Source organism: Olea europaea, chromosome 5 (assembly GCF_002742605.1).
Source record: "Olea europaea var. sylvestris chromosome 5, O_europaea_v1, whole genome shotgun sequence".
Classification (NCBI taxonomy): Eukaryota; Viridiplantae; Streptophyta; class Magnoliopsida; order Lamiales; family Oleaceae; genus Olea; species Olea europaea.
The window spans coordinates 717,640-789,728 of NC_036241.1; the positions used below are offsets into that span (position 1 = coordinate 717,640).

At 34.2% G+C, this 72,089-nt stretch overlaps 3 protein-coding genes across 3 annotated transcripts; all 3 read left to right on the forward strand.

The window, feature by feature from the left end:
* The first annotated feature begins 12,317 nt into the window (after window positions 1–12,317).
* On the forward strand, window positions 12,318–14,160 carry LOC111394890. Its single transcript, XM_023020940.1, has 4 exons — window positions 12,318–12,915; window positions 12,986–13,285; window positions 13,395–13,510; window positions 13,621–14,160. Exons 1-4 carry the CDS (start codon window positions 12,318–12,320, stop codon window positions 14,158–14,160), a joined length of 1,554 nt encoding a protein of 517 aa, XP_022876708.1.
* A 1,825-nt stretch (window positions 14,161–15,985) lies between these two features.
* LOC111394891 lies at window positions 15,986–16,905 on the forward strand. Its single transcript, XM_023020941.1, has 5 exons — window positions 15,986–16,139; window positions 16,210–16,271; window positions 16,331–16,464; window positions 16,581–16,660; window positions 16,754–16,905. Exons 1-5 carry the CDS (start codon window positions 15,986–15,988, stop codon window positions 16,903–16,905), a joined length of 582 nt encoding a protein of 193 aa, XP_022876709.1.
* Window positions 16,906–25,339: 8,434 nt separating this feature from the next.
* Window positions 25,340–28,458, forward strand: LOC111394893. Its single transcript, XM_023020942.1, has 8 exons — window positions 25,340–26,167; window positions 26,254–26,712; window positions 26,861–26,960; window positions 27,063–27,367; window positions 27,484–27,588; window positions 27,730–28,011; window positions 28,072–28,255; window positions 28,337–28,458. The coding sequence occupies exons 1-8, from the start codon at window positions 25,340–25,342 to the stop codon at window positions 28,456–28,458; spliced, it is 2,385 nt and encodes a 794-aa protein (XP_022876710.1).
* The last annotated feature ends 43,631 nt before the right edge of the window (window positions 28,459–72,089 follow it).

Here is a 72,089-nt window from a genome sequence, read left to right on the forward strand (position 1 = left end):
TTTTTTACCAATATCATGGAATTGAAGATGGATGAAGGAAAAGGAGCTCAAAGGCTCGACATAAAATTGAAGATGGATGGTGGAAAAATAGCTCAAAGGCTATACATATAATTGTTTTTTAAAATTTAGGAGGAAAATCCTATTGGAGCAGCTTGAAAAATCAAGATTAATGGTAAAAATTTGGGTAACATTTTAAGGGTAGGAGTTTTAACTCTATTGATAAAAAATATATCTACAAAGTGGATGGAGTTCTCTGCATATAAGGAATTTCATTGGAGTTCAATGGAAATAGGTGAAATTTGAGCATGTCTAAAGTTTATTTGAAGCACTTGAAGACCATTTGCATTGAAATTATTCAATTGGAAGTATTAATTGTACAATCAGAGGAGAATTGTGAGTGTCGTGAGTTAATTTCAACAATTGGCAAGTTTGATAAGTAAATTGCAACCTTCTGAAATTCTTATGAGATCTATTATTAATAAATTTTGGATGATGAGGACTTAACAAAGAAGATTAGTTGAGTAATGACTAAAATTGCACAAAGAAAGTACAAAATGAAGGATGCCAAAAATTTAAGAATCTACAACGCTATAATATCTCAAAGCATAATGAAAAAAGACGTCAACACATGATATAACTAGATAGCAGCTGTGGTGGTAGTGTCTTTCAAAAAACATGGAAAAGAGAGGGAGATTAGATAGTCTAATAGGCAATGATTTATTATTTTCGACCTAAAACTCTGAAAGATTGTTGAAATAGGAATTTCACTGTGCTGAGATACACTTTTTCACCAAAAATTGCTTTGAATTGCCATAAAACTCTTTAAGAGAATAGCAGAACCTTTGTCTGACAAAGCTTATATCAGTGCAAACCTATTTCAAACCATTTTAATGTTAAAATATCAACTAACTATTTTCACAGAAATGGCATAGTCCATGGTAAAAGATGTGTATTTCTATCAAAAAATTGTAACTAAATAACTACATTAAAAATCCGCCGAACAAAATAAGGAAAAGATTGAACCTCAATCTACCTCTTGACCATAAGTGAGGAGAGAAATTTTCAAAGCAATCGCTGAGGAATCCAACTCTGATGGAATAGTGATTCCAGAAGCACTTCGGCCAATGTTAAGGTGAGCTGAGAGAGATGCTGCTACAATATGCTGTGGATCCCTTCTTTCGTTGCTGTTATAATCAAATTCATTCTCCAAATCATCAAATTCATCCTCATCTTCATTGCCATCAACCTCTGGGACTCCCTGAAAATTAAAGGTGCCTATATATACATGTCCCACTCGTCAGGGGTCATTATATATTTAAATTTGGCATGTGCATCTAGGTTTATCCTTGATAATTAAGTAAAAGGTGTCTCTGATATGAAACTGCCTACCTAACTCTAATTAGAAAATAACTCCCAGAAAATCGTTCACAAAGACACGTGATTTGAACAAATGGAAAGGTGATGTAGGCATACTAATAAAAAAGGTTATAATCCATAAAACCTTAAAGTTTTGCACTGCGTTCTGTCTCTTGGTTAAATATTCTCTTTCTGGTTTAAAAATAAAAAAAACAAAACAGAATTTTAAATCCCAATGACGTTTATAAAACATCATATTTTTACAAACAATCTTAGCCAAAAAATTTAATTATATATATATATATATTGACCAGTGCGCACGGCTTGCGCACGTGCACATGAATTTCTATACTTAAATAAGTTTAAGTAATATTTTGCAATACTGCTGTTGGATATTGCATGGAGACAAGCAGGCAAGAGTTTCCAAATCAGAGGTTGTGTGAACGTAAAACAAGAGGATTCAATTGTCAGGCACACGGATTGTGCACGATGTAACACTTCTAAGTGTATCATTATATTTATTATTTCAGCCAACAAAGGGAATTAGAATATGATGGTAAATTGTTGGTAATGCCATTTTCTTAACAACTCCAGAAAATTTTATTGGTAAAAGGATGGTTTTAGAAGAAAATAACTGTGGATTGTATTTGATACCGAAGCTAACAATTCAAAAATATGTTTTAACCCAATAGATATTTTTATCAGTGTCATGGAATTGAAGATGGATGATGGGAAAGGAGGTCAAAGGCTTGAGATTTAATGAATTTCAGTAGTTAGAGCTTCAATGAATGAAGGGATATTGTTTGTCAAGGAGTATTTGTAACTTAATTTCCATCTCAACAAAGTTATGGATACTTGATTGACCTCAGTACACATATTAGCTCTTGTTTAATAATCAGTCTTTGATAAATAATTCTTTGAAACGTGAAATAGATTTTTGAGAATATATATTTTAAATTGAGTGTGGAAGACAAGTGATTTTCTAATAATCAAAACCAGACAAGGGCTTGATGTAATTATGATTTAATGAATTTCTAAATTTTTTACAATTTAGTAGAAAAAAATTGGAGCTGCTTGAAAACTCAAGATTAAGGGTAAAAATTTGTGTAACATTTTAAAGGGAAAGAGTATTTATTTTATTGATCTTAAAATATCTGCAAAATGGATGGAGATCTCTACATAAAAGGAATTTCAATTGGAGTTAATGAAAATAGGTGAAATTTGATCATAAATAAAGTTGATTTGAAGCACTTGAAGATCAACTGCAATACAATTGATCAACTGAAAGTATAAAATGGCGCAATTACAGGGGAATCATAGGTGTCATGGATTAAGTTCAGCAATTGGAAAGTTTGAGGAGTATATCCTACCTTTTGAAATTCTCATCAGATCTATTATTAATTACTTTGGAACGATAAGGACTAAACATAGAAGATCAGTTGATGAAGGACTAAAATTGTATAAAGAAATGACTCAAGTTGAACGAACGAAGAAAATCGAGGACCAAAACGAAAGAGGGCAAAACTTTAAGCTCTACATTGCCATGATATTTCAAAGCATAACGAAAAAAGGCACTGAGAGAGATGCTGCTGCAATCTGTTGTGAATACCTTCTTTCATTGCGGTTATAATCAAATTCATTCTCCAAATCATCAGGTTCATCCTCATTTTCATCGCTGTCAACTCTCTGGGACTCCCTTGAAATTAAAGGCAGTGATATGTCCTACTCGCTGGGTATTTCTACAATATACCTAGCATCGTATAGAATAGAAAGTGTTAGGAAAGATATATTGGTCCTTTAGTAGGGAAATAGTGTTGGAAATTAAACTTGATTCATGAATGATAAAAAAAATTAAATTTGATACATGAATTAGTTTATTTAATATTCATGCATTTATTTAAATCATGTATCCAAATGGTTCTTTGTATCCTATTATTCATAGTATATAGAAAAAGTCATTAATTAGTCTCTTAAGTTCATACAATGTATTTGGGATCCTTTGTACCTATAAAAGGCCTTGTGCTTGAGACATTTTATTAGCCAAACCATAGAATACAAATCCTTTTAAGAATTCTCTGATTTTTCTCTAACCTTTCATCCCATAATTTTTTTTATCTCCAACAGAGTGGTGTCTTAGCCATTTCAACGATGAATAGTTCATTTCCTTTTGTTGTTCCCAAACTAACAAAGAAAAATTATGGACATTGGAGCATACGCATGAAGGCGTTGCTTGGCTCACAAAAGGCATGGAAAGTTGTAGAGAAAGGCTATGATGAACCAGAGAATGAAGGAGCTTTAAGTCAAGCTCAAAGGAATGCCTTGCAAAGGTACCGCAAGTTAGATCAACACCTCTCTCTATTATTCACATGGGCTTAGATGAAGCCATGTTCGAGAAAGTTGCGTCCTCAACAAAAGCTAAGGAAGCTTGGGAGATTCTTGAGAACAATTTCAAGGGAATTGAAAAAGTGATGAAGGTTCGCCTTCAAATCCTTCGTGGGGAGTTCGAATCTCTGCACATGAAAGAGTCTGAATCTGTCTTTGACTATTTCACTAGAGTGTCCTTCATTGTCAATCATATGAAGCGGTACGGGGAGAATATTGAAGAAAGTCATGTCATCGAGAAAATTCTTAGATCCCTTGACTAGAAACTTGAGTTTGTTAGTATTGCCATTGAGGAGTCTAATGACTTGGATATCATGACCCTTGATCAACTCATGGGGTCCTTGCAAGCATATGAAGAAAGATTAAAGAAGAAAGAAGAACTGGTGGCTCAAGTTCTTCAAACGAATATCTTCTTGGGAGGTCAACAAAAAGAGAAAGGACGATCTCAAGAAAGAGGTCAAATTCATGGTCGAGGTCGAGGTCGAGGTTGCGGAGGAAATTATGGTCGTGATAATGAAAGAAATGATGGAAAACAAAATTTGAATCATGAAGGATCAAACAATCAATCGAGAGGACGAGGGCGTTGGAACTATGGCTCCAAGAGAGTTGGCGAAAGAAGAAATGACAAGTCCAATGTTCAATGTTACATTTGTCATAAATATGGTCACTATGCTTCCAAATGTAGGAGTGACACCACCAGTAATGAAGAAAGAGTGAATTATGTTGAAGCAAGGGAAGATGAAGAATTGTTGTTGTTGTTGGCAACCAAAGAAGAAAAGGATAAACAATCGTGGTACCTTGACACCGGTGCTACCAATCACATGAGTGGCAACAAGGAGTTATTCTCAACAATAAATGAGTCGGTAAAAGACAACATTGTTTTTGGCGATGAAACTAAAGTTCCAATAAAAGGCAAAGGTGATGTTCTCATTCATGCTAAAAATGGAAATCATCTTTTGATTTCTCAAGTTTATTATGTACCTACTTTGAAGTCTAATATTTTAAGATTGGGACAATTGCTTGAGAATGGCTATGACATTCACTTGAAGAATTGCCATACTTTGACATGACAGATGTTTCTCATAAACTGATTGCAAAGGTGCCAATGGAGGAAAATAGAATGTTTCTACTCAATGTTAATGTTGACCATCCAAGGTGTCTAAAAGCTTGTGTTGAAGACAATTCTTGGCTTAGGCACTTAAGATTTGGTCATTTGAATTTTGGTGGCTTCAAGACCTTGACGAATGAAGAAATAGTGAATGGGTTGGCAAAAATTAATCATCCCAATCAACTTTGTGAAGGATGCCTCATTGGCAAGCAAACTAAGAAGCTTTCCAAAGGAATCCACCTCAAGAGCAACAAAGCCACTCCAACTTCTTCATGCGGATGTGTGCGGGCCAATCAAACCACCCTCTCATGGTAAAGCAAATGATTTCTTACTATTTATTGATTATTTTTCTCGCAAGACCTGGGTTTATTTTTTGAAGACGAAAGATGAAGGTTTTGGAGCATTCAAAAAATTTAAAGCCCTTGTTGAAAATGAGAGTGGCAACTCAATCAAAGCATTAAGGACGGATCGAGGTGGAGAATTCACTTCCAAGGAGTTTAACAATTTTTGTGATACCAATGGAATTCGGCATTTCCTTACAGTTCCAAGATCACCGCAACAAAATGGTGTTGTGGAGCGGACGAATAGAACCATTCTCAACATGTTTTATAGTATGCGTAAGAGCAAGAGTATGCAGAAAGAGTTTTGGGCCGAGGCTATTGCATGTGCCGTGTATTTGTCTAACCTTTCCCCGTCAAAGAGTGTTCAAGACATGACTCCACAGGAAGCTTGGAGTGGTTAGAAACCTAGTGTTTCTCATTTACGTGTTTTTGGTAGTATTGCCTATATTCATGTGCCAGATGAGAAGAGATTAAAACTTAATGAGAAAAGTGAGAAGTTTGTTTTCATCTGTTATGATGCAAACTCTAAAGGCTACAAGTTTTACAATCCTTGCAATGGAAAGATTATTATTAGTAGAGATGAGAAATTTGATGAAGGAAGTTCGTGGGGTTGGAATGTTCCGAAAAATGAAGAATACATAATTTTTCCTTTCCAAGAAGGAGACTCTAGCCGAAATACAAGTGAAGATGCCACTCCACCTCATTCTCCTGCTCCTACTCCTCAATCTCCTCATGATAGTCCCTCTGAAGGACCGAGTCGTATCAGAAATCTTGTGGAAATTTATGAAGAAACTGAAATTGTTGATAATCCATCTTTGTTTTGTCTCTTCGCTGACATTGAGCCATTGAACTTTGAAGAGGCAATGGAAGACAAGAAATAGAGGCATGCAATAGATGATGAGATACGAGCAATAAAAAAGAACAATACATGGGAGCTAGCCTCTCTTCCTGAAGGGCAAAAAGTAATTGGCATGAAATGGGTATACAAAGTAAAGAAAAATACTCGAGGAGAAGCGAAGAAATACAAGGCAAGACTTGTTGCCAAAGGCTATAGCCAAAAGCATGGCATTGACTATGAAGAGGCCTTTGACCCCGTTGCTCGCTTGGAAACCATTCGATTAATCATTTCCTTGGCAGCTCAAAATAAGTGGAAAATTTATCAAATGGACGTCAAGTCTGCTTTCTTGAATGGATACCTTGAAGAAGAAGTGTACGTTCAACAACCATTGGGTTATGTTATCAAGGAGCATGAAGATAAAGTTTTGAAGTTGAAGAAGGCGCTATATGGCTTGAAGCAAGCGCTTAGAGCATGGTATAGCTGGATTGACAAGTATTTTCAAGATCATGGATTCATCAAATGTCCACATGAGTATGCGCTTTACGTTAAAAAGGTTGCATTTTGAGGTTTTATCATGGTGTGCTTGTACGTTGATGACTTGATCTTCACCGACAACAATGAAAACATGTTTGATGAATTTAAGAGAATGATGGCTCAAGAATTTTAGATGACTGACTTTGGGCTCATGTCATACTACCTCGGAATAGAGGTAAAACAAAATGGAGATAGCATTTTTATTTTTCAAGAAGCTTATGTAAAGAAAGTTCTTGAAAGATTCAAAATGCAAAATTGCAATCCGGTGAGTACTCCCATTGGGGGTGGAACAAAGATGCCAAAATATGAGGAGAGCACGAAAGTGGATCCATCTCTCTATAGACAACTTGTTGGAAGCTTGAGATATTTGACTTGTACAAGATCCGATATTCTTTATAGGGTTGGTCTTGTTAGCCGTTATATGGAGGCACCAACTTTAACTCACTTGGAGATTGCTAAAAGCATACTTCTCTACATTAAAGGTACCCTTGATTATGGCTTAGCTTATTCATCTTCTACAAATTTCAAGCTTCATGGTTATAGTAATAGTGATTGGGCCAGTGATTTTAATGATCGAAAAAGCACCATTGGATTTTTGTTTTTCATGGGTAACACCGCTTTCACTTGGTGTTCAAAGAAGTAGCCCATTGTGACCCTTTCTACTTGTGAAGTTGAATATGTTTCCGCTGCATCGTGTGTTTGTCATGCCATTTGGCTATGGAAATTATTGGAGATGCTTCATTTGCCTCCAAACGAAGCTACACCAATTTATGTTGATAACAAGTCAACTATTGCTTTGGGTAAAAATCCTATGTTCCATGATCGAAGCAAGCATATATATACGAGATTTCACTTCATTAGAAGTACATTGAGAACAAAGAAGTTAAGCTTGCTTATGTGAAGACCAATGATTAAGTAGCAAACATTTTCACCAAACCATTGAAGAATGATGATTTTGCAAGATTGTGTACTTGGATTGGAGTTTTCAAGAGGGAATCAAGTTTAAGAAGGGGTGTTGAAAATTAGACTTGATTCATGAATGATAAAAAAAATTAAATTTGATACATGAATTAGTTCACTTAATATTCATGCATTTATTTAAATCATGTATCCAAATGGTTCTTTGTATCCTATTATTCATAGTATATAGAAAAAGTCATTAATTAGTCTCTTAAGTTCATACAATGTATTTGGGATCCTTTGTACCTATAAAAGGCCTTGTGCTTGAGACATTTTATGAGCCAAGACATAGAATACAAATCATTTTAAAAATTCTTTGGATTTTTCTCTAGCGTTTCATCCCATAATTTTTTATCTCCAACAAATAGGAGCCTGGAAGGGACTCATTCGATATTTAAATTTGACATGTACATCTCGGTTTATATTTGATAATTAACTTAAATGTGGCTCTGATACCAAACTGCCCATCTAAATCTAATTAGAAAATAAATCCCAGAAAATCTTTCACAAATACCTTATAGTTTTGTGAAAGGTGATTTGAACAAATGGAAAGGTGATTTGAACAAAATGGTTATAATCCATAAAACCTTATAGTTTTGCACTGCTTTGTCGCTTGTCAAATGTTCTCTTTCTGGTTAAAAAAAATAATAATAATAAATCCCAATGACGCTTATAACACATCATATTTTTTCAAACAATCTTAGCCAAAATATTTAATAAAATATTTTTTTTTACCTCTCGGTCGTCGAAATATTTTTTTCAAACAATCTTTACCACTTTGCATGACTTGCATGCATGCACTTGAATTTCTATACTTATGAGTTTAAGTAATATGTTGCAATACTGTAGTTGGATAGTGCAAGGAGACAAGCAGGTAAGAGTTACCGAATCAGATATCAAGTTGTGTGAATGTAAAACTAAGATGATTCAGTTGTCAATCACACAGATTGTGCACGATGTAACATTTTTATGTTTGTCAATATATTTATTATTTCAACCAACAATGGGAGTTAGAATATGATGGTAAATTATTGGCAATGCCATTTTCTTAACAATAACTCCAAAAAATTTTAATGATAAAAGGAAGGTTTTAGAAGAAAGTAACTGTCGATAGTATTTGATAACTAAGATAACAATGAATACAATTCCTTGGACTTAATAAACTAAATCTGGTATTCTCTGCATATAAGGAATTTCATTGGAGTTAAGTGGAAATCGGTGAAATTTGAGCATGTCTATAATTTATTCGAAGCACTTGAAGACCAATTGCATTACAACTATTCAATTGGAAGTATTAATGGTACTATCAGAGGAGAATCGTAAGTGTTGTGAGTTAATTTCAACGATTGGCAAGTTTGATAATTAAATTGCAACATTCTGAAATTCTTATGAGATCTATTATTAATGACTTTTGGATCATGAGAACTTAACGCAGAAGATTAGTTGAGTAATGACTAAAATTGCACAAAGAAAATACTAAAGCTAAATGAACAAAGAAAATTGGGGACCAAAAAACAGGAGCCGTGGTGGTAGTATGTTTCAAAAAACATGGAAAAGAGAGAGAGATAAGATAATCTTATTGGTAATGATTTATTATTTTGGACCTAAAACTCTAAAAGATTGTTGAAATAGGAGTTTCGCTATGTCGAGATACACTTTTTCACCGAAAATTGCTTTGAATTGCCAAAAAACTCTTTAAGAGAATATGAGAACATTTATTGGACAACCTCACATTAGTGCAAACCTATTTCAAGCCATTTTAATGTTAAAATCTCCACTAACTATTTCTGTCGAAATGGCACAGTCCTTGGTAAAAGATGTGTATTTCTATCAAAAAATTGCAACTAAATAACTAAGTTAAAAAAACATCAAACAAAATAAGAAAAAGATTGAACGTCTAACTACCTCTTGACCATAAGTGAGGAGAGAAATTTTCGAAGCAATTGCTGAGGAATCCAACTCTGATGGAATAGGGATTCCAGAAGCACTTCGGCCAATGTTAAGGTGAGCTGAGAGAGATGCTGCTGCAATCTGCGGTGGATCCCTTCTTTCATTGCTGTTATAATCAAATTCATTCTCCGGATCCTTTCTTTCGTTGCTGTTATAATCAAATTCATTCTCCTAATCATCAAATTCATCCTCATCTTTATTGCCGTCACTCTTTGGGAATCCCTGAAAATGAAGACATCGATATATACATGTCCCACTTGTTGGGCAATAGGAGCCTAGAAGGGGGTCATACATCTCGGTTTGTCTCTGATAATTAACTCAAAAGTGTCTCTGGTACTAAACTGCCTAGTTAAATCAAATTAGGAAATAAATCCCAGTAAATCATTCACAAATACTTGTGATTTGAACAAAGGCACAGGTGATGTGGGCTACTAATAAAAGGTTATAACCCATAAAACCTTATAGGTTTGCAGTGCTTTCCGTCCTTCGGTTAAATTAAAAATAAAGAAATCAAAATGACATTTATAACAACTCCGATTTTTTCAAACAATCTTAGCATCAAATTTGACGAAATATTTTTTCACTCCTGGTCGTTGCAGGAACAAATGTGCACGATTTGTGCACGTACACATGAATTTTAATACTTATGAGAGTAAATAATATGTTGCAATACTTTAGTTGGCTATTGCATGGAGCCAAGCAGGTAAGAGTTACCAAATCAAATATCCGGTTATGTGAATGCAAAAACAAGAGGATTCGGTTATCAACTAGCGCACGGATTGTGCACAATGTAATATTTCTAAATCCATCATTATATTTATTATTTCGGCCAACAATGGGTAATACAATATGATGGTAAATTGTTGGTAGTGCCATTTTTGTAATATATTAAGTTTAAAAAAAAAAGAAAAAAGAAAAGTCAAACAAAAAAATACGTATAGAATAATGAGGTGGTGGAATTGGATTGATATCAATCCAATTCCACCCAAAACCAATTTAATAACACACAACACACAAGAAAACGGTATAGAGAAGAAGAAGAGAAAAAAAGAGGAAGGGAAAAAAAAGGGAAAAGAGGAAGAAAAAGAAGAAACAAAAAGGGGAAATTCGCCAACGTGTTAGGGATTAAGTACTCTATGCTATTAGGCTTGAATTTCTTAATTTTGAAAGGTAAGTAAAAAGTTACTTATTGAAAGGTTATGTTTGATTTTATAGTTGTTAGATTGTTAGATTAAATTCAATTTTGTTGAAGGGGTTAAGTATAATAAGCTAAGAGTTAAGTAAAATGAAAGAAAAATTAGTTTTAGTAGTTAAAGAGATTTTAGAAATCGCTTAAACGTGAAATAATTAAGTTTGGGTATCGCCTATTTAATTATTGAAATTACTTAAATTAGTTAATTTTTGATTTAAAAATTATATTATATTTCAAGCGGTGATACGGATATCGGGATAGCGTACCAATCAAGTTGATTTTGGCGTACATAGTTTTGTGAGTGAAAAAATATAAATATTTTTAAAATATTTATAAATTAAGTATATTGTTAAAGTATGTACAATTATATGCAATTATGTGTTCGAATTACATGGTTATTATGGAAGTCTCTTTTATTATGATATATGTGGAATATCAAAGATTATTTATAGTATATTTGTGACTTGGTATGTAAGTTATGTGATATTTAGATTTGTTTGGTATGTTAGATATGCAATATTGAGATCAGCCAGAAAAGTACCCATGATTATATACTTCTTCTAGTTCATAGAGGGGCCTTGGCCGTGTTTTATCCTACACAGAAGGTCTTGACCTGACATTGGTCTTGATCATGTACATATAGTTCACAGAGGGGCCTTGACCGTGTTTTAGAATTGATTATGAGAGGTCTTTGAGACCAACTTTCATTCATGGAGGGTGCCAAAGGCCCTTGGCGAAAGTTCTTAGCTCAAGAGGCGGATTACATATTTCAGTCAGAGGGTACATTTTTGGTGGAATTTTTCAGCACATTTGCTACGATGAGATTATAGCATGGTTATCGGCTGATATTATATCATGATTTTAAGATGATATTTTATGACCTTATATGAATATTTCACTTTTTGATCATAATTACATGATGGTAGCTTGTAAATTATCAAATGATATGAATTTGATTTTCAATAAAAATGTATAAATGAAAAAGTATATTTATTTTGAACTTCTCCACTCACTGAGCTATCAACTCATATATTTTTTCATGTTTTTCCTTATCAGACGGCAGTTGAGAATCTGGGCATCTTTTGGAGTTGAGCCTTGATTTTGGAGTCAAAGCCACACGACAGTGTTTGTTAGTATAACTCGCTTCATAGAACATGTAGCCAGTGTTTTGGGATGCATGTTCATGTCTAGATGTGATTTTGCATCATTTGTAGATATTTATGGGGCTCATTATGTATTTTGTATCCATATGTATATTTCATTTTATTTCTTGGTAAAAGTTGAGATTTCGACTTATCTTTATTGTGCTGTGCTATAGTTTGGGATTTGTGTGAAATTGATCACAGGTTGGTTAGTCCTATTTACAGGGGAGATAATGCCGAATTTCTGTTAGAAAAATGATGTATAAAATGTGATAAATTGTATTTGTAGTAGCCTTGATGTTGGGTTCGACTTTTAGTTGGTATCTATCATTGGCACACGCCACGTCCAGATCTAGTGGTGTTACACGGGGCGGGATATGTCAGTTTGGTATCAGAGCATGCATTAGAATTCATGGGTTTGCATTGTATATCCATACATTCTGATGTTTAGCATATCATGCATAACTGTAGGCGAGTCATGCCTCGTGGTGGAAAAACTCGAAGGCTCTAAGATATGTTTCCCCAGTCTCACATTGCTTCTGATAGAGATGAACTAAGAGAGCCCAAAAGAGTAGATGAATCTGTTCACCAGACTCCTGAACAACAAGGACAGGGAAATGTGATTGGAACTGATCCTATTGCTATTAAAAGAATTGCTATTGGAGTTGCATCTGCTATGTGTAATACTGACAGAGATTTTAGTATTGAAAGGGCTATAAAGTTAGGGGCTAAAGTGTTCACTGGCACAGCTGATCCTACAATTGCACAGGCATGGATGACTAAGATAGAGAGGCTATTTGATGTTATGGGTTGCTCAGACGATCGAAAGTTGTGTCTTAGCACTTTCTTATTAGAGGAGGGTGCATATGATTGGTGGCAGCTGGTACGGAGCACATATCTAGACCCTTCCATCATTACCTGGATAGATTTTCATCATATCTTTTACGATGCCTATTATTCTCGGTCCTACAAAGATGCAAAGCAGGAGGAATTTCTGAAACTAGTACAAGGCCAGATAACTATTGCAGAATATCAGGTGAAATTTATTGAACTTTCAAAGTATGCCCAAGTTCTGGTAAGCAACGAAATTGATAAATGTAGACGATTTGAAAGTAGGTTAAGGGAAAAAAATCAGGTCAGTAGTAACAACTACAAGCTGGAATGAATTTGGCAAATTGGTAGAATCAGCTTTGAGAGTAGAAAAGAGCATTTCTGATAGGCCAAGTGGAAGAGAACAAATAATATTCAGAGCAAGCAGTAGTCAGACAATGGCAAGTGCTTCTAGTTATAGACCACCACAGAAGGACAGTAATGGATTTCGAACTGGTGTGTCCAGTTCAGATAAATTCAAATCTCAATTTCGAGGAAGTCAGGGTCCTAGATTCAATCCTAGTATTGTACAGCAGCCATTGTCCAGTCGTACTTATACTCAGGGTTCTTTCCAGAGATCATTTACTCCTAGACAGGGAGAGAGTTTTACTAGTGCCAAATTTTCTTCTTGCTAATTATGTGGAAGATCTCATTCTGGAGAGTGTTTAAAGTTCAAGGGAGTTGGTGTTTGCTATCGTTGTGGCCAAGGACATCGGAAAAGGAACTGGCCAATTGTATTCCAGGAGGGTGGCATGGCATAGAGGATGTTTCCTCAGCAGAGTGCTGGTAGAACAAGATAGAATCAGACTCAGAGAGATGATTCAGCTAACAGAGCAGGTACAAACAGTGTGGCCCAATCTAATATCACAAGTGGTAGTGGTACAAAATCAAAAGGACAGGCAGGATGACTGAAGACCCAGGGCAAAGTTTTTGCTATAACTCAGCAGGTGATAGAGGAGTCATCAGATCTTATCATGGGTATGTTGTCTATTTTTGATAGAAATGCTCGTATTTTGATTGGTCCTGGATCTACACATTCTTTTATGTCATTTGCATTTGCTTTATATGCGAATCAAAAGTCAGAACTTTTAGGTAGTTGTTTGGTAGTGAATACACCAGTAGGAGAATCACTATTAGTAAATAATATATATCAAAATTGTGGGATTAAGATAAAGGAGAACGAACTCAAGGCAAATTTAATACCTCTTGACATACATGATTTCGATGTTATCTTGGGTATGGACTTTCTAACAACAAATCGAGCTTCAGTTGATTGTTTTCGAAAGAAAGTTGTGTTTAGACAGCCAGGACAGCCTGAAATTATATTCAATGGACAACATAGAATTTTACCGTCTTGTGTGATATCTGCTATTGACGCTAGAAGATTACTTAACAAGGGTTGCCATGCATATTTAGCTCATGTGATTGATACAGATGTTAGCAAACTAAAACTTGAAGATATCCCCATGGTCAAGGAATTTTTCTAATGTATTTCCAGAAGAATTACCAGGCTTACTATCGGATAATAATGTGGAATTCACTATAGATCTGATTCCAGGAACTGCATCTATTTCACGGACACCCCATAGAATGGCACCAGCAGAATTGAAAGAGCTAAAGGTTCAGTTGCAAGAGTTGGTAGACAAGGGTTTCATCAAATGTAGTGTATCTCCATGGGGAGCACCAGTTTTGTTTGCGAAAAAGAAAGATGGCACCATGCGACTGTGCGTAGATTACATACAATTGAACAAAGTGACAATTCGCAATAAATATCCTTTGCCACGTATTGATGATCTGTTTGATCAGCTTCGCGGTGCTGCAGTTTCAAAGATTGATTTGCGTTCTGGATATCACCAACTTAAAATCAGGGACAGTGATGTGCCAAAAATTGCTTTTCGGACAAGGTATGGTCATTTTGGATTTCTTGTGATGCCATTTGGGTTGACCAATGCACCAGCAGCATTTATGGATATGATGAATATAGTGTTTCGCCCATATTTAGATAGATTTGTGATTGTATTCATCGATGATATTTTAGTATACTCTCATAATCACGATAAACACATAAAGCATCTCAAAATCACCTTGCAGACTCTACGTGATAAGCAGTTGTATGCTAAATTCAGTAAATGTGAATTTTGGCTTGATAAAGTTATATTTTTGGGACATGTCATATCAGTGGAGGGAAATTATGTTGACCCGTAGAAAACTGAGGCAGTGATCAAATGGGAAAGGCCTACTAATGTTGACAGAAATACGAAGTTTTCTTGGCTTGGCAGGTTATTATCGTCGTTTTGTAGAGGAATTTTCTAAAATTGCTCTTCCTTTGACCAATTTGACTAGAAAGAATGCTAAATTTGTTTGGAATGAAAATTCCGAAAGAAGTTTCCACAAATTGAAGAATAGATTAGTGTTAGCTCCAGTTCTTACCTTTCCATCTCCTGGTGAAGAATTTTTAATATATAGTGATGCTCCATGTCAGGGTCTTGGTTGTGTTTTGATGCAAAATGGGAAAGTTATAGCTTATGCGTCCAGGCAATTGAAGAAACATGAACTGAGTTATCTTACATATGACTTAGAGCCAGCTGCAGTTGTCCTAGCCTTGAGAATTTGGAGACATTACTTGTATGGTGAGAGATGCCAGATATGTACCGACCATAAAAGCTTAAAGTATATTTTCGATCAAAAAGAGTTAAACTTGAGACAAAGAAGATGGTTAGAGCTGATAAAAGATTGCAACTGCAAGATTGATTATCATCCAGGGAAGGCTAATGTAGTTGCTAATATTCTCAGTCGAAAAATATCAAGTCCTATGACCCAGGCTAATGCAGTATGTTTCTCTTTGGTGAGTTCAGAGCTTCTTATGCCCAATTATTAGTTACCAGTGTAGGAACATTGTTTGCCAACTTCCAAGTGAGGCCTACTTTGATTGACACAGTTAGAGAAACTCAAACTCAAGATTCAGTGTTGAGCAAATTGAAAGAAGAAGTTAATAAAGGTAAGCATATAGATTATACCATTCAAGATGACGAAGCTTTAGTTATGGGAAACATATTATGTGTTCTAGTTGATTTGAAATTGAAGGGAGAAATTCTAGAAGAGGCACATAGTTCAGCTTACGCGATGCACCCAGGTAGTACAAAAATGTATCGTGTACTCAAGGAACGCTATTGGTGGCATGGAATGAAGAGAAAAATAGCCAAGTTTGTATACATATGCCTTATTTGCCAACAAGTGAAACCAGATCGTTAGAAAACAACAAGATTGTTACAAACGTTGCCTATTCCTGAGTGAAAATGGGAACACATTACTATGGATTTTCTATTCAGATTTCCATGGACTCAGAGTGGAGATGATGGCATATGGACCATTGTAGACAGGTTAACGAAGACTGCTAGATTTTTGCCTATTAAAGTCATTTACTCAATAAATAAATTGGCAAAAATATATGTTGATGAGATAATCAGTTTGTATGGGACACCAGTAGCTATTGTTTCAGATAGAGATTCTTGTTTCACTTCTAAATTTTGTCCCAGTTTGTAGAAAGCTATGGGTACTAAACTTCATTTCAGTACAGCTTTTCATCCACAAACAGATGGTCAGTCAGAAAGAACTATTCAGACTTTGGAAGACATGTTATGTGCTTGTGTATTATAGTTTAAAGGGAATTGGGATACTCATATTCCTTTGATGAAGTTTGCTTATAATAACAGTTATCATTCGAGTATAGAAATGGCTCTTTTGAAGCACTATATGGTAGGAAATGCAAAACTCCAGTATGTTGGGATGAAGTTGGCGAAAGAAAGTTATTGAGTCCTAAATATGTCTAGATTACTGCTAAGAAAGTAAAGATAAATAAAGAAAAGTTAAAGACAGTCTAAGATAGACAGAAGAACTATGTAAATAGACGTAGAAGAAACCTTGAATTTGATGTTGGAGATAGAGTTTTCCTGCAATTATCGCCATGGAAAGGTGTTATCAGATTTGGTAAATGACATAAATTGAGTCCGAGGTATATTGGCCCATATGAGATTGTTGAATGCATCGGTCCAGTTGCATATCGATTGGCTTTGCTAACAGAATTGTCCATAATTCATGATGTATTCCATGTTTCCATGCTTCATAAGTACATTCTAGATCCATCTCATGTTTTGGAATCAAAACCAGTAGAGCTGAAAGAAAATCTTACTTATGAAGAGGAACTAGTTCAGATATTAGACAAGAAGGAATAGGTCTTGCGTAGTAAGACTATGACTTTGGTTAAAGTCTTGTTGAGGAATCATGCTATAGAAGAAGCGACATGGGAAAGTGAAGAGCAGATGCATTTTCAATATCCATGACTTTTTCATACATGATCAATTGAATTTTAAGGACGAAATTCTTTTAAGGGGTGAGTTTTGTAATAAATTAAGTTTTAAAAAAATAAGAAAAAAGAAAAGTCAAACAAAAAAAATATAGAATAATGAGGTGATGGAACTGGATTGACAATTCCACCCAAAACCAATTTAATAACACACAACACACACAAGAAAACGGTACAGAGAAGAAGAAGAGAGAAAAAGAGAAAGGAAAAAGAAGGAAAAAAGGGAAAAGAGGAAGAAAAAAAAGAAAAAAAAGGAAAAATTCTCCAACGTGTTAGGGATTAAGTGCTCTATGCTACTAGGCTTGAATTTCTCAATTTTGAAAGGTAAGTAAAAAGTTACTTATTGAAATGTTATGTTTGATTTTATAGTTGTTAGATTAAATTCAATTTTATTGAAGGGATTAGTATAATAAACTATGAAGTTGAGTAAAATGAAAGAAAATTTAGTTTTAGTAATTAAAGAGACTTTATAAATCACTTAAACATGAAATAATTAAGTTTGGGTATCACCTATTTAATTATTGAAATTAATTAAATTAGTTAATTGTTGATTTAAAAATTATATTATATTTCAGGTGGCGATACGGATATCGGGACGGCGTACCAATTGAGTTGATTTTGGCGTACATAGCTCTGTGAGTGGAAAAATATAAATATTTTTAAAATATTTATAAATTAAGTATATTGTTAAAGTATGTGCAATTATATGTAATTATGTGTTCGAATTACATGGTTATTATGGAAATCTCTTTTATTATGATACATGTGGAATATCAAAGATTATTTATGGCATATTTGTGACTTAGTATGTGAGACATGTGATATTGAGATTTGTTTGGTATGTGAGACATGCAATATTGAGATCGGCCAGAAAAGTACATGTGATTATATACTTCTTCTAGTTCACAGAGGGGCGTTGGCCGTGTTCTATCCTACGCGGAGGGTCTTGACCTGACATTGATCTTGATCGTGTACATATAGTTCACAGAAGGGCCTTGGCCGTGTTCTAGATTTTATGAGAGGTCTTTGAGACTGGCTTTCGTTCATGGAGGAGGCCAAAGGCCTGTAGCGAAAGTTTTTAGCCCGAGAGACGGATTACATATTTTAGTCAAAGGATACATTTTTGGTGAAATTTTCAGCATGTTTGATGTGATGAGATTATAGCATGGTTATCAGCTAATGTTATATCATGATTTTAAGATGATATTTTATGACCTTATGTGAATATTTCACTTTTTGGCTATAATTACATGATGGTAGCTTGTGAATTATCAAATGATATGAATTTGTTTTTCAATAAAAATGTATAAATGAAAAAGTATATTTATTTTGAACTTTTCCACTCACTGAGCTATTAACTCATATATTTTTTTTACGTTTTTCCTTATCAGGCAACAGTTGAGAATCTGGGCATTTTTTGGAGTTGAGCCTTGGAATCAGAGCCACACGACAAAGTTTGTTAATATGACTCACTTCATAGAACATGTAGTCAGTGTTTTGGGATGCATTTTCATATCTAGATGTGATTTTGCATCACTTGTAGACAGTTATGGGGCTCACTATATATTTTGCATCTATATGTATATTTCATTTTATTTCTTGGGAAAGGTTAAGATTTCGGCTTATCTTTATTGTGTTGTGCTATAGTTTGGGATTTGTGTGAAATTGATCACAGGTTGGTTAGTCTTGTTTACAGCGGAGATAATGCTGAAATTCTGTTAGAAAAATGATGTATAAAAAGTGATATATTGTATTTGTAGTAGCCTTGATGGTGGGTCCGACTTTTAGTTGGTATCTATCATCGGCGCATGCTACGTCCGGATCTAGTGATGTTACACAGGGCAGGGTGTGTCATTTTTAACCAATAACTCCAAAATAAATAAATGAATATTGATAAAAGGAAGGCTTTAGAAGAATGTAATTATTGATAGTATTCAACACCAAAGGTAACAACAAATGAAGATATTATAATTCAAAAATGTGTAAACCAATTAGGTTTTTTTTATTGGTGTCATGGAATTGAAGATGGATGATGGGAAAGGAGCTCAAAGGCATGAGCTTTAAAAAATTTCAGGAGTTAGAGCATCAACTTACTGAAAGATATTGTCTGTCAAGGACGAAAAGGTATTTGAAATTTTATTTTTGCCTTAAGAAAGTTCTGGACTCTTGATTTACTTTTTAACACAAGCTTTAGAGCTTGTTTGAAAATCAGTCTTTTGAGAAAAATTAATTCTTTGAATGTGAAAAATGTTTTTTGAGAATATATTGTTTAAACTCAATGTGGGAATTGTCAAATAATCATAAAAAAGGGGGAGGGGGCTTAATTTAATTATATTTAATTAATTTCTACATTTTTGCCAATTTAGCAAACCAAACAGTTAGAGCTTCTTGAAAAATCAAGATTACAGGTAAAAATTTGTGTAACATTTTAAGGGAAAGAGTTTTTATTGTATTGATCTAAAAATATCTGCAGAATGGATGGAAATCTTTGCATAAATGAATTTCTTCGGAGTTAGTGGAAATAGATGAAATTTGAGCATTGTTAATGTTGATTTGAAGCACTTAAAGATCAAACACATTACAATTGATCCATTGAAAGTATAAATGGTGCAACCACCACGACAAAAATTTGTTGCAAAAAGGCAACATTAATTAATTAAATGTTGCTAAAAGTGTCTATTGCAATATCCTAATAAGTAAATGTTGGCATTGGTGTTAATAATTGAGATTTGACAACATTTCTTAAGTGAATGTTGCTAATGTCGCCTTTTAGAAATGTTTATTTAGTGTTGCAAAATTTTTAATTTTTTGCAACGTTTATCAAATATTGCGAAAGATAAACCCTTTCGTAATGTTTATCATGTACCTTTTCGCAACGTTTATCAAATGTTATAAAAAGAGAAACCTTTAACAACATTTATCGATTGTTATGAAGGATAAACTTTTTTGTAACGTTTATCAAACGTTGCAAAAATGTTTCTCTTATACAACGTTTATCAAACGTTGCAAAAATAGAAAACTTTAGCAACGTTTATCAAACGTTGTGAAAGGCCATTTTTTTCTTCTTTCAGCAATATCGCCAAACCTAGCCAAGGAAGAAGTGAAGCCCATTTATTAGCCCAGTACCATACCATAATTACCATTTATATGAAGACTTGAACCTATTCCATCCATTCAAATTCAATCTCATTCCATACATCATCTGCCTCTGCCTCCGCCTATTCCTTCCAATTTCGGCTCCACTGTCTCCGCCTCCTCCTTCAAAAGCCAGAATTCTCATTTTTTGCCGCCTTCTCCTTCAAGTTAACAAAATCAAAATCCATTTGTGGAAAGTGTAAATTCCCTTTATCTTCCCAAACCAATTCCTATCTCGAACCCTTTCTATCTGTAAAGGTAGGATCACACGATATTAAATTCAAGAAACAAGAAAACCTTAATCTAACAGCAATAAAATTGCAGGAAATTAAAAATGAACACAAAGGAATTATTTCGACCTAAACCCCGGAGGTTCGACGACAACTTCTAGCGCCTACATCCCCCGTTAAGCATCCGAAGATTTGGATTATGCTCGGTTGCACTAAACAACCCAAAATGGCAACAAGAATTATAGATTGTTTAGAGAGATGACAATGACTTATCTCTCAAGCATAGTGATGGATCTACAAAGATTTACTCAGATCTCAACCCTCAAACCCTTCGAACATCACTACGAAGTTACAACAGAGAAATCACTCAGATTTCTTTACTATCCACACAGAATATTACAGATCGAAGGAAGATCTCATTAACCTATACATAAAATTAGAGATTTTAAGCATGAAACACTCAAGAAAAGATCATCACTCAAATCACCATTTTTCTCTTTGAAAACCCTAGAGTCAAATGCAAAACGAAGTGTTAAAGATCAGACGTTCTAGAAGACTCTGGGTCTTTTAAGGTAGGGTAGATGAACTGGCTCCATCCAACGTACAGAGTTAATCCATGTGTTGGTCATCCAATAAAGTTATCACCATTAATTAAGTCGTGTTTCATATAAACATGATTTTGCCACAATTCAAATTCTAAAAGCACCACATGTAGAGAACAGGGTTTGACTCCAACAATCTCCACCTTGCTACCAGAAATTGAACTATTAGTGCAGCTCGGAACATGATCTTATGTCTTTTTCATTTGCTCCAAGTACTTGTACACGAATCACAGAGAATCAACAGATAAAAGTTTCAAGCAGTTTAAAAATTTGTTTAAAGGAATTAGTTTTGTACCCATGTCAGATGGATTAAACTGAGTGGAAACTTTTTCAATCTTAATTTCATCTTTCGAAATTATATATCTTATAAAATGGTATTTGACATCAATATGTTTCGATCTATTATGAAAAATTAAGATACAGCTAAGATTTATGTCACATTTTAAGGGAAAGAGTTTTTATTTCATTGATCTACAAAGTATCTGCAAATTGTAAGACAATCTCTGCATACAAATAATTTTATTATCAAACAAAATGATGTAGTTGTTATATTCGTGTTCAAGACAATGCGATATTTATAGACCTTTCTAGGTTTTTTCAAACAATTTTAGCAAACAATTTTAACTAAACATTTTTTTCACCTCTTCGTCGTCACTAGCACCAATGTGCGTGAATTTCTCACGTGAACATGAATTCCAGGACTTATGAGTTTAAGTAATATGTTGCAATACTATAGTTGGATATTGCATTGTGGCCAAGCAGGTAAGAGTTACCAAATCTAATATCTGGTCATGTGAATTCATATGATTAAATTGTAATCCAAAAGCTTTTTTTAACCTATTATATTCTATTATCAATGTTGTGAAGATCGACGATGGGAAAGGAGCTTGAAGGCTTAAGCATTAATGAATTGCAGGACATCGAGCATCAACTTTCCAAAGGGATATGGTGTGTGAAGGATAAGAAAGTATTTGTGACATAATTATCTGCTTGGCAAAGCCTTCTTGATTAACTTCATTACACACACCTTAGCGCTTGTTTCATAATGATTCTTTGAGAAGTTATTCGAAACAAGAAAAGCGTTATTTTTTGAGACTGCATTATTGAAAATGAGTGTGGAAAAGAAGAGATTTCCAAACAGTAAAAATCAAAAAAGGGCTTAATTTAATTATAATTTTTTTAATTTCTACATTTTTTACAATTTAGGCGAAAAAACCATTGCAGCTGCTTGAAAAATCAATAGTACGGCTATAATTTGCATAAAATTTTAGGGGAACGAGTTTTTATTTCATTGATCTAAAACATATCTGCAAATTGGAAGGGATATGTATATGAAATTTCATTATCAAACAAAACAATGTAGTCATTATATTTATGCTCCAGAGAAATTCAATATTTATAGACATTTCTCAATGTTGCTTCGATCCGTTGGAGTTAATGCTCTTAATCAAGTCAAAATAAAATTTTAGTTCCCTGTACTGTTGAATCAAATAATGTTTTTTACACATTAGAATTTTTCAAACAATCTTAGGAAACAATTTTAACAGAACAATTCTTTTTACCTCTTGGTCATCGCGTGCACAAGTGTGCACCATTTTCTCACGTGCACATGAATTCCAGGACTTATAATTTTAGGTAATATGTTGCAACACTATAGTTTGATATTCTATTGAGGATGGCAGGTAAGAGTTACTGAATCTAATATCAAGTTCTGTGAATGCATAAACAAGAGGATTAGGTCGGCAACCACGCAGATTGTGCACGATATAACATTTCTATATATGTCATGATATGAATTATTTCACCCAACAATGGAAAATAGAATATGCTGGCGAGTTGATGGTCTCGCAATTTTTTGAACAATAACTCCTGAAATTAATTAAAAATAAAGTTTTTAGTAGAAACGAAATATCAATAATATTAGACACCGAAGGTAACAACATATGATTAAATTATAATCCAATAGCTTGTTTTAACCCATTAAATTCTATTGTCAATGTCGTGAAATTGAAGATGGATGTGGGAAAGGAGCTCCAAGGCCTGAGCTTTAATGAATTGCAGGACAAGGAGCATCAACTTTCCAAAGGGATATTGTGTGTCTAGGATGAGAAGGTATTTGTAATTCGAGTAAGCAATAGGAAAAGGCTTCAAAACCTTCCAAGGCATACAATCTACTATACTTCTTTACTTTGGGTCCACTGAAATAAGGGAGATGCACTTTAGTCTCGGATTCTTGATTAACTTCATTACGCCACTTGAGCGCTTGTTTGATAATAATTATTTGAGGACTAATTATTCAAAATTTGAAAAAGTTTTTTTTTTTTTGGAGAACGTAATATTGAAAATGATTGTGGAAATACAGTGATTCCAAATAATCAAAATCAAAAAAGGGCTTAATGTTATTAGAATTAGGTTAATTTCTACATTTTTTTTTTACAATTTAGGAGGGAAAAAAACCATTGGAGCTTCTTGAAAAATCTAGAGTACAGCTAAAATATGCATAAAATTTTAAGGGAAAGAGTTTATATTTCATTGATCTAAAAGGTTTCAGAAAATTGGAAGGAGCGCATATTCATTATCAAACAAAACAATGTAATCGTTATTTTAATCCTCCAAGCAAATATGATATTCATAGACTTTCTCAATGTTTCTTCAATCCGTTGGAATTATTGCTCTTAATCAAGTGAAAATAATATTTTAGTTGCAGTGTTGTTAAGTCAAATAATGTATTTTGCAAATTAAATTTTTTGAAGCAATTTTTTCACCTCTTGGTCGTCACATGCACCAGTGTGCATGATTTTCTCACGTGCACATGAATTTCAGTTCTTATGAGTTTAATAACATGTCGCAATACTATAGCTGGATATGTCTTTGAGGATGTTAGATTTCGTGTTGGGTATTCAGTGAACAAAAGGGTAAAATTGCAAATGTTCAAAAGTTTGGGGTTAATTTGTCAATGTTTAAAGGTTAGAGGTCATTTTGTACATGTGTAAAAGATGAGGGACTAAGTTTCAATTTTTTCAAAGTATGCTAGGGTTCGAGCTATGAAGTAGTGCAAGATGTGTCATTGAAGTTTCGCTAGCTATTCGCCAAGTGGTCGCTCAAGCGACAAAAATAGAAAGGTCGTCGCTTGCTTATCGTCCCCACTTCGCTCGAGCGAAACAGCGTCACTCGCTTTTCGCTCGAGTGACGGTGTTATCCATAAAACCATATTTTCCTTTTTTCGACATTTTAACCCGACCCAAATGTCCAAATACACTTCATATAAATAAAATTGCGTCGGTTTTCTCTCAAGGATTGAAATTGAAGAAAACTCTTCACACTTTGATTCTCTCATTCAATCCCATACTTGATTCGCGCAATCACCTAATAACGTCAAATCAACATTCATCAAACACCACAACACAACCTTCCAGAGCCTTTGTTGATTCCTGGAGATCGAGGAAGGAGATCAGAGTCCCGATCCCTAGAGAACAGGCGATTCTCTTGAATCCACAGGAGACAGACGAAATCAAAAGCCAGGAATTGGTTAGCAAGCAATCCAGGAGGGGTAGGAGCCGGGAGTTGATGCGAGATCACGCATTCCAAGAAGGCTTTGAGGAAATTACAGTCAAGAGGTCAGAAAAACCAGTGTGGGTTGAGTCAGCAGATTTTAAGTTGCATTTTCATTTATAGTGGATTCCTACTAGCTTGGGCCCGGAGTTTTACCCACATTGGGGTTTCTCCATCATCAAACAATTGCATTATTTACTTTTCTGCAATTAATTTATTATTGGTATTCAAACATAGGATAGTAAAGCATGTGAACTGATCTAGACAAATTAATATTTGTGACGTGTTGCAATTATTAATTAATTGAAAAAGAAAATTCCGTATAAACACCTATTCATCCCCCTCTAGGTGTTGATTAGGTCGAACTACGATATTTCAAATGGTATCAGAGCCAAATCTCGAGTCCTGACCCATAGTTGTCTAGATGAGTCAATCACTGTCTGTGCCTCTGTATTTTGACGGAAGCAACTATGCCTACTGGAAGGTTAGAATGCGTGTTTTTCTTAACTCCCTAGATGAACATGTCTGGGTGAGTGTACAAAATGGTTGGAAACCTCCTTCCACAACTGTGTCGGGTGTTGTAACCCCAACTGACATTTTCCTTTGGACTAAGGATGAATTGGCTGAATGCAACTGGAATAGTAAAGGTCTCCATGCATTATTTATGTCTGTGTCTCCTGAAGAGTTTAAGAGAGTGTCAATGTGTGAAACTACTAAAGAGGTATGGGACATTCTAGAGACAACGCACGAGGAAACTAAAACTGTGAAAAATTCTAAGTTGTAAATGCTGGCCTCAAGGTTTGAAGAAATCAGGATAAAGGATGATGAGTCTTTTGATGAGTTCTACGCCAAATTGAATGACATTGTTAACTCTAGTTTCAACCTAGGTAAGAGGATTCTCGAGTCCAAAATTGTTAGGAAGGTGCTTAGGTCCTTGCCTAAGAGATTTAGACCTAAAGTTACAGCTACTGAAGAAAGCAAGGACCTAGACACAGTTAAGATAGAAGAACTTGTAGGATCCCTTCAAACCTATGAACTCACCATTTCACAACCGAGGAAAAACAAGTCCATAACCTTGAACACTATTAGGGAAGAGGAGTCTGAGTCATCTGTCGTGGAAACTCTTAGAGATGAGGAGATTGTCTACTTTGTGAAGAAATTCCAGAAAGTCTTAAAGGGCAAAAAATGGCCCCAAGAGAAAATGAGAGGAGTCCCTAGTAAATTACAAAGAGAGAAGAATGATAAATCAACTGCTAGGAACCCTAGTAAGAAATCTCAAGTGATTAGGTGTCATGAGTGTCAGGGATTTGGGCACTATAGGAATGAATGTCCTAACTTTAAGAAAAATCTAAAGAAGGGAAGGAGCAGGGCATTAGTTGTGTCCTTAACTGATGATGATTCTAACTCAAGTGAACAAAGTGATTCCTCAAGCAGTGAAGAGGAAAAGGGCTATATGGCTTTTGTATCTACTGTTAAGAACGAGTCCGATAAGGAGAGTGAGAAGGTTGAGGAGGAAGTAGAGAGTAACAAGTCCGGTGACGATTCTGAGGATGAGACAGATATACATGAGGCTTATCAATTTCTGTTTAAGGAAAGTCTCAAGATCAAGAAGGTAAATAAATCCCTATTTAAGAAGGTAGACGAGCTTGAGAGAGAGAGAAGGAGAAAATCACTAATGATCTTCAAGTCTCATCTAAGAATCTCAGTGAGGTGAAGTGTGTCAATGAAAAATTAGAGGACAGGGTTAAGACATTGACTTGTGAGTTAGAAAAATCTAGTACTCAACTGCAGTCATTTATGAGTGGAACTAAAAAACTAGACGATCTGTTAGGAATGAACAAACCAGCTGGAAATAGGCAAGGTCCAGGAATTGTGAAGAGTGATGACAATGTGTCTAGTTTGTCCAAGACCACATTTGTCCCCACTTCCAACAGATCTAATGTTTCAACCAATCCAGAATCCAAAGACAAGAATTTCACTAGACTGAAAGCCACTAAAGCCCATAAGATTTCTACACCTAAATTTCAGGATCAACACTCACGTGCATCTGAACCTAGGTTCATACCCACTTGTCATCATTGCGGTGCTGTAGGTCACACGAGACCTAGGTGTCGAAAGCTAGTAAATAGGAATAGAAGTCAGGATATCCCTAGTCAGGTAAACTTCCTTTCAAATTAGGTCAGTCACTTAACTGAGATGTTAACAAGGTTGACTAGGATCACCTCGACCTCTAGAAATTTTTGGGTAAAGAAATCTGATGTGGGTGAGTATGGTGAGAATCTAAAATGTTTTGCTGCTCATGTAGCATATAAGGCTCAAAATACATGCATGTGGTATCTTGATAGTGCTTGTTCTAGACACGTGTGGTAACAAGGTCTTATTCTCTACCTTTGATGACTGCAACGGTAGTGTAGTTACCTTTGGGGATGGAGCTACGACACCCATCTGAGGTAAAGGCTCCATCACCATTTTTGGACTTCCTGCAATATCTAATGTGCTTTATGTAGATGGTCTTAAGTCCAACTTGTTGAGCATTAGTCAAATATGTGATGCTGACTATGAAGTGAGTTTTGACAAAAAAAGATGCACTATTTATGACCTTTCAAGTGGTGTTGTTCTTGAAGGTGTTAGAATATCTGATAACTGTTATGGAGTCCTCCCAAACTCGAACTATGTGTATAGTAGTGCTAAAATTGATATGTCTGAACTTTGGCATCAAAGGCTCGATCATGTTAATTACAGAAGTCTGTCTAAATTGGTCAAAAAGAAGATTGTCTATAGTTTACCTAAGATTGATCAAAGTGAAAATGCTGTGTGCAAGCAGTGTCAACAAGGAAAGTAACTCAAGATAAACTATAAGCGAATCTCAAAAATCTTGACAAATGGACCCTTAGAGCTTCTCCATATGGATTTAATGGGACCATCTAGAGTGGAGAGCCTAGGAAGCAACGGTATATTCTGGTTGTGGTAGAAGATTTTTCTAGGTACACATGGATTAAACTGTTAAGAGAAAAATCTGAGACGGGTGATCTGGTTAAGTCCTTATGTAAAAGACTCAAAATTGAACAAAATCTTTCCATTTCTAGGGTTCGAAGTTATCATGAGAAAGAATTTGAAAACTTCTGTTTGGAGGAGGGGATTAAGTAAGAATTCTCCTCACCAATCACTCCACAGCAAAATAGAGTTGTTGAGAGGAAGAATAGAGTGCTTCAGGAAATGGCTAGGGCTATGCTTCATGGCAAGGATCTAGCAATGCATTTCTGGGGTGAAGCCATTAACACCGCGTGCCACATAGTAAATAGGGTATACCTGAGACCGAACATAGATAAGACTCCCTATGAGATCTGGAAAGGCAAGAAGCCTACTGTTAAATACTTTTGTTTGTTTCACAGCAAGTGTTACATTCTGAGGGATAAAGAAAATCTAGGCAACTTTGATTCCAAAAGTGATGATGAGGTTTTTCTAGGATATTCTAAGAATAGTAGAGCCTACTGAGTTTACAACTTCCGTACTTAGAGTGTCTTGGAATCTGTAAATGTTGTTATTGATGATGCCATTACTGAGGGGGAGAGTACTGAAAATGGGGTTGATATAGAAGATCTAAGTGATGATCAAGGAGCCACTGCTGAAAATAAAGAGCAATCAATTCCAAAATCTCCACGCTCATCTGAAAACATCTCTGATCAGGGTTTACCAAATTGTGATTAGTCTAAACTTCCTAGATAACCATCTTCCAGGGTCAAATCTAATCATCCTAATGTTAACATCACTGGGGATTTAGATGAAGGTATGAGGTTACGAAAGAGAGTTCTAAATAACCTAACATATACTAGCTATGTATCCCATATTGAACCTAAGAAAGTAAAGAAAGCCCTTAGAGATGAATGTTGGGTGAATGCATGAATGTTGGGTAAATGCCATGCATGAGGAGCTTAATCAATTTGTTCGAAATAATGTTTGGTATCTAGTTCCTATGCTTGATGATTGTAATGTGATAGGTACTAAGTGGATTTTCAAGAACAAAGCTGATGACCAAGGTACCATAACTAGAAATAAGGCTAGACTAGTTGCCCAGGGGTACACTCAGGTTAAAGGGATAGATTTTGATGAGACTTTTGCCCCTGTTGCTCGTCTTGCGTCCATTTACATTCTTTTTGCATTTGCATGTACCTTAGGGTTCAAAATATATCAAATGGATGTTAAGAGTGCATTCTTAAATGGAATACTTCAAGAAGAGGCGTATGTTGAACAACCAAAAGGATTCATTGATCCTAAGTTTCCTCATTATGTCTACAAACTCAATAAAGAACTGTATAGTCTGAAACAAGCTCCTAGAGCTTGGTATGATAAACTTACCACTTATCTCGTTGAGCATGGGTTCTCACGAGGTGGCGCTGACAGAATCTTATTCATTAGACATATTGAAGAAACTATAACTGTAGCTTAGATCTATGTCGATGACATCATCTTTGGCTCTCCCATTAACTCCCTTGCTCTTGAATTTGCTGAATGCATGAAACAAGAATTTGAAATGAGCATGGTTGGAGAGCTAAGTTACTTCCTTGGTCTTTAAGTGAAGCAAATTGATTGTGGGCTGTTTATCTCTCAATCGAAATATGCCAAAGACCTTGTGAAGATATTTGTTTTGGACAGTAAGAAACACACAAGGACACCCATGAGCACAAGTGTTAAGTTAGGACGTGATCGTAAAGGTAAGAGTGTTGATCAGACTGTGTATAGGAGCATGATAAGTAGTCTACTATACCTTACAGCCATTAGACCTGATATAGCATTCAGTGTTGGAGTATGTGCTAGATTTTAAGCTGATCCTAAGGAGTCCCATCTAAGTACAGTAAGGCGCATTATTGGATATGTCAATAGGACAGTAAATCATAGGATCTTGTATTCCAGAGAGCCCAATCTTGAACTAGCCGGCTATTCTGATGCTGATTGGGTCGAAAACGTCGATGATAGAAAGAGTATCTTGGGTGGATGTTTCTATGTTAGTTCTAATCTTGTCTCATGGTTGAGTAAGAAACAGAACTCTGTCTCCTTGTCCACAGTCGAAGCAAAATACATTGTAGCTGGTAGCTGTTGCACTCAACTACTTTGGATGAAGCAAATGCTGAGTAACTATGGGATAAATCAAGGTACTATGACTATTTTCTAATGACAATACCAGTGCTATCAACATATCAAAAAATAATGTTCAGCATTCTAGGACCAAACACATTGACATTCGTCATCACTTTATTCGAGAGCTAGTTGAGTCTAATGTGGTATCACTTGAACACATCTCTACTAAAAATCAACTTGTCGATCTATTCACTAAAACTTTAGATGGGTTGAGATTCGAGTCACTTAGGAAGGTTGTTGGCATCTGTGTTCCTCCTTGATTGTCTTCATAGATGCATGCATGTTTAGTTTATTTCAGTAATTCATTTTTGCATTCATTACATTGCTTATTTGTGTTCATTTGTATCTGTCTTCATTTTGGATTTTAATAAAAAAATAAAAAAATCTAGGATTAATCATTACGTGTCATTTTTACATTGTAGTTGTTTACTCGGACTTCCAATTTGGGATCAAATCTGCATTCGACACATGATTAGTTTCTAATTCCCATCACTTATATTGAGTCTGTATGGAGTACTTAGTATATATCACTTTATATTATATCTGCACAGCATACACTAGGATCGTTTGAGTGAGTCTTAACCACATGTGTGAGACTTGAGATGGCTATCATCAGTCGTTGAGTTGACATTGGGTTTGAATTGGTCTTGGACTAGATGACCAAACTTCTGGTATACCCCCAAGTGATTCAAAAGAGTATTTATTGTATCGCATCTTATACCTATCTTTGGAGCCTAGTTGACTCGAGCAATGAAGTCTGAGGGGTTTCTCATAACCTGATGCCCTAAAGCCAACTGGTTTGGAAGTCACCGACCCAACACTCGTTACAACGGTTTTCTTAGTAGCATAATGGAGATAGGATTGCACATAAGATAAAAAAAAAGGAGGTCCTTAATGACAGGGGGAGAAAGAACAGTTTTACACCATATTTTAATGAATTATAGGTCCTAGTAAAATTGGATTTGACCTTCAAATATCTAGGTGTTGACTCCTACTTCAAGGATTTGGTTGTCGCTTCTCACAAATTTAAGGTTTTGAGTCTTACTTGCATTGAATGAGTGACACGTTTCACATGGGGTCACATATACAATTTACTCCATCTGTCCTTGGTCCCGGTGTATGGAGAAACATTTTCTAATCATTGTGCATGCCGTATTTGTGATCTATTTTAATTTGATTGGACCTACTGCATGTGCATAATTCATATATTAAAAAAAATTGGAGTTAAAATTCAAATTTCTGGAAAAGGTGCTATTTTTGAATGTTTCTAAAGTGATGTTACTCTGCAAAGTTTTAAACCTAGGGCTAGATTTTTAAATTTTCAAAATTCAGTGCTATTTTTGACATTCACCCTTTGTTCGCTTGCTACTGGCAGATCGCTCGAGTGACAAAAGCAGTGTGTTTGTCGCTCGATGTTTGCTCGAGTGACAGCGAGATTTTTACTTTTCTCGCGAAGGGTTCCACTTCATTTTTTTTATTTTTCACATCTCTCTCTCAAATTTCCTCTCACGAACGACATCCTTGGTCAATTTTTACTTCAATCATTGGGTGTGGGGCTTCAATTCATCTTCCTTGTGTTCACTTGATTGGTTTTTCTTCGTTCCAAATCGGTAAACGCATCGCTTGACCTAATTTTTTCACAATTTGGGGATTTTGATTTTTCCACTTCATTTTGCTTAACTCACTTCATTCATTCTGCATTGTGCTGTGTGGTTGGTGATTTCCTTGTTTGTTATCACATTTTTTTATTTGTTCTTCGTATTTTAGTTGTTATCCACACATACATTTTTTTTGTGTCATCCATTGTGGGTCTTGTGTCAAGTGATTGGAATTCCTTAGATGCTGAGTAGGTAGGGTTGTTAAGGAATGTTGGGTGTCTATTGGGTTATTACAATTGTAGTTGAATTTCCTTGCATTTCGAATGTTGCAACGTGTTCGATGAAACGTTTCATCCCCACTTCACTACTTCCTTTGCCCATTGTGTGACATTCATCTCGTGTGCTTGATGTTTGGACCCTAGCTATGTCGTTTTGGTACCTATTTTGGGTCGGCACTTATTGGTTTTGGAGTTTCCAATATACTTGCAGTGAGTTCCTTCCATCCCGCAACCGTTCCTGTTTACATCTAGGTCACGTCACTTACATCTTGCATTGTCATCCAGCTGTAGTGACATGTGTTACCTTTGGCTTGCATGATTGCCATTTGTGCACCACTCTTGCATCGGTTTGCATGCCTGTGTGTGGTTGAACTTTAGGACTCATACATTCACGTGTCTCCGTCAATTAGTTTTCCTTGAGGATTGATGTGTCTTCTACATCTCACATTACAGATGGCACCTAAGAGGGCTAGGACTACAGCTCAGCCTGGTAGAGGATCGACTTCATTTAGTCAGTCTAGGTTCATTTCCTCTACTGCTCAAGAGGTATTTGAGAGTTAGTTTTCCATTCGTCCTATTCTAGTAGAGCATGAGGTCACTCCTGACCTATCCCTTGATCTAGCACTATCTTTACTTCTTAAGGTTGGGAATCCTTGCAGATTGGGTTAAATCCCCCGCCTAGTCTCTTTGTTCAGGAGTTCTATACGAACGTCTATGACATTAGTGATTCGTCCTTCAGGGTGTTCCTTCGAGGTCAGACACTTAGGATTTCACCAGATATTATTTCTAGTTCCATACATGTTCCCTGAGTCATTCATCCCGTTTATCCATATCTCTCAGCTGATTCTATTCCAGCCGACTCTCTGGTTCGGTCCACTCTGTTTAATAGTCCATTGGGAGGTGGGCCTGAGGCGATCCACACTGGTTCACTCCTCACTAATCGACAAATTTTGTTGCGCATTATGTACATGAATCTGTGGCCCGTCTCTCACACTTCTTCCCTACTTATGGAAAAGGCGAGATTTCTTTTTTTACTTTGCTACATGGATTCGATTGACCTACCACTTTCATTTGCCAGCACATTCTACATACTTTTCAATTTTTCGATCATCGGATTGGTCATCCCTATGCTTGCTTGATCTGCCACTTGGTGACATCACTTGGGACTTCATTTCCTGATGAAATGTCACGATGAGCTCTTTGTCCCATAGGGCAGACTACCATCTCTCAGAGTAGGTCACATGTCACTTCTTTTGCTTCTGCATCTGCTCCTGTTGAGCCAGCTGAACCTATCGATCCGACAGTGCCAGCTGATCCTTTAGGTGATTTACTTGCTGATCTCTCAGCTATTCCTCCACCTCCTTCAGATGTTCCTTCGTCCACTTCAGATATTCCCTCTTCTTACACTTCTATTCCACCACTCGTCCCGCCTGCTCTGACTACTACTCCTGTTGACCCCACTGTCGCGCTTATGGGTCAGTTGTCGATTCTCATTGAGCAGCAGGCCCATATGATGGCCAATATTACTCAGTTACAAGCTACTTCTGAGCGTCGTACTACGAAGTTTATTACATTGTGGAGGGCTATTGCTCTTGTTCAGCGCGATATTCAATGGATGCGCGAGCACTGGGATTATGAGTCTGAGGCTGACGATTTCGAGAACGTGGATGATGGAGATGATGGTCATGCTTAGTTGCTTAGGGTTCCCCTTGCCATTTGTGACAAAAAGTGGGAGTAGCATTGTGATAATTTTTGGTATTTGTAATGATAAAGTACTTTGATAATGTACTATTGCTGTTTTTGGCTAGATTAAGTTTTGATGTTTTTGCAATATTGATGTATGTTTTTGGTGATTTAACTTACATTGATATTGTATCTTAATCTAGCATATTGGTACAATGTTATGGCTATTCATGACTTTTTATCTTTTATGTTAACTTATATTACTGTTTCTCGTGCTTTTACACTGGGTATGTGAGTTGTGATTTCAGGAAACAGGTTGAAAGAGGACAAAGCAACAGTGAGTTGAGTCAATGTATTGGATTGTCATTGCAGTTCATGCTATTGTAATTTGGTTTTATCGCAGAATGCTAAAGGGGGAGTTTGTTAGATTTCGTGTTGGCTATTCTGTGAACAAAAGGGTAAAATTGTAAATGTTCAAAAGTTTGGGGTCAATTTGTCAATTTTTAAAGGTTAGGAGTCATTTTGTACATGTGTAAAAGATGAGGGACTAAGTTGCAATTTTGTTAAAGTATGCTAGGGTTCGAGCTATGAAGTAGGGCAAGATGTGTCGTTGAAGTTTTGCTAGATGCTTGCCAAGTGGTTGCTCGAGCGACAAAAACAGAAAGGTCGTCGCTCGCTGTTCGCTCAAGCAACGGTGTTATCCATATAACCCTATTTTCCTTTTTTCGACATTTTAACCCAACCCAAATGTCCAAATACACTTCATATAAATAAAATTACGCCGATTTTCAAACGTTCTCTCAAGAATTGAAATTCAAGAAAACTCTCCACACTTTGATTCTCTCATTCAATCCCATATTTGATTCGCGCAATCACCCAAAAACATCAAATCAACATTCATCAAAGACCACAACACAATCTTCCAGAGCCTTTGTTGATTCTTGGAGATTGAGGAAGGAGATCAGAGTCCCGATCGTTAGAGAACAGGCGGTTCTCTTGAATCCACAAGAGATAGACGAAATTAAGAGCCGGGAATTGGTGTAGCACGTAATTCAGGAGGGCTAGGAGCCGGGGTTGGTGCAAGATCACGTATTCCAGGAAGGCTTTGAGGAAATTACAGTCAAAAGGTCAGAAAAACCAGTGTGGGTTGAGTCTGGCAGATTGTAAATTGCATTTTCGTTGATAGTGGATTCGTACTAGCTTGGGCCTGCAGTTTTACCCACATTGGGGTTTCACCGTCATCAAACAATTGTGTTATTTACTTTTCTGCAATTAATTTATTACCGGTATTTAAACATAGGATAGTAAAGCATGTGAACTGATCTGGACAAATTAATATTTGTACGTGTTGCAATTATTAATTGATTGAAAAAGGAAATTCTGCATAAATACCTATTCATCCCCTCTAGGTGTTGATTGGGTTGAACTACGATATTTCAGAGGAGAAGCTAGTAAGAGTTACTGAACTGAATATCTAGCTGTGTGAATGCATAAATAAGAGGATTTGGTTGTCAAGCACACGGATTGTGCGCAATGTAACATTTCCATATCTATCATTATATGAATTATTGCACATTGGTAAGTTGATGGTAGCGCCATTGTTTTAACAATAACGTCACAGCATTTATTGACAAAAAAGAAGTTTTTAGTAGAAAGTAAATGTCGATAATATTAGACACCAAAGGTAACAACACATGATCTAATTATAATAAAAAACTTGTTTTAACCAATTATATTCTACTATCAATGTCATGAATTGAAGAAGGATGATAGCGAAGGAGCTCAAAGGCTTGAGCTATAATGAATTGCAAGACATGGAGCATTAACTTTTCGAAGGGATATTGTGTGTTAAGGATGAAAAGGTATTCATAACTTAATTTTCTTTTTGAGAATGTTTCAAATTCTTGATTAACTTCATTACACAACACTTTAGTACTTGTGAGGAGTTTCGTGTGGAGAAACAGGCACTTACGTATATGAAATGTTTGGATGGTCGACGTTCGAAGAAATTAGTTTAACGTTTGCATACGGTGTCCATTTTTAGCCCATACCTCCATTCCAGAAAGCTCGTGACGATTCTAGATGAACTTTCAGCTTTACTATGATGTATGATGGATTTCGCCCATTTGCATTCGTTTACTGGGTCAAAACGGCATTTAAAGTTTTTTAGTTTATTATTTTCCGTATTTGTTATTCTCTCTTTGTATCCCAGCCCATTAAGGGACTGTTGGTCAGTATGTTAATTGTTTTTTCATAATTAAGACTCTAAAACGTCTCCTAGGGCCTAGGGCTTTTAGTTGCTCATGAAATAAGAAAAATGTTTGTTTCTCGCGTTCAATTGGCTTGAGTCATTAGTATCGTGTGTTTGTAGATTCGATCTGCATCAACTTGTTTGATCAATATTCTTTGAGAAGTAATTATTCAAAACATGGAAAACATTACTTTTTGAGAATGCATTGTTGAAAATGAGTGTGGAAAAGAACTGATTACCATATAATCAAAATCAAATAAGGGCTTAATTTAATTAGAATTTGATTTGTTTCAATATTTTTTACGATTTTGGAGAACTGTTGGAGCAGCTTGAAAAATCAAGATTACAGCCAAAATTTGTGTAACATTTTAAGGGAAAGAGTTTTTATTTCTTTAATATAAAAAGTATCTGCTGTAATGACCAAAATTTTAAATTTGGATAGTTACTAAATTCATTTCATTCGTACAAGTATACTCCATAGTGTGGTTTTATTTTTTATATTATGTTAACTGTAAACTTTTAAACTGAATGTCTTCATGTCAATCATTTATAGCTCACCAATGTTCCAAAAATTAGTAATGTTTACAAAAAAAATTCATGAATTCCACTGCCTATATTGTAGTTAATATATCCAAAGTTGAATCTCATCCAAAAGATAGAAACTTGAACTGACCTCACAATTTCAATTTTCCAGAAATTAACTTTGCCGAATGCTTAACAATTTTCAAAATAGTAGCCTCAAAATTCAAAATGTCCAAATGTGAATCTCATCCAAAAGCTAGGAATTTAAATCAACGTTACATTTCAAATTTCCAGAAAATAGAATCCTTAACAAATTTTAAAGCCATAAGCCTTAGAAACACAAATTATATAACAAAGCATCAAAATAATCATGTTAAATGTAATGTCAAGATCCAACATAATTGAAACAAAAGTCCATGAGCTAAAGAACCTAAAATTTCCGCTGGAAATTTAAAATATTCAACCACGTCACACCGGATTTAATTTTTTAAGTCCAACAAATCCAGGCACAACAACAGCACATTATTGCCTGCTAACTGTTGCATTTTTTGTATCACAAGTATATGATACCGTAACAAATAATATAGTGAACATTTGAGTCTGGATTATTGTTCCCAGAGGACTATAATATTTAATTTAATATTTCTAACTCTTATATGATGAAAAAAAAAATTGTGATTGTTGTGATTGTTTTTCTAAAACTGTCTGCTAATTGAAAATAGCTGGATGCACATAGCTATTGATTTAAAATTCAAATGTCGAATGAAATATTAGGGCATAACAATTTCATCTATTGATTCCCTTTAAGTCTTAATTCAAAATTAACAAATCTAATGTAGTGTTCAATCTAATTCTTTTTTTGGTATTCAATTTACCTCTCTCGAGTTCTCATTAAGCCTATTTAAGTGATTGAATCAATTTTAGTTAAATTCACTATTTGTTTTAAGTATTCATTAACGACTGCAATAATTAGCATAGGTATCTCTACATGTTATACTAAATTATCGGATTTTACTATGTGGCCTATATTTAAAACTCATATTTTGATTTGTAAAAGATTCACAAATTCATTAAATTATTGATCAAGTAATTAAAAGCATTAAATACGTGAATAAAATCAACACATATATGATGAAAGAACTAGAATCTTGAATAAAAAAGGGTCTCAAATAGATTACATTGTTCATCCTAATAAAGAATTTACCTACTCAAAATGTTTGGAAAAAAATAAGAGATTAGTATTGAATACATCATCCAATTTTAAAGAAAGCTGTAGAAAAGAGGATGGTTCTTGCACCAAGATCTTTTTCTTTCAATCAATGCCTTAAATCTTTGATTTCTTGATGTTTTTCTCCATTGATTCGCTCTCCTAATTTTCAAGTGTTCTTTGCATCTCAATCTATGGAACCGCTCAAAAGTGCCACCATTCTTTTATTTATACTTCTCCTTGCATTTTTGCTGAGTTTAGAGTTTTTATGAACTTCAAAAGGAGCTAAAAAATTCGCCCTCGTTACATCATGTAGCACCTCGACTCCTGGGGTGTGGTGTCACTGGCTCCATATCTCTGTCCTCCGTTCTTCATGTTGGCGCCGAGGAGCCACAATGGTGGCGCCTTGGTTAAATTCCTGGTTTTTTCTTCTTTTGATGTAGAAAATGTACTTTTTTGCCCTTTTGTTTCTCTTTTCTGCTCAACTTATGTCAATAGCCTTGTTTTCTCCACTTTTACAATAATTTACAACACCTCACCTACCTGTAAAATAATAATAATAATAAACATGTTAAAAATGTTCCATACTCATATGATATAGTCAATAATCAAGTTAAAATAGCATAAAATTTGTGAGTAAAACTTGCTAGGCACTAACTAATAACTTGTTCTAACCCGTGAGATGCAAGAAAAATGGATGAGTACATGAAAACACTCACTAGGACACAAGTATTTGTGCAACCCCAAAAAAAAGTTTTAATTCACATATCAAAATTGTCATACCATCATATCATATTTTTAGAATCCAATAAGAGCTCATAGCATATCATATCATTTTGTCCCAGATGGCCATTATCATATATCAAATAATGTCACTTCCTTATCATAACTTTTGTCAATGAAGCAATAAAATTAAAAGGGAGAAAACCACTTGCACATCGTTATCATATCTTAAACAGTTGAAAACCTTGATTAGATGTTCACAAAATTGCAGAATTTTGTGCCTCTATAAATTTTCCCAAAGATTTTAATAATTTATTTGATTTTGTTCAACTGCCATAAAATACAAGAAGAATAAAGGAAAGAAGAGAAGGAGATACGTATAAATAGAGATTTTAAAAGACGTGAGTTTTGATAGCTGTTGGTCAGTTTAAAAAGTTAGTAGGAAAAAGAGGGAAAGTGGGGAGAAATATTTGGGATGGCATTAGGATTAGGATACTTGACTTACTTAGACTTATTCCCCCACTAGAACACTTAACATATACAATTATATAATAATAAACATTTATAATTTGTTTTTATATGTATAAATACATATTTACAAAACTAAATTCACCAACATTGTAATTTAATTTAATTAAATGCTTAAAATCATGTCATGTGTAAGTGTAACAAAATAACAAATTGGAAGGAAATCTCTGCATATGAGGAATTTCATCATCAAACAAAATGATGTAGGTGTTATATTTATGCTTAAGACAAATAAGATAAATATAGACCTTTCTCAATGTTGGCTCAATCCTCTAGAATTAATGCTCTTAATCAAGTCAAAATCAAATATAAGTACGCCGTGTTATTGAGTCAAAATCCAGTCAAAATCAACTTTTATTTTTCTGTGTTCTTGAGTCAAGTATGTTTTTGAATGTGTCAAGGTCTAATGTTGTTGTGTTTTTTGAATAAGTCCTTCAGAATATTGTGGAGTTAAATTCTAAATTGTTAAATAGTAAAATTAATGTATGGATCAAAAAATATAAATTTGGGCGGTCTTGTACAGACATTTCTAGTGGAAAATGAATTATATGTTTTCGAGATTAAAGATCTCTTTTTAAGTGGTGGCCATCAATGAACCTTACCAGAAATATGTAATAACTGAAGAATAGAGAATCGGATTCCAGGCACAAGTATTTTCTAACTGTACAATCATAAAAGAAAGCTGGAAAATGATGGGAAAAAAGATGAAGATACCGTTATTGTTCTCTTTTCATCATTTATCCTATATTTCTGGCCAGGTTCAATTACTGAAATGTATTTTACCATGTAATCCTCAGATGAAATTAGGTGTCATGTTCTTGGGTTCTTCATTATATGCTTATTTGCATGAATTGAGCCTTACTATAACTAGGTAATGAATCAATGTCAAATTAGATAAGTAAGAGCGAGAAATCGTCATGTTTGATCTGGAGTTTCCTCAAAACACATCTGAATCTATAAGAAGCTCACATTAGCTAAGGGTATCAGTAGTCATACTAAAGTATTTGGGGGAACTCTGGGTGTCACCTGACAATATGAAATGATTTTATGTATATTAATCATTTAGATATATGTCCAAATGAACTAATTTCACATATTCAGTAATTCCAATTTTATCCAAAAAAAGGCTATTTTAAGTCACTTAAGTAATATGTTTTCCCGTGGTTAGTGCATAAAATCCGTGAAAAAATAATAACAATATAATCAACAAATTAGTATGCACGGATCACACATGTTCTCATAAAGTTCACTTACGCACGTATTTAAACAATTTATCATGTTATACGTAGTTGGGTACCACGTGGATGACAAGTATGTAAGATCTGAAAAGTCCAACAGCTGGTTCTGTGGAGTTAAGTACAAAAATGTATAGAGCGTAAGATTACATCTACCATTGTTTTTATTCCATCAAATGATAATAACATGAAATTCTACATATTTTATTCTATTTGAATTAGTTTCCTTATGTACTCAACAATTAACATAGATTTAAACATAACTATAGGCTCAACTTATGTACAAAACTTATACATATGAAGCGAATGCTCAATGATCGTGGTGAAGCAAATTCTAAGTGATTGTGTGCTTTTTGAATTTTGAATGAATTTGATTTGTTTTATTTATTAATTTTGTTTATTTTCACATTCAGGTATTTTTAGGTTGGTGATCATTTTTTCATACTTTACCATAGAAAATCTTTGAGCAGAATCCTAAAAGAATTTATCTGACTGCACTTGAAGATTTGATAGAAGCTTCATATTGATTCGACTCATCAAAAGTATCATCTTATATTAATGAAGTAAGTTTATAAACTGTCCTTCCTCTTAATTCTTTATGGAACGTGGAAACATTTGCTGGACTTGACTTTATTGCAGACCTATGTTAAGCATCTATAATTCAGTACACTACAAGATCATGCCATGCTAAAAGGCAGTTCTTAGGAGAGAGGACTCTCATTGTAGAAGTGTGTCTCATTGTAGAAGTGTGAAGTGTTTCATGGAGAAATCAAATAAAATGATCATGAGAATAGATGATTTACTGCAGACTTTAACTCACTCTTGCCTGCATATTATCCCTAACATCATGACATTGACATTGATGCTTTAACTGAATCATTCGTGTGATTGCATTTTTTTAGAATGGTTTAAGGGTTTTATTATTATGAGAATTCAAATGAGCGATTGCAAGCAAAAATCAGACTTTTTTCCTTATTATTTTATTGGCATCTTTAATTACAAGTAAGTTGACTTTTATTTAACAAAACAATTTCAAGAAATTTATTTATAACTACAATTTGACGGAATAAAGTCTTGATAGCAATTCGTACTTATTTAATGGTTAGAAAATTTAGGCACTTCTTCGATGGTCCCCATATGCCCGGCCTTAGGGCCCGCTCTGAAGAATTCATGGATCAGCAGGTAGGCGAGATAGAATGGGCTGGCACTACAAGATAAAGTTCCTGATTAAGAAAGGTGCCAAGAACCAAACCATCATTTATATCTTGAAGAAAAGCCTAACAATATTGTGGTGGAGAAAGGATGTGAAGAAGTCACAGAATTTAGAAACTTGCGAGAATGTCTTTTCATTTAACTTAATTGACAGATAGTTGAAACCTTTTTAAATTTTTATCATATCTATGGTTGATGAATTTTGGATGATAAGGACTAAAAATAGAAGATGAAAGACTATAATTGCACCCAAAAAAAAAAAGAAAAAAAAGAAAAAAAGGCTAAAGTTGGAAAAAAGGAAAGAAATCTGGAGGCCAAAATGAAAGGGCAAAAATTTAAGGCTCTACAACTTTATATCACAAAGCATAATAAAAAAAATGACCGTTGAGCCAGAAGTGTACATAATGAAAATTCTTCAATGAAAGAGGGCATGCCCAAGGTCAAAAAGGTGTAATCAGCTCACGTGAACGTGAAATTCAGTACTTATGAGTTCAAAATTCGCTCCCGTGCACATAAATTTCAATACTTCTGAGTCTAAGTAATATGCTGTTATACTATAGTTCAATAGTGCATGGAGGATAAGCAGTAAGAGTTACCAAATCAAATTCAGTATCTGGTTGTATGAATACATAAACAACAGGATTCAATTGCCAAGCACACGGATTATGCACAATATAACATTTCAATATCTATCAATATATTTATTATTTCATAGAAGATTAGTTGTTCGAGGACTAAAAAAGCACAAAAAAAGTACTCAAGCTAAACGAACAAAGAAAATGGGGACCAAAATGAAGAGTGCATAAAATTTAAGGCTCTACAACACCATGATATCGTACAGCATAATGGAAAAAGATGTCAACATATGATATAACTCGATAGCAGCAGTTGTGGTGGTAGTATGTATGAAAAAGCATGGAAAAGAGTGGGAGATAAGATAACCTAAAAGGCCATGATTTAGTATTTTGTACCGAAAATTCTAAAAGATTGTCGAAATAGGAGTTTTGCTATGCCGACACACAATTTTCGCCGAAAATTGCTTTGAATTGACAAAAAATTCTTAAGAGAAAAGAAGAACCTTGATTGGACAAACCTTATATCAGTGCAAACCTTTTTCACGCTATTTTAATGTTAAAATCTCAACTAACTATTTCAGCAGAAATGCTGTCCTCCTTTGTAAAAGATGTGTACTTCTATCAAAAAATTGTAACTAAATAACTACGTTAAAAATTTTCCAAATAAAATAAGAAAAAGATTGAGCCTCGAACTACCTCTTGACCATAAGTGAGGAGAGGAATTTCCGAAGCAATCACTGAGGAATCAAACTCCGGTGGAGTAGCGACTCTAGAAGCACTTCGGTCAATATTAAGGTGAGTGGAGAGAAATGCTGATGCAATCTGCTGTCGATCCCTTCTTTCATTGCTGTTATAATCAAATTCATTCTCCAAATCTTTGAATTCATCCTCATCTTCATCGCCCTCAACTCTGGGAGTCCCTGAAAATTAAAGTTGCTGATATATACATGTCCTACTCATCAGGCATTTCTGAAATATACCCAGCATCAGTATAGAACAGAAAATTTTAGGAAAGATATTTTGGTCCTTTATTAGAGCAATAGGAGATATTTAAATATCGCACATACATCTCGGTTTATCTTTGATAATAAACTAAAACCTGATAATTAATTAAAAAAGTGTATCTGATACTAGACTGCCTAGCTAAATCAAATTAGAAAATATATCCCAGAAAATCAATCACTAGTACTTGTAGGGAATACTAATAAAAGGTTATAATCCTTAAACCTTGTAGTTTTGCACTGCTTTCCGTCTCTTTGCTAATTGTTCTCTTCTTGGTTAACAAAAAATAAGTAAATCCAAATGACGTTTATAACAAATCAGATTTTTTCCGACAATCTTAGACAGAGAATTTAATAAAATATTTGTTTAGCTCTTGGTCATCTAATGCACAAGTGCACATGAGCACATGAATTTCTATACTTATGAGTTTACATAGGGTTAATTTCACAAACGGTCACTGATCTTATAGAAAAATTACAAAACGGTCACTGAAGTTTAAGAAGTTTCTGAAACGGTCATTGAAGTTGAAAAACACTTTTTTAATTTTTTTGGTTACATTTGCGGCAATTTTTCGGCTACTTCCAACCATTGATACTACCGAATTTTGAAACCATTGGAAAGCCCACAACGTCCTCTTCAATTACCACTCAAAATCTCTCCGTAACACCAAGGAATTCGACCAGAAAATCACCGCAAAATTCGCTCCAAAAAATCTGAAAAAATCTGCCCAGATTTTCATATTTTTGGGCGACTTTTATGGCAATTTCCCCAAACTCCAAAGGATTCGGTCGGAATAAACACACAAAATTGGCATCCCAAAAAGGCGAAAATCTAGGATGCCAACTTTGTGAGTTTATTCCGGGCGAGTTTTGGGGAGATTTTGGATGCAAATTAAAGAGGACATTGTGACCTTGCCAATGGTATGAAAATTTGGCTATTTGGTGGTCGGAGGTTGCCAAAAAATCCCCGCAAAAGTCCACCAAAAATCTGAAAATTTGGGCAGATTTTTGCCTTTTCGGGTAGCCAACTTTGTGGGTTTATTCCGGCCGAATCCTTTGGAGTTTGGGAGAGACTTTTTGTTGTAATTGAAGAGGACATTGTATGCTTTCCAACGGTATCAAAATTCGGTGGTAACGGTGGTCAGAAGTGATCGAAAAATTGTCGCAAAAGTAGCTCAAAAATTTTTAAACTTGAGTGACCATTTTTGAAAGTGTCCCAATACTTAAGTGACCGTTACTGAAAGTTATAAACTTCAGTGACCGTTTTGTAATTTTTTTGTAAGTTCAGTGACCATTTTTGAAATTAACCTGTTTACATAATATGTTGCAATACTATAGTGGGATATTGCACAGAGACAAGCAAGTTAGAGTTACCAAATCAAATATATGGTTGTGTGAATGCAAAAACAAGAGGATTCAATTGTCAAGCACACAGATTGTGCACGATTTAACATTTCTAAATCTATCATTATATTATTATTTCAGCCAACAATGGAAATTTGAATATGATGTAAATTATAGGTAGTGCCATTTTCTTAACAATTCATTTCAAAAAAATTTATTGATAAAAGGAAGGTTTTGGAAAAAATTAATTATCAATAGTGAAACCAAAGGTAACAACAAATGATGATATTATAATTCAAAAAAGTGTTTTAACCCATTAGGATTTTATTTTTATTTTCATTTTTTTACCAATATCATGGAATTGAAGATGGATGACGGAAAAGGAGCTCAAAGGCTCGACATAAAATTGAAGATGGATGGTGGAAAAATAGCTCAAAGCCTATACATACAATTATTTTTTAAAATTTAGGAGGAAAAAACTATTGGAGCAGCTTGAAAAATCAAGATTAATGGTAAAAATTTGGGTAACATTTTAAGGGGAGTTTTAATTCTATCGATAAAAAATATATCTACAAAGTGGATGGAGTTCTCTGCATATAAGGAATTTCATTCGAGTTAAATGGAAATAGGCGACATTTGAGCATGTCTAAAGTTTATTCGAAGCACTTGAAGACCATTCGCATTGAAATTATTCAATTGGAAGTATTAATTGTACAATCAGAGGAGAATTGTAAGTGTCGTGAGTTAGTTTCAACAATTGGCAAGTTTGATAAGTAAATTGCAACCTTCTGAAATTCTTATGAGATCTATTATTAATGACTTTTGGATGATGAGGAATTAACAAAGAAGATTAGTAGAGTAATGACGAAAATTGCACAAAGAAAGTACAAAATGAAGGATACCAAAAATTTAAGAATCCACAATGCTATAATATCTCAAAGCATAATGAAAAAAGACGTCAACACATGATATAACTAGATAGCAGCTGTGGTGGTAGTATCTTTCAAAAAAACATGGAAGAGAGGTAGATTAGATAGTCTAATAGACAATGATTTATTATTTTCGACCTAAAACTCTAAAAGATTGTCGAAATAGGAATTTCACTGTGCTGAGATACACTTTTTCACCAAAAATTGCTTTGAATTGCCATAAAACTCTTTAAGAGAATAGGAGAACCTTTGTCTGATAAAGCTTATATTAGTGCAAACCTATTTCAAACCATTTTAATGTTAAAATATCAACTAACTGTTAGGCAATTTGTTGTCAAACAACCTCCGGGGTAATGATTTAACCTCGGTTTTATTTATTATCAATCGACCTTGGCCATATGATTGAACTTATGTCGACACTACCATCGAGACAACCAAATCCAATTTTCTACGAGCCATTAGAAGCAACCTATTCTAATAGTGTTGCTCGTGGCCCGTCCCATTTACTTGGATGGCTACGATATTCATTTGGAGCCCAATACATTTGTGTTAAGCCTCTTTTGGACCACTAAGTTAACCTACCCTAACTTACCATATATGGTAACACCTTTGGGCTATAATTCTTGGCTCCCTTCACGCCTCCGAAATAGTGGTCTTCTTTACTTCTCTCTATGAGTTCTTCTCTGTTAACTCTCGACCTCTTTCTCTCATGCAACCTGTGTGGTTTCTCTTAGACTATATTGATCTCATCTTGGCCAACTCTTTGTGGGTATGAATAGCAACTGTAGGTGGAAAGAAGAAAAGAGAGATTTGGGTGTGTCTCAATAGTGGTGGTGTCAAATTTGGTGGAAATTGAGCCCGGTATCACCTTGGGTACTACTGGATTTTGGTCTCACATCTAGTATCAGAGCCAAGGTCATCTTCTCCAGCATGAAATCGACCATAACCGGCGACGGGTTCGCGATTTTCAAAAGGGGCCGAACCTACAACTGCTTAATCTGACCAAACGCGACCTCTGTTGGACGAATGGAGGCCGGACCCATAAGCAGCAGATGGAGGCACCTCCGGTGGTGAGGTGCGTGGCGGCGGCGGGTGTAGGAGCTCCTACGTGGTTTTTCGTGCCATTTCACTTATTTTGATTTCGTGAACATACTAATGTGTTTGGTTTAGTGTTTCAGGTTGTGCAGAAAAGATTGGACGATTTTGCCCCTACCTTCAATCTGCATTTGTTGCTAATCAGAATTGCTATATTTGTTGAATCTTTAGGGCGAATAATGGTGGCCCTAAAGTAGAAAATTCGCATCTCTCCACATTACGAATTCAGATAGGTCCTCTCTGGTAAATTGGCGGAAACCTTTATATTTTTGCACTAGCAGATCATCGTGTGGGGTGACCATTAGGTTTGGGGGTTGTCATTACTTGGCAACCATTATTTGTGCTAGAAATTAGGGATACTTGCTCTTAATTGTTTGAATGAGTATTTTTTTTTTGGTTAAAATCAATTTTTTTAATTCTTAGTGATTTAATTACTGTGAAACAAGTTATCTGCTAAACGTATCTTTTGTTGCATTGTTACTTTTGCTGCTTACTTAGTCCGTTAGAACTACCTTGACCTTACCCGTTCGAGCATTCCCTTGATCTAAGACCACAAGTCTTACGAAACCCTAGAAATCTAGAACAGTGTATACTGTCTGTGACCCTAGGACTACTTTATGTGGTTTGAATGTGGTTTGTGCATTCTTTGATTCTTGTGTGAAGATGTCAACTCACAACTTTGATTTGAGGATTTTTAAAGGAAAGGGTGACTTTTCTATTTAGCAACAAAAAATGAAGGGCATTTTAGTCCAACAAAGAGTTTCAAAGGCCATTGAAGACAATTTTCAAACTGATTTTTCAAAAGAACAAAGAGAAGAAGTTGATGAGCTTGCTTACACCTCAATCATTTTACACTTGTCTGGCGCCGTTTTAAGAAAGGTGGGTAAACTTAAAACCACCAAAAAACTTTGGAAAAAATTAGAAGACTTATATTTTTTTAAGTCTACACTGAATAAACTTTACTTGCTCGAACGTTTTTTCAGTTTTAAAATGGATCCTTCAAAGGATCTCGATGACAATTTAGACATGCTTAATAAATTGGTGCAAGATATAGTTAATTGTGATGAGACCGTGTCCGAAACTTATAAGGCTATAATTTTGCTCAATGCAATTCCTTATTCCTATAAGGAAGTTAAGAACACCATTAAATATGGTAGAGACACGTTGACACCTAAAATTGTCATAGATTCCCTTAGAAGTAAAGAAATGGAAATTATGGCTGAAAAACATGATGAGATGAACGATGAGGTACATATGATGCGGGCTAGAACTTAATTTAGACAAAATAGTCATGATTGATATCAAACTAGTGGCAAGTCAAGTGGTAATGGATGGAAAAAGAAGAGCAAAGGTAGGTCTAGATCAAAATCTAAACTAAGGCAAGAAAATGTTATGGTTGTGGAAACACGGGACATTTTATAAAGGATTGTCATAAGGAGAAGGGTAAGCTAAAGGTTAAGGAGAGAGATGAGGTCAATGTGTTAGCATCTACTTTCGATAATAATGGTGGTGAGGTTTATATGATTACAAGTCCCGTTGTATATACTGCTGAATTAAATCTAACTGCTAATTCCCGTATGCATGAGTGGATACTTGACTCTGGTCAATCTATTCATGTGACGTCTGAGAAGAATTAGTTTTATAAATTGCATGAATCTAATGTTGGGCATGTTGTCTTGTGTGATAACTTTGCCTATACTATTGTTGGAATTGGTGACATAAATGTAAAATTTGAGATCGATTTTGTGTACATGTTAAAGGATGTTAGATATATTCCTGAATTGTCTAGGAATCTGATTTTAGTAGGGAGACTTGAAAATAATGACTTTACTGGTAAAATTGGAAATGGTATGCTAAAAATGATCAAGGGTACTTTAGTTTCCATTAAGAGAATTAAGAAAAACGATATATATATATATTACTACTGGGAAAGTGATTAGAGGTTTGAACTCCTCTATCTCTTTTGCCAAGATTGATCACACACACACATGGCCTAATAGACTTGCTCACGTAGGAAGGACTTAAGCTATTTAATGAAAAATGTGCGTTTGGTAATGACTGCGTCAGATTTGTCATTTTGTGATCATTGTGTGCTTGGTAAGCATCATAAAACTTCTTTATCCACGAGTGTTAATAGAACTAAAAGTATGCTTGAATATGTGTACTCTAATCTATGGGGTCCTGCTAGTAATCCCACATCGGGTGGGAATAGGTATTTCCTATCTATTATCGATGACTACACTAGGAAAGTGTGGGTCTATCTATTGAAAGATAAATCTAAGACCTTTAATAGTTTTAACAATTGGAAGAGACAAGTGGAAAACTAAACTGGCAATAAAATTAAATTTTTAAGGATAGATAACGGCCTAGAATTCTACAATAAGGAATTTGATAGTATGTGTAAAGAAAGCGGCATAACTAGACATAAGACCGTTCCTTACACTTCTCAGCAAAGTGGGGTAGTAAAAAGGATGAATAGGACCATACTTGATAAAGTACGTTGCATGATGTTAAGTTCTAGTGTTCCCAAGTCATTTTGGGGTGAGGCTATTATGACTGCTTGTTATTTGATTAACCTAACTCCTTCTGCTACATTGAATGGCGACACTCCGCATGAGAGATGGTCGGGTAAACTAAGTGATTACTCGATGCTTAGAACTTTTGGCTGTACAGCTTTTTCTCATCAAAGTGAGGGTAAGCAGGAACCTAGAGCTTGGGAGTGTGCCTTTCTAGGATACCCTGAGGGTGTTAAGGGTTATAAGTTATGGGATAGAAGCCAAAAGGGGATTAAGATCATCATAAGTAGGGATGTCACGTTTAACGAGAATGAGATGTCGTGTATTAAAGGGAAAACTGAACCTGAGAGTGAAACTGAACCAGGTGAAGAGAGAGGCCCGTTTAAGGCGGAGTTAGGAAAGCTCAGTACACCTGCCCTTACTATTCCTAATGAGGTGGAGATTCAAGTTAAGGAACATGAGGTGGAGAATAGTAACGAAATAGTGATAGAAGAGCACCATGAAGAAGAAAATCCTTTAGATAACTACAACTTAGTTAGGGACACAGAGAGGAGACAAACAAGAGAACCTAGAAGGTTCGGTTTCGAATTTGAATCAGCTTTCGCCCATGCGAGTTATGAAGAACTAGCTAATAAAGAGCCAAAAACCTTTAAGAGGCGATAGGTAGTGATCAATCTGAGTGGCTTAAGGCGATGAAAGAAGAGATGAGTTCTCTAGAAAAGAATCAAATTTGGAAACTGGTACCTAGACCTAAGAAAAAATTGATCGTCGATTGCAAATGGGTTTTTAAGGTTAAGGAAGGTATTAGTAGTTCGGAACCCTTAAGGTTTAAAGCTAGGTTAGTAGCTAAGGGTTACACACAGAAGGAAGGAATTGATTATAATGAGATTTTCTCACCAGTTGTTAAGTATATCGCTATTAGGGTCATGATTGCCTTGGTTTCATATTTTGACTGTGAACTAGAATAACTTGATATAAAAATTGCCTTTTTACATGGTGAACTTGATGAACAAATCTTCATGAATCAACCAAAAGGTTTTAGGGATAAGTCAAAATCTTATTATGTGTGTTTTCTGAAAAGATCCCTATAGGGCTTAAAACAATTACCTAGACAGTCGCACAAGAGGTTTGATTCCTTTGTACTCACCATAGGGGTTCCAAATAAGTAAATTTGATCATTGCCTATATTTTCAACACAACGAGACTAATAATAATTATCTATTTTTGTTGCTCTATGTGGACGACATGCTTTTAATTGGCTCTTCCTCAAAGTGGATAAACAATATAAAAGCAAAACTAAGTGGTGAATTTGACATGAAAGACCTAGGTAAGGCTAAGAGAATTCTAGGCATAGAAATAAAAAGAGATAGGTCAAATTCCGTTTTGTTCTTACATCAATCTCCATACATATCCAAAGTGTTGAAGAAATTTAATATAAGTTATTGCAAACTTGTCACATTACCCCTTGCTAGCCATTTTGTTTTATCTAAAGAACAATCTCCTTGCAATGAGTGTGAAATAGAATATATGAGTAGAGTCCCATACTCTAATGTGATTGGTTCCATAATGTATTTCATGGTTTGCATTAGACCAGATTTAGGTTTTGCTGTCAGTACTCTTAGTAGATACATGGCTAATCCGGGCTTGAACATTGGGAAGCATTAAAGTGGTTATTAAGATATTTGAAAGGTACTGGTGACGTAGGTCTAAAGTTCAGTGCTAATAAGGAAGGTGTAAAATTGAAGGGTTTTATAGATGCTGATTATGCGGGAGATAGGGATGGTAGGAAATCGACTTCCTCTTACGTGTTTACCCTATCAAATTCATGTGTTAGTTGGAATCACAGTTACAACATATTGTTGCACTATCTACCACTGAATTTGAGTATATTGCTACTACTGAAGCAATTAAAGAGGCCTTATGGCTAAGAGGTTTACTTCATGAACTATGTGTCTTGAATGAATATGTGGTTGTGTATTCTGATTGTCAGTCATCCATACATTTATGTAAGAACCCCAGTTTTTACGAACGCACTAAACACATTGATGTTAGACTACACTTTATTAGAGATATAATATCTCAAGAGGTGGTGATACTTGAAAAAGTTCACACACAATACAATCCTTAAGATATGGGCACGAAGGTGTTGCCATTGGTAAAGTTTAGAAAAGTTGCAAGGATCTTCTAAACATTAGTATAGGTAAATGATTTTCAATTTTATTGGTTTTCTATTAGAGTTGTCACTAGTGGAAGACATTTTGTTTTGCAAGTCCTTTGACACCAAGGTGGAGGTTGTTAGGCAATTTGTTGTCAAACGACCTCCAGGGCAATAATATAATCTCGGTTTTATTTATTATCAATCGGCCCTGGCCATATGATTGAACTTATGTCCACACTACCATCGAGACAACCCAATCTAATTTTCTACGGGCTATTAGAAGCAACCTATTTTAATAGTGTTGCTTGTAGCCCATCCCATTTACTTGGATGGCTACGATATTCATTTGGAGCCTAATACCTTTGTGTTAAGCCTCTTTTGGACCACTAAGTTAACCTACCCTAACTTACCATATATGGTTACACCTTTGGGCTATAATTCTTGGCTCCCTTCAGGCCTCCAAAATAGTGGTCTTCTTTACTTCTCTCTGTGAGTTCTTCTCTGCTAACTCTCGGCCTCTTTCTCTCAAGCAACCTATGTGGTTTCTCTTGGACAATATTGATCTCATCTTGGCCGACTCTTTGTGGGTATGAATAGCAACCATAGGTGGGAAGAAGAAAAGAGAGATTTGGGTGTGTCTCAATAGTGGTGGTGTTGACTTTGGTGGAAACTGAGCCCGGTATCACCTTGGGTATTGCTGGATTTTGGTCTCACATACTAACTATTTCCACATAAATGGCATAGTACTTGGTAAAAGATGTGTATTTCTATCAAAAAATTGTAACTAAATAACTACATTAAAAGTCCGCCGAACAAAATAATAAATTTTTATTAAACCTCAATCTACCTCTTGACCATAAGTGAGGAGAGAAATTTTCTAAGCAATCGCTGAGGAATCCAACTCTGATGGAATAGTGATTCCAGAAGCACTTCGGCCAATGTTAAGGTGAGCTGAGAGAGATGCTGCTGCAATATGCTGTGGATCCCTTCTTTCGTTGCTGTTATAATCAAATTCATCCTCATCTTCATTGCTATCATTCTCTGGGACTCCTTGAAAATTAAAGTTGCCGATATATACATGTCCCACTCGTCGGGGGTCATTATATATTTAAATTTGGCATATGCATCTAGGTTTATCCTTGATAATTAAGTAAAAGGTGTCTCTGATATGAAACTGCCTACCTAACTCTAATTAGAAAATAAATCCCAGAAAATCGTTCAGAAAGACACGTGATTTGAACAAATGGAAAGGTGATGTAGGCATACTAATAAAAAGGTTATAATCCATAAAACCTTAAAGTTTTGCACTGTGTTCTGTCTCTTGGTTAAATATTCTCTTTCTGGTTTTAAAAAAAAAAAAAAACAAAACAAAACAAAACAGAATTTTAAATCCCAATGACGTTTATAAAACATCATATTTTTACAAACAATCTTAGCCAAAAAATTTAATTATATATATATATATACCTCTTGCTCATCAAAATGACCAGTGCGCACGGCTTGCGCACGTGCACGTGAATTTCTATTCTTAAATAAGTTTAAGTAATATTTTGCAATGCTGCTGTTGGATATTGCATGAAGACAAGCAGGCAAGAGTTTCCAAATCAGAGGTTGTGTGAACGTAAAACAAGAGGATTCAAACACAGATTGTGCACGATGTAACCCTTTAAGTGTATCATTATATTTATTATTTCAGCCAACAAAGGGAATTAGAATATGATGATAAATTGTTGGTAATGCCATTTTCTTAACAACTCCAGAAAATTTTATTTGTAAAAGGATGGTTTTAGAAGAAAATAACTGTGGATTGTATTTGATACCGAAGCTAGCAATTCAAAAATATGTTTTAACCCAATAGTTATTTTTATCAGTGTCGTGGAATTGAAGATGGATGATGGGAAAGGAGGGCAAAGGCTTGAGATTTAATGAATTTCAGTAGTTAGAGCATCAATTAATGAAGGGATATTGTTTGTCAAGGAGTATTTGTAACTTAATTTCCATTTCAACAAAGTTATGGATTCTTGATTGACTTCAGTACGCATATTAGCTCTTGTTTAATAATCAGTCTTTGATAAGTAATTCTTTGAAACGTGAAAATAGATTTTTGAGAATATATTTTTTAAATTGAGTGTGGAAGACAAGTGATTTTCTAATAATCAAAACCAGACAAGGGCTTGATGTAATTATGATTCAATGAATTTCTACATTTTTTACAATTTAGTAGAAAAAAATTGGAGCCGCTTGAAAACTCAAGATTTAGGGTAAAAATTTGTGTAACATTTTAAAGGGAAAGAGTATTTATTTTATTGATCTTAAAATATCTGCAAAATGGATGAAGATCTCTACATTAAAGGAATTTCAATTGGAGTTAATGAAAATAGGTGAAATTTGAGCATAAATAAAGTTGATTTGAAGCACTTGAAGATCAACTGCAATTGATCAACTGAAAGTATAAAATGGCGCAATCACAGGGGAATCATAGGTGTCATGGGTTAAGTTCAGCAATCGGAAAGTTTGCGGAGTATATCCTACCTTTTGAAATTCTCATCAGATCTCTTATTAATTACTTTGGAAAGATGAGGACTAAACATAGAAGATCAGTTGATGAAGGACTAAAATTGTATAAAGAAATGACTCAAGTTGAACGAACAAAGAAAATGGAGGACCAAAATGAAATAGGGCAAAACTTTAAGCTCTACATTGCCATGATATTTCAAAGCATAACGTAAAAAGGCGCTGAGAGAGATGCTGCTGCAATCTGTTGTGAATACCTTTCTTTCACTGCGGTTATAGTCAAATTCATTCTCCAAATCATCAGATTCATCCTCATCTTCATCGCTGTCAACTCTCTGGGACTACCTGAAAATTAAAGGCAGTGATATGTCCTACTCGCTGGGTATTTCTACAATATACCCAGCATCGTATAGAACAGAAAGTGTTAGGAAAGATATATTGGTCCTTTATTAGGGAAATAGGATCCTGGAAGGGAGTCATTGGATATTTAAATTTGACATGTACATCTCGGTTTATATTTGATAATTAACTTAAAGGTGGCTCTGATACCAAACTGCCCATCTAAATCTAATTAGAAAATAAATCCTAGAAAATCTTTCACGAATACCTTATAGTTTTGTGAAAGGTGATTTGAACAAAATGGTTATGATCCATAAAACCTTATAGTTTTGCACTGCTTTGTCACTTGTCAAATGTTCTCTTTCTGGTTAAAAAATAAAATAAAATAAATCCCAATGACGCTTATAACACATCATAATTTTTCAAACAATCTTAGAAAAAATATTTAATAAAAATTTTTTTTTTACCTCTTAGTCGTCGAAATATTTTTTCAAACAATCTTAACCAGTGCGCACGACTTGCACGCATGCACATGAATTTCTATACTTATGAGTTTAAGTAATATGTCGCAATACTGTAGTTGGATATTGCAAGGAGACAAGCAGGTAAGAGTTAACGAATTAGATATCAAGTTGTGTGAATGTAAAAACAAGATGATTCAGTTGTCAAGCACCCGGATTGTGCACGATGTAACATTTCTATGTTTGTCAATATATTTATTATTTCAACCAACAATGAGAGTTAGAATATGATGGTAAATTATTGGCAATGCCATTTTCTTAACAATAAATCCAACAAATTTTAATGATAAAAGGAAGGTTTTATAAGAAAGTAACTGTCGATGGTATTTGATAACTAAGATAACAATGAATACGATTCCTTGGACTTAATAAATTAAATCTGGTATTCTCTGCATATAAGGAATTTCATTGGAGTTAAGTGGAAATAGGTGAAATTTGAGCATGTCTAAAATTTATTCGAAGCACTTGAAGACCAATTGCATTGCAACTGTTCAATTGGAAGTATTAATGGTACTATCAGAGGAGAATTGTAAGTGTCATGAGTTAATTTCAACAATTGGCAAGTTTGATAAGTAAATTGCAACATTCTGAAATTCTTATGAGATCTATTATTAATGACTTTTGGATGATGAGAACTTAACACAGAAGATTAGTTGAGTAATGACTAAAATTGCACAAAGAAAATACTCAAGCTAAACAAACAAAGAAAATCGGGGACCAAAATGAATGATGCCAAAAATTTAAGAATCTACAATGCTATAATACCGTAAAGCATAATAAAAAAAGACGACAACATACGATAGCAGCTGTGGTGATAGTATGTTTCAAAAAACATGGAAAAGAGAGAGAGATAAGATAATCTAATTGGTAATGATTTATTATTTTGGCCTGAAACTCTAAAAGATTGTTGAAATAGGAGTTTCGCTATGCCGAGATACACTTTTTCATCGAAAATTGCCATTAAACTCTTTAAGAGAATATGAGAACATTTATTGGACAAACCTCATATCAGTGCAAACCTATTTCAAGCCATTTTAATGTTAAAATCTCCACTAACTATTTCTGTCGAAATGGCATAGTCCTTGGTAAAAGATGTGTATTTCTATTAAAAAATTGCAACTAAATAACTATGTTAAAAAAATGCAACTAAATAACTATGTTAAAAAAACATTGAACAAAATAAGAAAAAGATTGAACCTCCAACTACCTCTTGACCATAAGTGAGGAGAGAAATTTCCGAAGCAATTGCTGAGGAATCCAACTCTGATGGAATAGGGATTCCAGAAGCACTTCGGCCAATGTTAAGGTGAGCTGAGAGAGATGCTGCTGCAATCTGATGTGGATCCCTTCTTTCATTGCTGTTATAATCAAATTCATTCTCCTAATCATCAAATTCATCCTCATCTTCATTGCCGTCACTCTCTGGTACTCCCTGAAAATGAAGGCACCGATATATACATGTCCCACTTGTTGGGCAATAGGAGCCTGGAAGGGGGTCATACATCTCGGTTTGTCTCTGATAATTAACTCAAAAGTGTCTCTGGTACTAAACTGCCAAGTTAAATCAAATTAGAAAATAAATCCCAGTAAATATCTCACAAATACATGTGATTTGAACAAAGGCACAGGTGATGTAGGATATTAATAAAAGGTTATAACCCGTAAAACCTTATAGGTTTGCAGTGCTTTCCATCCTTCGGTTAAATTGAAAATAAAGAAATCCAAATGACATTTATAACAAATCCGATTTTTTCAAACAATCTTAGCAAACAAATTTGACAAAATATTTTTTCACTCCTGGTCGTTGCACAAACAAATGTGCACGATTTGTGCACGTACACATGAATTTTAATACTTATGAGTTTAAATAATATGTTGCAATACTTTAGTTGGATATTGCATGGAGACAAGCAGGTAAGAGTTACCAAATCAAATATCCGGTTATGTGAATGCAAAAACAAGAGGATTCGGTTATCAACTAGCGCACGGATTGTGCACAATGTAATTTTTCTAAATCCATCATTATATTTATTATTTCGGCCAATAATGGGAAATACAATATGATGGTAAATTGTTGGTAGTGCCATTTTTAACCAGTAACTCCAAAATAAATAATGAATATTGATAAAAGGAAGGCTTTAGAAGAAAGTACTTATTGATAGTATTCAACACCAAAGGTAACAACAAATGAAGATATTATAATTCAAAAATGTGCTTAACCCATTAGGTTTTTTTTATGGGTGTCATGGAATTGAAGATGGATGATGGTAAAGGAGCTCAAAGGCATGAGCTTTAACAAATTTCAGGAGTTAGAGCATCAACTTACTGAAAGATATTGTTTGTCAAGGACGAAAAGGTATTTGTAATTTTATTTTTGCCTTGAGAAAGTTCTGGACTCTTGATTTACTTTTTAACACAGGCTTTAGAGCTTGTTTGAAAATCAGTCTTTTGAGAAAAATTAATTCTTTGAATGTGAAAAATGATTTTTGAGAATATATTGTTTAAACTCAGTGTGGGAATTGTCAAATAATCAAAAAAAGGGGGGGTGGGCTTAATTTAATTAAATTTAATTAATTTCTACATTTTTGCCAATTTAGCAGATAAAACAATTAGAGCTTCTTGAAAAATCAAGATTACAGGTAAAAAATTTGTGTAACATTTTAAGGGAAAGAGTTTTTATTGTATTGATCTAAAAATATCTGCAGAACGGATGGAAATCTTTGCATAAAAGGAATTTCTTCGGAGTTAATGGAAATAGATGAAATTTGAGCATTGTTAATGTTGATTTGAAGCACTTAAAGATCAAACACATTACAATTGATCAATTGAAAGTATAAATGGTGCAACCACCACGACAAAAAATTGTTGCAAAAAGGCAACATTAATTAATTAAATGTTGCTAAAAGTGTCTAATACAATATTCTAATAAGTAAATGTTGTCATTGGTGTTAATAATTGAGATTTGACAACATTTTTTAAGTGAATGTTGCTAATGTCGCCTTTTAGAAATGTTTATTTAGTGTTGCAAAATTTTAAATTTTTTGCAACGTTTATCAAATATTGCTAAAGATAAAAATTTTCATAATGTTTATCAGGTACCTTTTCACAACGTTTATTGAACGTTATAAAAAGAGAAACCTTTAACAGCATTTATCAATTGTTACGAAGGATAAACCTTTTTGAAACATTTATCAAACGTTGCAAAAATGTTTCTCTTTTACAATGTTTATCAAACGTTGCAAAAATAGAAACCTGTAGCAACGTTTATCAAACGTTGTGAAAGGCCTTTTTTTTTCTTTCAACAATATCGCTAAACCTAGCCAGGGAAGAAGTGAAGCCCGTTTATTAGCCCAGTACCATACCATAATTACCATTTATATGAAGACTTCAACCTATTCCATCCATTCAAATTCAATCTCATTCCATACGTCATCCGCCTCCGCCTATTCCTTCCAGTTTCGACTCCGCTGTCTCTGCCTCCTCCTTCCAAAGCCAGACTTCTCATTTTTTGCTGCCTTCTCCTTCTAGTCAACAAAATCAAAATCCATTGTGGAAAGTGTAAAGTACCTTTTATCCTCCCAAACCAATTCCTATCTCAAACCCTTTCTATCTGTAAAGGCAAGATCACACGATATTAAATTCAAGAAACAAGAAAACCTTAATCGAACAGAAATAAAATTGCAGGAAATTAAAAATGAACACAAAGGAATTATTTCAGCCTAAACCCTAGAGGTTTGACGATCACTTCTAGCGCTACATCCCCCGTTGAGTGTCCAAAGATTTGGATTATACTCGATTGCACTAAATAGCCCAAAATGGCAACAAGAATTATAGATTGTTCAGGAGAAAATGAGACTTATCTCTCAAGCATAGTGATGGATCTACAAAGATTTACTCAGATCTCAGCCCTCAAACCCTTCGAACATCAGCAAAAAGTTACAATAGAGAAATCACTCAGATTTCTTCACTATTCACATAGAATATTACAAATCGAAGGAAGATCTCACTATCCTATACATAAAATCAGAGATTTTAAACATGAAACACTCAAGAAAAGATCATCTCTCAAATCGCCATTTTTCTCTCTGAAAACCCTAGAGTCGAATGCAAAACGAAGAGTAAAAGATTTGACATTCTAGAAGACTCTGGGTCTTTTAAGGTAGGGCAGATGAATCGGTTCCATCCAACGTCCAGAGTTAATCCACGTGTTGGTCATCCAATAAAGTTGTCACCATTAATTAAGTTGTGTTTCATACAAACACGATTTTGCCACAATTCAAATTCTGAAAGCACCACATGTAGAGAACAGTGTTTGACTCCAACAATCTCCACCTTGCTACCAGAATTTGAACTATTAGTGCAGCCAGGAGCATGATCTTATGTCTTTTTCACTTGCTCCAAGTACCTGTATATGAATCACAAAGAATCAATAGATAAAAGTTTCAAGCACTTTAAAAATTTGTGTAAAGGAATTACTTTTATACCCTCAGATGGATTAAACTCAATGGAAACTTTTTCAATCTTAATTTCACTTTTTGAAATTATATCTCTTATAAAATGGTATTTGATATCAATATGTTTCGATCTATCATGAAAAATCAAGATACAGCTAAAATTTATGTCACATTTTCAGGGAAAGAGTTTTTATTTCATTGATCTACAAATTATCTGCAAATTGTAAGGCAATCTCTGCATATAAAGAATTTTATTATCAAACAAAATGATGTAGTTGTTATATTCGTGTTCAAGACAATGCGATATTTATAGACCTTTCTAGGTTTTTTCAAACAACTTTAGCATATAATTTTAACTAAACATTTTTTTTCACCTCTTCGTCATCACTCGCACCAATGTGCATGAATTTCTCATGTGAACATGAATTCCAGGACTTATGAGTTTAAGTAATATGTTGCAATACTATAGTTGGTTATCGCATTGTGGACAAGAAGGTAAGAGTTACCAAATCTAATATCTGGTCATGTGAATTCATATGATTAAATTGTAATCCAAAAGCTTTTTTTAACCAACTATATTCTATTATCAATGTTGTGAAGACTGATGATGGGAAAGGAGCTCGAAGGCTTGAGCTTTAATGAATTGCAGGACATCGAGCATCAACTTTCCAAGGGATATTGTGTGTCAAGGATAAGAAAGTATTTGTGACGTAATAATCTTCTTGGCAAAGCCTTCTTGATTAACTTCATTACACACACCTTAGTGCTTGTTTGATAATGATTCTTTGAGAAGTTATTCGAAACAAGAAAAGCTTTATTTTTTTAGACTGCATTATTGAAAATGAGTGTGGAAAAGAAGAGATTCCCAAACAGTAAAAATCAAAAAAGGGCTTAATTTAATTATAATTTGTTTAATTTCTACATTTTTTACAATTTAGGAGAAAAAAACCATTGCAGCTGCTTGAAAAATCAATAGTACGGCTATAATTTGCATAAAATTTTAGGGGAACGAGTTTTTTCATTGATCTAAAACATATCTGCAAATTGGAAGGGATACGTATAGGAAATTTCATTATCAAACAAAACAATGTAGTCATTATATTTATGCTCCAGAGAAATTCGATATTTATAGACAGTTCTCAATGTTGCTTCGATCAGTTGGAGTTAATGCTAATCAAGTCAAAATAAAATTTTAGTTCGCTGTACTGTTGAGTCAAATAATGTTTTTTACACACTAGAATTCTTTTCACCTCTTGGTCATCGCGTGCACCAGTGTGCACCATTTTCTCACGTGCACATGAATTCCAGGACTTATAAGTTTAAGTAATATGTCGCAATACTATAGTTTGATATTCTATTGAGGATGGCAGGTAAGATTTACCGAATGCAATATCAAGTTGTGTGAATGCATAAACAAGAGGTTTAGGTCGTCAAACACGCAGATTGTGCACGATGTAACATTTCTATATCTGTCATGATATGAATTATTTCACCCAACAATGGAAAATAGAATATGCTGGCGAGTTGATGGTCTCGCAATTTTTTGAACAATAACTCCTGAAATTAATTAAAAATAAAGTTTTTAGTAGAAACGAAATATCAATAATATTAGACACCGAAGGTAACAACATATGATTAAATGATAATCCAATAGCTTGTTTTAACCCATTAAATTCTATTGTCAATGTCATGAAATTGAAGATGGATGATGGGAAAGGAGTTCCAAGGCCTGAGCTTTAATGAATTGCAGGACAAGGAGCATCAACTTTCCAAAGGGATATTGTGCGTCCAGGATGAGAAGGTATTTGTAATTCGAGTTAGCAATAAGAAAAGGCTTCAAAACCTTCCAAGGTATACGATCGACTATACTTCTTTCCTCTGGGTCCACTAAAATAGAGGAGATCCACTTTTGTCTCGGATTCTTGATTAACTTCATTACGCCACTTTAGCACTTGTTTGATAATAATTCTTTGAGGACTAATTATTCAAAATTTGAAAAACATTTTTTTTTTTTTTTGAGAACGTAATATTGAAAATGATTGTGGAAATACAGTGATTCCAAATAATCAAAATCAAAAAAGGGCTTAATGTAATTAGAATTAGATTAATTTCTACATTTTTTTTTCAATTTAGGAGGGAAAAAAAACCCATTGGAGCTTCTTGAAAAATCTAGAGTACAGCTAAAATATGCTTAAAATTTTAAGGGAAAGAGTTTATATTTCATTGATCTAAAAAGTTTCAGCAAATTGGAAGGAGTGCATGTTCATTATCAAACAAAACAATGTAATCGTTATTTTAATCCTCCAGGCAAATACGATATTCATAGACTTTCTCAATGTTTCTTCAATCCGTTGGAATTAATGCTCTTAAACAAGTGAAAATAATATTTTAATTGCTGTGTTGTTAAGTCAAATAATGTGTTTTGCAAATTAAATTTTTTGATACAATTTTTTCACCTCTTGGTCGTCGCATGCACCAGTGTGCATGTTTTTCTCACGTGCACATGAATTTCAGTTCTTATGAGTTTAATAACATGTCGCAATACTATAGCTAGATATGTCATTGAGGAGAAGTAGGTAAGAGTTACTGAACTGAATATCTGGCTCTGTGAATGCATAAACAAAAGGATTTGGTTGTCAAGCACACGGATTCTGCGCAATGTAAAATTTCCATATCTATCATTATATGAATTATTGCACATTGGTAAGATGCTACCATTGTTTTAACAATAACGTCGCAGCATTTATTGACAAAAACGAAGTTTTTAGTAGAAAGTAAATGTCGATAATATTAGACAACATATGTAACCAATTATATTCTACTATCAATGTCATGAATTGAAGAAGGATGATAGCGAAGGAGCTCAAAGGCTTGAGCTATAATGAATTGCAGGACATGAAGCATTAACTTTCCGAAGGGATATTGTGTGTTAAGGATGAGAAGGTGTTCGTAACTTATTTTTCGTCTTGAGAATGCCTCAGATTCTTGATTAACTTCATTACACAACATTTTAGTGCTTGTGATGAGGTTCGTGTGGAGAAACATGCGTTTTCATATATGGAACGCTTGGATGGTTGACGTTCGAAAAAATTGGCGTAACTTTTGCTTACAGTGTCCGTTTTGGGCCCATAACCCCATTTCAGAAAGCTCGCGACAATTCTAGATGAACTTTCAGCTTTACTATGATGTATGATGGATTTTGCCCATTTGCATTCGTTTACTGGGTCAAAACAGTATTTAAAGTTTCTTAGTTTATTATTTTCCGTATTTGTTATTCCCGCTTTATAGCCCAGCCCATTAAGGGACTGCTGGTCAGTATGTTAACTGTTTTTTTCATATTTAAGACTCTAAAATGTTTCCTAGGGCTTTTGGTTGCTCATAAACTAAGTAAAACGTTCGTTTCTCGCGTTCAATCGGCTTGAGTTATTAGCATCGTGTGTTTGTAGATTCGATCTACACCAACTTGCTTGATTAATATTCTTTGAGAAGTAATTATTCAAAACGTGGAAAACGTTATTTTTTGAGAATTCATTGTTGAAAATGAGTGTGGAAAAGAACTAACTACCAAATAATCAAAATCAAATAAGGGCTTAATTTAATTAGAATTTGATTTGTTTCAATATTTTTTACAATTTTGGAGAAGAACTGTTGGAGCAGCTTGAAAAATCAAGATTACAGCCAAAATTTGTGTAACATTTTAAGGGAAAGAGTGTTTATTTCTTTAATATAAAAAGTATCTGCCGTAATGACCAAAATTTTAAATTCGGATAGTTACTAAATTCATTTCATTCGGACAAGTATACTCCATAGTGTGGTTTTATTTTTTATATTATGTTAACTGTAAACTTTTAAACTGAATATCTTCATGTCAATCATTTATAGCTCACCAATGTTCCTAAATTAGTAATGTTTACAAAAAAAATTCATGAATTCCACTGCCTATATCGCAGTTAATATATCCAAAGTTGAATCTCATCCAAAAGATAGAAACTTGAACTGACCTCACAATTTCAATTTTCCAGAAATTAACTTTGCCGAATGCTTAACAATTTTCAAAATAGTAGCCTCAAAATTCAAAATGTCCAAATGTGAATCTCATCCAAAAGCTAGGAATTTAAATCAACCTTACATTTCAAATTTCCAGAAAATAGAATCCTTAACAATTTTTAAAGCCATAAGCCTTAGAAACACAGATTATATAACAAAGCATCAAAATAATCATGTTAAATGTAATGTCAAGATCCAACATAATTGAAACAAAAGTCCATGAGCTAAAGAACCTAAAATTTCCGCTGGAAATTTAAAATATTCAACCACGTCACACTGGATTTAATTTTTTAAGTCCAACAAATCCAGGCACAACAACGTCACATTATCTCCTGCTAACTGTTGCATTTTTTGTATCACAAGTATATGATATCGTAACAAATAATATAGTGGACATTTGAGTCTGGATAATTGTTCCCAGAGGACTATACTTTAATATTTAATTTAATATTTCTAACTCTTATATGATGAAAAAAAGAATTGTGATTGTTATGATTGTTTTTCTAAAACTGTCTACTAATTGAAAATAGCTGGATGCACACAGCTATCAATTTAAAATTCAAATGTCAAATGAAATATTAGGGCATAACAATTTCATCTATTAATTACCTTTAAGTCTTAATTCAAAATTAACAAATTTAATGTAGTGTTCAATCTAATTCTTGTTTTGGTATTCAATTTACCTCTCTCGAGTTCTCATTAAGCCTATTTAAGTGATTGAATCAATTTTAGTTAAATTCACTATTTGTTTTAAGTATTCATGTAATGATTGCAATAATTAGCATATGTATCTCTACATGTTATACTAAATTATCGGATTATACTATGTGGCCTAAATTAAAAACTCATATATTGATTTGTCAAAGATTCACAAATTTATTAAATTATTGATCAAGTAATTAAAAGCATTAAATACTTAAATAAAAACACCACATATATGATGAAAGAACTAGAATCTTGAATAAAAGAAATAAAGGGTCTCAAATAGATTACATTGTTCATCCTAATAAAGAATTTACCTACTCAAAATGTTTGGAAAAAAATAAGAGATTTGTATTGAACACACCATCCAATTTTAAAGAAAGCTGTAGAAAAGAGGATGGTTCTTGCACCAAGATCTTTTTCTTTCAATCAATGCCTTAAATCTTTGATTTCTTGATGTTTTTCTCCTTTGATTTGCTCTCCTAATTTTCAAGTGTTATTTGCATCTCAAACTATGGAACCCCTCAAAAGTGCCACCATTCTTGTATTTATACTTCTCCTTGCATTGTTGCTGAGTTTAGAGTTTTTATGAACTTCAAAAGGAGCTAAAAAATTCGCCCTCATTACATCATGTAGTGCCTCGACGCCTGGGGAGTGGCGTCACTGGCGCCATATCTTTGTCCTCCATTCTTCATGTTGGTGCCGAGGAGCCACAATGGTGGCGCCTTGGTTATATTCCTGGTTTTTTCTTCTTTTGATGTAGAAAATGTACTTTTTTGCCCTTCTGTTTCTGTTTTCTCCTCAGCTTATGTCAATAGCCTTGTTTTCTCCACTTTTACAATAATTTACAACACCTCACCTACCTGTAAACTAATAATAATAAACACGTTAAAAAAGTTCCATACTCATATGATCTAGTCAATAATCAAGTTTAAATAGCCTAAAACTTGTGAGTAAAACTTGCTCGGCACTAACTAATGACTTGTTCTAACCCGTGAGATGCAAGAAAAATGGATGAGTACATGAAAACACTTACTAGGACACAAGTATTTGTGAAATCCCAAAAAAAAAGTTTTAATTCACATATCAAAATTGTCATACCATCATATCATATTTTTAGAATCCGATAAGAGCTCATAGCATATCATATCATTTTGTCCCAGATGGCCATTATCATATATCAAATAATGTCACTTCCTTATCATAACTTTTGTCAATGAAGCAATAAAATTAAAAGGGAGAATACCACTTGCACATTGTTATCATATCTTAAACAGTTGAAAATCTTGATTCGATGTTCACAAAATTGCAGATTTTTATGCCTCTATAAATTTTCCCAAAGATTTTAATAATTTATTTGATTTTTTTCAACTGCTGTAAAATACAAGAAGAATAAAGGAAAGAAGAGAAGCAGATACGTATAAATATAGATTTTAAAAGACGTGAGTTTTGATAGCTGTTGGGCAGTTTAAAAAGTTAGTAGGAAAAAGAGAGAAAGTGGGGAGAAATATTTGGGATGGCATTAGAATTAGGATACTTGACTTAGTTAGACTTATTCTCCCACTAAAACACTTAAGATATATAATTATATAATAATAAACATTTATAACTTGTTTTTATATGTATAAATACATATTTACAAAACTAAATTCACCAACATTGTAATTTAATTTAATTAAATGCTTAAAATCATATCATATGTAGGTGTAACAAAATCACAAAAATTGGAAGGAAATCTCTGCATATGAGGAATTTCATCATCAAACAAAATGATGTAGGCGTTATATTTATGCTTAAGACAAATACGATAAATATAGACCTTTCTCAATGTTGGCTCAATCCTCTGGAATTAATGCTCTTAATCAAGTCAAAATCAAATTTAAGTACGCCGTGTTATTGAATCAAATAACGTTTTTCACACATTATATTTTTTCAAAAAATCCTAGCAGACAATTTTCACAGAACAATTTTTTTCACCTCTTCGTCGTCACATGCACAGTGAACATGATTTTCTTACGTGCACATGAATTTCAGTACATATGAGTTTAAATAATACGTCGCAACACTATAGTTGGAAAATTCTCAATGTTGCTTTGATCTCCTAGATTTGATGCTCTGAATCCAGTCAAAATCAACTTTTAGTTTCCTGTGTTCTTGAGTCAAGTATGTTTTTGAATGTGTCAAGGTCTAATGTTGTTGTGTTTTTTGAATAAGTCCTTCAGAATATTGTGGAGTTACATTCTAAATTGTTGAATAGTAAAATTAATGTATGGGTCAAGAAATATAAATTTGGGTGGTCTTGTGCAGACATTTCTAGTGGAAAATGAATTATATGTTTTCGAGATTAAAGATCTCCTTTTAAGTGGTGGCCATCAATGAACCTTACCCGAAATATGTAATAACTGAAGAATAGAGAATCGGATTCCAGGCACAAGTATTTTCTAACTGTACAATCATAAAAGAAAGCTGGAAAATGATGGGAAAAAAGATGAAGATACCGTTATTGTTCTCTTTTCATCATTTATCCTATATTTCTGGCCAGGTTCAATTACTGAAATGTATTTTACCATGTAATCCTCAGATGAAATTAGGTGTCGTGTTCTTAGGTTCTTCATTATATGCTTGTTTGCATGAATTGAGCTTCCCTATAACAAGGTATTAAATCGATGCCAAATTAGATAAGTAAGAGTGAGGAATCGTCGTGTTTGATCTGGAGTTTCCTCAAAACACATCTGAATCTATAAGAAGTGCACATTAGCTAAGGGTATCAGTTGGCATACTAAAGTATTTGGGGGAACTCTGTGTGTCACTTGACATTATGAAATGACTTTAGGTATGTTATTTATTTAGAGATACATCCAAATGAACTAGTTTCCCTTATTCTGTAATTCGAATTTTATCCAAAAAAAGGCTATTTTGAATCACTTAAGTAATATGCTTTCCCATGGTTAGCGCATAATCTGTGAAAAAATAACAACAATATAATCAACAAATTAGTATGCAAGGTTCACTCATGTTCTCATAAAGTTCACTTACGCACATATTTAAATAATTAACGTATTATATTTAGTTGGGTTCCATGTGGATGACAAGTATGTAAGATCTAAGAAGTCAAACAGCTGGTTGTGTGGTTGCTTTCCCAAGTGGAGTCAAGTACAAAATTGTATAGTGTAAGATTACATCTACAGTTGTTTTTATTCCATCAAATGATAATAACATGAAATTCTACATATTTTAAGTTATTTGAATTAGTTTCCTTATGTATTCAACAATTAACATAAATTTAAACATAATTATAGGCTCGACTTACGTAAAAAACTTATATATATGAAGCAAATGCTCAATGATTGGGGTGAAACAAATTCTAAAGTGATTGTGGCATTAATGAAGAAAATACGATCATGTTCTATTATAACAAAAAGTGCAATCAACATCTCAAAGAATCATGTTTACACTCTAGGACAAAATACATGGACATAGAAAGATACTTGGTTGAAAATAAATTTATAAATATTGAACAAGTACAAGCTGAATTTTCTGATTTGTTCGCTGTGGCCCTGGACAAATCTAGATTTCAAACACACAGAAAGGTCTAGGGAATTTGCACTTCACATTAAGTTTAACACCATTTGTACTACTTTTATTTTTATATTATGTTTCACTGCTGTGCTTTATGATGCCTTGCTTGTTTCTTTTGTGTGCTTTTTGCATGACTCAGTCTTAATCTTGTGTGCTTTTGAATTCTGAATGAATTTGTTTTATTTATTTATTTATTTTATTTTCACATTCAGGTATTTTTAAACTGGTGATCATCTTTTCACATACCATAGAAAACTTTGTGCAGAATCCTAAAAGGATTTATCTGATTGGGCTTGAAGATTTGATGGAAGCTTGATATTGATTCGACTTGTCAAAAGTATCATCTTATATTAATGAACTAAGTTTATAAACTGCCTTTCATATTCCTAATTCTTGATGGAACGTAGCAACATTTATTGGACTTGACTTTATTGCAAACCTATGTTAAGCATCTACAATTCTGTGCACTACAAGATCGTGCAATGCTAAAAGGCAATTCATTTGGAGAGAAGACTCTCATTGTAGAAGCGTGAAGTGTTTCATGGAGAAATCAAATAGAAGAATCATGAGAATAGATGATTTACTGCAGACTTTAAGTCACTCTTGCCTGCATATTATCCCTAACATTGTGACATTGACATTGATGCTTTAACTGAATTATTCGCGTGATTGCATTTATATTTAGAATGGTTTATGGGTTTTATAATTATGAGAATTCAAATGAGAGATTGCAAACAAAAATCAGACTTTTTTCCTTATTATTTTATTGGCATCTTTAATTACAAGTAAGTTGACTTTTATTTAGTTTTAAGAAATTTATTTATAACTAAAATTCGACGGAAAAAAGTCTTGATAGTAATTCGTACTTATTTAATGGTTAGAAAATTTAGGCACTTTTTCGACGGAATTTAGAAACTTACGAGAATGTCTTTACATTTAACTTAATTTACAGGTAGTTGAAACCTTTTTAAATTTTTATCATATCTATGGTTAATGAATTTTGGATGATGAGGACTAAATATAGAAGATGAAAGACTAAAATTGCAAAAAAAAAAATAAATAAATAAATAAAAGGGACTAAAGTTGAAAAAAAGAAAGAAATCTGGAGGCCAAAATGAAAGGGAAAAATTTAAGGCTCTACAACTCCTTTATATCACAAAGCATAAAATAAAATGACCGTTGAGCCAGAAGTGTACATAATGAAAATTCTTCAATGAAAGAGGGCATGCCCAAGGTCAAAAAGGTGTAATCGGTTCACGTGAACATGAATTTCAATACTTATGAGTTCAAAATTTGCACACGTGCACATAAATTTTAATACTTCTGAGTTTAAGTAATATGCTGCAATACTATAGTTCAATAGTGCATGGAGAATAAGCAGTAAGAGTTACCAAATCAAATTAAGTATCTGGTTGTATGAATCATGGACGGAGCCACAGCATGTCCTTTTGGGCAGAAGTTAATGACTGCTTTGGCAGCTTCTTGTCTCCAGCAATTATAGAAAATCCCATTTAGAAGAGCCAATTAGACCCATTATATTTTTTCTAACCAATTATATATTTCTCTAACCCAGTTAGACCCATTCTGCCCGCACTGGACTTATAGGTAGAAGTTAATGAGTGCTTTGGCAGCTTCTTGTCTCCAACAATTAGAGAAGATCTCAATGAGAAGAGCCAATTAGATCCATTATATATTTTCTAACCAATTATATTTTTTCCTAACCCAAATAGACCCATTCCTTCAAAATTCAATTGACCCAAACTCATTCATTCATTTGAATCAATCCAACTCTTTGTATGTGAGTGAGAGACTTCATCCCCGTCACGGCATTGCAATTTCGGTTCGCACAGAGTATGAAAATTCGCAAGGAATAAGTGTAATATATAAATTATGTCATTTTTTGTATTGTTGTATTATTGTTTTACTTTTTTTATCGTCCTTAAATCCATGACCAAAACCTCGACATTCGATGTAAAAAAAATTTGCCCGCATTGAACTAAAATTCTGGCTCCGCCCCTGGACTATGAATACATAAACAACAGGATTCAATTGCCAAGCACACGGATTATGCACAATATAATGTTTCAATAACTATCAATATATTTATTATTTCACCCAACAGTGGAAATAGAATATGTTGGTAATTATGGATAGCATTAGCAACCAAAGCCAAAAAAGTATGAAAAAATTATAGTTCAAAAATGTAGTTCAAACCTTTAGATATTTTTCATAAATGTCGTGGAATTGAACACGGATGATGGGAAAAGAGCTCGAAGGCTTGAGCATTAATGAATTGCATGAGTAGGAGCATCAACTTACCGCAGGGATATTGTATGTCAAGGAAGAAAAGTTATTCGTAATCTATTTTCTGTCTTTACAAAGTTCTGAATTCTTGATTAACTTCATTAAACACACTTTAGCAACCCTTGCAAGTTTGATAACTAAATTGCAACCTTATGAAATTCTTATGACATCTATTATTAATGATTTTTGGATGATGAGGACTTATCATAGAAGATTAGTTGTTCAAGGACTAAAATAGCACAAAAAAAAATATTCAAGCTAAATGAACAATGAAAATGGGGACCAAAATTAAGAGTGCATAAAATTTAAGGCTCTACAACACCATGATATCGCACAGCATAATGAAAAAAAATGTCAACATATGATATAACTGGATAGCAGCAGTTCTGGTGGTATTATGTATGAAAAAGCATGGAGAAGAGTGGGAGATAAGATAACCTAAAAGGCCATGATTTAGTATTTTGTACTGAAAATTCTAAAAGATTGTCGAAATAGGAGTTTTGCTATGCCGATACACACTTTTTCGCCGAAAATTGCTTTGAATTGACAAAAAATTCTTAAGGGAAAAGAAGAACCTCGATTGGACAAACCTTATATCAGTGCAAACCTATTTCACGCTATTTTAATGTTGAAATCTCAACTAACTATTTCAGCAGAAATGCTGTCCTCCTTAATAAAAAATGTATACTTCTATCAAAAAATTGTAACTAAATAACTACGCTAAAATATTTCCAAATAAAATAAGAAAAAGATTGAGCCTCGAACTACGTCTTGACCATAAGTGAGGAGAGGAATTTCCGAAGCAATCACTATGGAATCAAACTCCGGTGGAGTAGCGACTCTAGAAGCACTTCAGACAATATTAAGGTGAGTGGAGAGAAATGCTGCTGCAATCTGCTGTCGATCCCTTCTTTCATTGCTGTTATAATCAAATTCATTCTCCAAATATTCGAATTCATCCTCATCTTCATCGCCCTCAACTCTGGGAGTCCCTGAAAATTAAAGGTGCTGATATATACATGTCGTACTCATCAGGCATTTCTGAAATATACCAGCAGCAGTATAGAACAGAAAATTTTAGGAAAGATATTTTGGTCCTTTATTAGAGCAATAGGAGATATTTAAATTTCGCACGTACGTCTCGGTTTATCTTTGATAATAAACTAAAACCTGATAATTAACTAAAAAAGTGTATCTGATACTAGACTACCTAGCTAAATCAAATTAGAAAATATATCCCAGAAAATCAATCACTAGTACTTGTGATTTGAACCAAGGTACAGGTAATGTAGGGAATACTAATAAAAGGTTATAATAGGTAAACCTTATAGTTTTGCACTGCTTTCCGTCTCTTTGTTAATTGTTCTCTTCTTGGTTAACAAAAAATAAGTAAATCCAAATGACGTCTATAACACATCAGATTTTTTCAGACAATCTTAGACAGAGAATTTAATAAAATATTCGTTTAACTCTTGGTCGTCTAATGCATAAGTGCACATGAGCACGTGAATTTCTATACTTATGAGTTTACATAATATGTTGCAATACTATAGTGGGTTATTGCACAGAGACAAGCAAGTTAGAGTTACCAAATCAAATGTATGGTTGTGTGAACGCAAAAACAAGAGGATTCAATTGTCAAGCACACAGATTGTGCACGATTTAACATTTCTAAATCTATCATTATATTATTATTTCAGCCAACAATGGAAATTTGAATATGATGTAAATTAAAGGTAGTGCAATTTTCTTAACAATTCATTCCAAAAAAATTTATTGATAAAGGAAGGTTTTGAAAAAATGTAATTATCAATAGTGACACCAAAGGTAACAACAAATGATGATATTATAATTCAAAAATGTGTTTTATCCTATTAGGATTTTATTTTTATTTTCATTTTTTTACCAATATCATGGAATTGAAGATGGATGACAGAAAAGGAGCTCAAAGGCTCGACATATAATTGAAGATGGATGGCGGAAAAATAGCTCAAAGGCTATACATACAATTGTTTTTTTAAAATTTAGGAGGAAAAAACTATTGGAGCAGCTTGAAAAATCTAGATTAATGGTAAAAATTTGGGTAACATTTTAAGGGAAGGAGTTTTAATTCTATCGATCAAAAATATATCTACAAAGTGGATGGAGTTCTCTTCATATAAGGAATTTCATTGGAGTTAAATGGAAATAGGTGAAATTTGAGCATGTCTAAAGTTTATTTGAAGCACTTGAAGACCATTCACATTGAAATTATTCAATTGGAAGTATTAATTGTACAATCAGAGGAGAATTGTAAGTGTCGTGAGTTAATTTCAACAATTGGCAAGTTTGATAAGTAAATTGCAACCTTCTGAAATTCTTATGAGATCTATTATTAATGACTTTTGGATGATGAGGAATTAACAAAGAAGATTAGTTGAGTAATGACTAAAATTGCACAAAGAAAGTACAAAATGAAGGATGCCAAAAATTTAAGAATCCACAACGCTATAATATCTCAAAGCATAATGAAAAAAGACGTCAACACATGATATAACTAGATAGCAGCTGTGGTGGTAGTATCTTTCAAAAAACATGGAAAAGAGAGGGAGATTAGATAGTCTAATAGGCAATGATTTATTACTTTCGACCTTAAACTCTAAAAGATTGTCGAAATAGGAATTTCACTGTGCTGAGATACACTATTTCACCAAAAATTGCTTTGAATTGCCATAAAACTCTTTAAGAGAATAGGAGAACCTTTGTCTGACAAAGCTTATATTAGTGCAAACCTATTTCAAACCATTTTAATGTTAAAATATCAACTAACTATTTCCACAGAAATGGCAAAGTCCTTGGTAAAAGATGTGTATTTTTATCAAAAAATTGTAACTAAATAACTACATTAAAAATCCGCCAAACAAAATAAGAAAAAGATTGAACCTCAATCTACCTTTGACCATAAGTGAGGAGAGAAATTTTCGAAGCAATCGCTGAGGAATCCAACTCTGATGGAATAGTGATTCCAGAAGCACTTCGGCCAATGTTAAGGTGAGCTGAGAGAGATGCTGCTACAATATGCTGTGGATCCCTTCTTTCGTTGC

Coding starts and splice junctions, on each gene's coding strand:
- LOC111394890 (XM_023020940.1), top strand. CDS start 12,318: ATGTTTCCCCAGTCTCACATTGCTTCTGATAGAGATGAACTAAGAGAG. Junction 13,286..13,394: donor ACAGGGAGAGAGTTTTACTA/GTGCCAAATTTT, acceptor ACATCGGAAAAG/GAACTGGCCAATTGTATTCC. Junction 13,511..13,620: donor TGATTCAGCTAACAGAGCAG/GTACAAACAGTG, acceptor ATAACTCAGCAG/GTGATAGAGGAGTCATCAGA.
- LOC111394891 (XM_023020941.1), top strand. CDS start 15,986: ATGGATTTTCTATTCAGATTTCCATGGACTCAGAGTGGAGATGATGGC. Junction 16,140..16,209: donor ATATGTTGATGAGATAATCA/GTTTGTATGGGA, acceptor ATTTTGTCCCAG/TTTGTAGAAAGCTATGGGTA. Junction 16,661..16,753: donor GAAAGGTGTTATCAGATTTG/GTAAATGACATA, acceptor CTTTGCTAACAG/AATTGTCCATAATTCATGAT.
- LOC111394893 (XM_023020942.1), top strand. CDS start 25,340: ATGCTGGCCTCAAGGTTTGAAGAAATCAGGATAAAGGATGATGAGTCT. Junction 26,961..27,062: donor TACCTTTGATGACTGCAACG/GTAGTGTAGTTA, acceptor TGCTTTATGTAG/ATGGTCTTAAGTCCAACTTG. Junction 28,012..28,071: donor ATTCCAAAAGTGATGATGAG/GTTTTTCTAGGA, acceptor TTCCGTACTTAG/AGTGTCTTGGAATCTGTAAA.